At 35.2% G+C, this 65177-nt stretch overlaps 3 protein-coding genes and 1 pseudogene across 8 annotated transcripts; 2 read left to right on the top strand and 2 right to left on the bottom strand.

Annotated features, from left to right (window-relative positions):
* The first annotated feature begins 5849 nt into the window (after positions 1-5849).
* LOC148854513 (large ribosomal subunit protein eL39-like) lies at positions 5850-6866 on the top strand. Its single transcript, XM_088984842.1, has 3 exons — positions 5850-5951; positions 6608-6711; positions 6818-6866. The coding sequence occupies exons 1-3, from the start codon at positions 5850-5852 to the stop codon at positions 6864-6866; spliced, it is 255 nt and encodes an 84-aa protein (XP_088840968.1).
* Positions 6867-25389: 18523 nt separating this feature from the next.
* On the bottom strand, positions 25390-28475 carry LOC148854512 (pentatricopeptide repeat-containing protein DOT4, chloroplastic pseudogene; annotated as a pseudogene). 2 transcript variants are annotated; one of them, XR_016112416.1, is made up of 2 exons: positions 28127-28475; positions 25390-27748 (listed from the first exon to the last, which is right to left on the bottom strand). The product of XR_016112416.1 is annotated as a pentatricopeptide repeat-containing protein DOT4, chloroplastic pseudogene, transcript variant X1 (transcript). The 2 variants fall into 2 exon arrangements; XR_016112417.1 differs by having other exon boundaries at positions 28162-28286.
* A 432-nt stretch (positions 28476-28907) lies between these two features.
* LOC148854511 (uncharacterized) lies at positions 28908-44432 on the top strand. 2 transcript variants are annotated; one of them, XM_088984295.1, is made up of 11 exons: positions 28908-29470; positions 30097-30246; positions 30735-30911; positions 33601-33753; positions 33863-34015; positions 35057-35218; positions 35319-35513; positions 41846-42029; positions 42140-42359; positions 43551-43691; positions 44043-44432. In XM_088984295.1, the coding sequence occupies exons 1-10, from the start codon at positions 29263-29265 to the stop codon at positions 43689-43691; spliced, it is 1743 nt and encodes a 580-aa protein (XP_088840421.1). In that variant the 5' UTR covers positions 28908-29262; the 3' UTR covers positions 44043-44432. The 2 variants fall into 2 exon arrangements, with proteins under 2 accessions (XP_088840421.1, XP_088840422.1); XM_088984296.1 differs by having other exon boundaries at positions 28921-29470; positions 44072-44432.
* Positions 44433-45735: 1303 nt separating this feature from the next.
* LOC148854510 (protein SPIRAL1-like 2) lies at positions 45736-50104 on the bottom strand. Of its 3 annotated transcripts, none has more exons than XM_088984292.1 (3): positions 50017-50104; positions 47099-47403; positions 45736-45958 (listed from the first exon to the last, which is right to left on the bottom strand). In XM_088984292.1, exons 2-3 carry the CDS (start codon positions 47351-47353, stop codon positions 45881-45883), a joined length of 333 nt encoding a protein of 110 aa, XP_088840418.1. In that variant the 5' UTR covers positions 47354-47403; positions 50017-50104; the 3' UTR covers positions 45736-45880. The 3 variants fall into 3 exon arrangements, with proteins under 3 accessions (XP_088840418.1, XP_088840420.1, XP_088840417.1); XM_088984294.1 differs by having other exon boundaries at positions 50022-50104; XM_088984291.1 differs by having other exon boundaries at positions 50051-50104.
* Between the last annotated feature and the right edge of the window lie 15073 nt (positions 50105-65177).

Here is a 65177-nt window from a genome sequence, read left to right as displayed (position 1 = left end):
CCTCTGTTACTGCCTCGTTGCCTTGTCGTTTCAATCTTCTATCAAAAATTGCAGCTGATTGGGGTTGGAGTGTGTCATCATCCTTTAGTGGTGGAAGAGTGGCTTGGGCATGAGAGCTGTCTCCAACATTGGCCTTTAACCAAGACACATGGAAAACAGGATGTAAACGGTAGCCTTCTGGTAACGCCAGGCAATATGCAACTGGACCAATTTTCTCAGTTATTTTGAATGGTCCGTAAAAATGAGCTACTAGCTTCTAAGACTTACAAACTGCCATTGTGCTCTGCCGATAAGGTTGCAGCCTCAAGTATACCCAATCTCCAATGTTAAAATTCCTTTATGTTGTCTTCTGATCTGCCATTTTCTTCATTCTGTCTTGGGCAAAGAGTAAATTTTGTTTAAGTTTTTGAAGAGCCCTTTCCCTTTTCTGTAATTCAGCCTCCACTGTTGGTGCTTGAGTTGTTCCTGGGATGTAGGAGATCAAGTTTGGTGGAAGATATCTTTATAGTGCCTGAAAAGGGGTGGTTTTGGTGGTAGAATGGAAAGTGGCATTATACCACCAATTCTGTGGTTGTTCATTGGTGTAGCATCTAAGGTAGGTTTCCAAAGTCCTATTAAGGACCTCTATCTGCCCATCTGTCTGAGGGTGGTATGAAGAGCTCATATGTAGCTGTGTTCCCTGAAGTTTTAAAATTTCTCTCCAAAAGTTGATGGTGAGCAGAGGGTCTCGATCACTTACAATTGTCTTGGGCATTCCATGCAATCTAAAAACTTCTTGGATGAATACCTTGGCCAGGCCAAAAGCAGAGAAAGGGTGGGCTAAGGCAATGAAGTGTGCAAACTTAGTTAATCGGTCCACAACTACCCAAATGGTAGTTTTCCTATTGGAAGAGGGTAAGCCTTCAAAGAAATCCATTGAGAGTTCAAACCATGCTTGTTCTGGAATGGGTAGAGGTTGTAGCAGTCCGGGGCATGGTAGGTTTTCTACTTTGTTTCTCTGGCAGATTTCACACTCCTTTACCCAATATTTAACTTCATCTCGATAGTCTTTCCAACAACAAATCTTCCTTAATCTTTGTTGGGTGTTGTAGTACCCTGAATGTCCTCCCCCTGGGGCTGAGTGGGCTTCCTCAAAAAGTCTCATTCTAAATATTGAATTTGGATTGATTACTAGCTTCTCCCCCTTCCAAAGCAGCCCATTTTTAATTGAGTATTTTCCTATGGGCTCCCTGGCTACGACTGATATCATCTTCTGTAGATGTTCATCTTCTGCTATCTCTCTCTTGAGCTCTTCAATCCAGCTTGGAACTGGAGCAGATACGGCCATTACTTCCTCTACTTCTTTGTGCGATAGAGCATTTGCAGCTAAATTGTCTGACCCTTTTCTGTAGCGAACTTCATAATCAAAACCCAGAAGTTTGCTAATAAGTCTTTGCTGGTTTGGAGTTGTAATCTTCTGCTCCAAAATATGCTTTAAACTCCTGTGGTTTGTCAAAATTTTAAACCTTTGACCCAGGAGATAGAACCTTCACTTCTGCACTGTTGTCACTAATGCTAGCAAATCTTGATCATTTGTTGACAATGACTGATACTTTCCTTGTAGTGCCTTGCTGAAGAAGGCTATTGGATGCCCTTGCTGAGAGATAACAACTCCTATTCCAATTCCACTAGCATTAGTCTCCACTGTAAATGGTTCTTGATAGTTGGGGAGAGCTAGTATCGGGGGCGTGGTCATGATTCTCTTGAGTTTCCTGAAAGCTCCCTTGGCTTCATCACTCCATGTTCATCCTCCCTTTTTAAACAATTGTGTTAGTGGTTTGGTTAGAATTCCATAATTATGGATAGATCTTCTGTAATAATCAATGAGACCCAGGAAACCTCTAAGGCCTTTAACTCCCTTGGGTGTGGACCAGTGAAGAACATCTTCAATATTAGTTGGGTCTACTTCTGCCCCCAATGGTGATATTATGTGGCCTAGATACTTGATCCTTTCAATCCCGAACTGACATTTGCTTCTTTTTGCATGTAGTTGGTGTTGTCTGAGAACTTCCAGTACCTTCTCCACCCACCATCCTTCTTCCTGACCAAAAGAACAGGGGATGAAAAAGGACTGGTACTTGACCGTATCACCCCTTCCTTCAACAACTCCTTTACAATATGCTCAATCTCATTTTTTTGGCAATAGGGGTATCTATAAGGTCTGACGTTGATGTGCTTGTTATCCTTCAATGGAATGGCATGATCACAGTGATGTGGAGGGGGAAGTCCCATGGGTTCAGCAAACACATCCTGATATTCTTCCAATAGCTTCTAAATATGAGGTTCTGGGTTCATCTGTTGTTCCCCTCCTCCTTTCAGCTGAATCAAGAACAGAAGGGCTCCCTTCTTAGCATCCTTAGTAGCCTTGGCGGCCTCAATCATGTGAAGGGGTTGTGTCTGTAATCCCTTCAAGGTGTGGTGGCCTTAGCTGTCTTCAAATTGTAGGAACAAAGAGGAGAAATCCTATACAATTGGTCTTAGTGTCTCTAACCATCGGGCCCCCAATACTGCACCGTAGCCTTGTAGGGAGAGTAGATAGAAGTCAGCTATTTATGGTGGTTCCTTGAGTTTTGATCAGTACCTGTGGGCATTTCCTGGCCCCCTTTATCTTTTCTCCATTGGTGACCAATACTTCGAACTGTGTTTGTGTCACTAGAATCACTCTTGCCTTCTTCGCTATCCTTGGATCCAAGAAATTATGAGTGGATCCCGCATCCACCAACATTGTTACTGGTTGTTGGTTTATCAGTCCTTGGATTCACATGGTTTTTGGAGAACTGGACCCTGAGATTGCATGGAGGGATATTTCTAGAATTGACACCTCCCCTTTGTTTGGATCTTCCTCAACTTCATCGCTTGGGTCTTCTCCCTCCATCAGTCCCATGACCCAATACAACCGTTGAGTCTTGCAACGGTGGCCAAGGACATATTTTTCGTCATAGTGGTAACAAAGGCCACGCTCCTTCCTATCCTGTGCTTCTGTCGGAGTCAGTCTTTTGATTTCTAGAACTGGTTTAGTGGTAGTAGAGGAATTTATTATCAAAGGTTGACCATGTACCTGTCGAAGCTTGACCATCCACTCTTCTTCCTCTAGCAAGGCCAAGCGAAATGCTTGGGTGAGAGAGGTGGGTTTGAACTTCTCTACTCCAGCTCGGACTTCAGGCTTTAGGCCAGAAATGAAGTAGCCCATAAGGTATTCTTCGTTCAGTCCTTTAACCCGGCTAGATAGGAGTTGGAACTGATCCATATACTCCTGTACCAAGGTGGTCTGAGCTAATTTGGAGAGTCTCCCTGCTATATTAGTCCCTTGCATGCCGTTGTATCGATGATTCAGTGCATCCACAAACAGGTCTTAAGAGGGTTGTGGATAGTGCTCAATGAACCAGCAATACCACTCCACTACTCTTCCTTCAAAGCCCAAGCTAGCAACCTGAATTCATTGGTCTTTGGTGATGCCTTGTAGAGAAAAGTGCTGTCGCAACAGCACCAGCTAACCATCGCGATTTTTCCCATTGAACTTGGGGAGTCCCAACTTTGGTCCCCATGTTCCTATGTCGATCGACCTCCCCGTCCTATTAGAAGCTTCCATTTCCTTGCCTCTGTCGCCCGCACCTTCTAAGACAGATCGATTGGTGTTCAACTATGGATTCCCTCCTACCGGAGGTGGAGGACCCAGACGTTCTAGAATCTCTGCCAGCTTGGCCATGACTCCTCCTGGTTTCTCTCCAGGAAGTTCAACATTTTTTCAAGATTCGACATCTCCTCTCCTGATGGGATGTCTAGCTCTGATACCAGACTGATATCAATCTCCTCCCATCGACTTCTTCCCTCGAGCTATAGTGCCAGGCATGACTCTCAGAAGGAAAATAAACAAAGATAGTTTTGTTGGAAGGTAAATCTCTCATACCCATTCGGTTGTGGTTGGATACATATATAGAGCTCAGGCTCGATGGCCGTTACAACCAAAATGGAAAAGACAAAATAAAAAAGCTAATGATTGCTAATAATGCTCAGGAAATATTTCTATTGTAACAAACTCTGCAATTCTGTTACTCTCCACTAGCTGTCCTAGAGCAAAAAACCGCGTTAGCCTCTACATGTCAATGTGTCATAACACCATGTCACTAAGGTGATTTAGGATCACCCAAGTGATTTAAAAAATGCCGGTTTGACGTTTCACGAAATCCCTCTTTTCCTGAATTCCAAGAGTAATTTTTACCGAAGCGTTGTTTTGAAAAACACCTTTGCCAAATACGTTTTTTTTTTACAATTCCATTTTTTGATGATGTGGTGCACATGACACACATAAGCAAAAATGAATAAGCCTTGAAACACATCAATGCCAAACGCCTACTAAGGTTTTAGAAAGGATTAGTGAACACAACAATATATGTTCACTTGTGCAGGCCATGGAGTGAACCAATGAATAATAATAATAATAATAACTCTTCAATCTTCTCAAAAAATAATAATAATAACTCTCCACACCGATCAAAATACATAGCACCCCCAAATCGACTAAGGTGGTGTTTGGCATTGTCTTTGTCTTGTGGATGAATCATTTCGGTCCACGCCATGGACTGAACAAAGAGTTTGGTTTGGTGTGAACAGGACCAGTCCACAATATATCATGGATTGGCCCTATCCCACAACTCAACTCGTCAACACATTTTTATCATGTTTGAATTCGGTCCCCAACTACTATACATTTTTTTTATTGGTAATATGCATTTGCACACCTCATTTCTTACCTTGGAACATTTTACTATTGCTATTTTCCACCTCCCATGCCCTTGTGCTGTTTGTTGAAGCTTTATGCCTCTATGCTCCGCCGCAAGGAATATGACGATTATTTGCCGATTTGCTCTACCAAACAGTATGTTATCTCCCTCTTTCTCATGTTTTTACCTTCACCATTCGAAAACACTCTTTGTCCCTATCATGTTTTCATTTTTACCTTCTTATATATATATATATATATATTTATTTATTTATTTGAATGTTGAAACGACTAGACTCGTTGTCATTCCTATTTGTGGATGCTATAACAGATCCTTTTTTTTTTCATTTGTTTTTACCTTCTTTTTCTTTTGTTCTAAAAAAATTGGAGAATGCTTGATCAATATATATTTTCTATTGTTTAATGACTTGTTCATGTTTCTTGGTGCTTGTTTATTTTCACCATAGCTTCTTCTTCCTCCATATTTTTAGTTAAATCCATTGTTTGTGACTTTCCATCTATTTTCTCAAATTCAATAATTACCTATTATTTTGTAATATTCAACAAGAACGATAAAAAATTGTAGTTATTCATACAAACCATTATAAAATCAAACACACATACAACATTGCATCATTATTCAATTTATATTACTGAAAATCAAAAAAATTGAATTTCACTAAAATATATAAGAAAAAAAGGTAAAATAAATTCTGAAACGACCAAAGTAGTGGGATTCAAGGTTCAAAATATCGATATGCTCGATACGCCCATACCGGCATATCGGGCGAATCAATACAGCTTTTGGTAGTTTTTTGTTTTTTTTGTTTTTCGCAAATGGTTCAGGGAGTCGGTTTAGGCCTCCTCTACACCCTGAACCAGTCAGACCCCCGATACACCCACTATAGGAACATATCAGAGGGGTCTTGAAACGATACATATCGGCTAATATGGGCCAATACTTTGAACCTTGGTAGGATTAGGAAGCCTTACATATGGTTGCCAACGATTTTCAGGTTGGGTTTTCGTCAAAAATTTCAGATATAGGAGAAATAATATAAGCAACAACCGTGTTAAAATACTTGAAAAAATGGAGAAAAATCGAGTTTTGAATGAAGATGAACGTTTGGAAATGCAAAACGATTCACCCACTGGTCGATTTCAGGCTGGTAAAGTTGTTGCCGGTTGCCCTGTTCGAAATGGATAAATGGAGAAGACAAGGGTTTTTCCATTCGCAGGGTAGTTTGGGCATTACAAAAAAGGGGATTGGACCATCCTAAAATTTTCGAATAAGCACTTTTTTGAACAAGTGCTTTAAAAAGAACCACCTTAGACATGCTTATTTGTTAATTGCATTTTTTGAAAATAACAATTTATTTACCAAACAGGTATAAATACTTATTTCCAACTTAATGTGTGGTCCCAATAAAAAAGTATTAAGTAATTATTAGAACTAAAATCAAACAGGACCTTATTGAATTTTAAAAAAGTCGAGGATATTTGTCCTCTTAAATACCATCACGCAGAACCTCAATCAAAGAGAGAAGAATGGTATTACGTCTACGGTTCGAAAATTGAACGGTGAAGATCATTAGGAGTACCTATGGACCTGTGGTGTGAAACAAGCAAACGATTTCTCGTTACCCATTAGGGTTTTGTCACCTCTCCAAATTTTTTCGCAGTAAAAGGCGCCAAAGCCAGTCGCATCGCCGAGCTTGGAAGTTGGAAACTTGGAACCAGAAGCAAAATGGTGCTCTCTCTCTCTCTCTCTCTCTCTCTCTAACACACATACACATACGTTCTTTGACTGATTTGAGTTTGTCTAATCCTCGATTTTGATACGTTCAGCCGTCGCACAAGACCTTCAGAATCAAGAAGAAACTGGCGAAGAAGATGAGGCAGAACAGGCCCATTCCACACTGGATCCGTATGAGGACGGACAACACCATTAGGTTTATTTTCTATCTTATTTCTTTCTCTATCAGTACCTTAAGAAATTTATTTCGGCTTTCATCTTCAGTTGTATCTCGAACGATCTTTGTTTCCCAATTGTTTCAGGTATAACGCGAAACGCAGGCACTGGCGCCGTACGAAGCTAGGGTTTTAATATGTCGTAGCAGATTTCCACCTTTCTGCTTTCGCTCGCGTCCTTTTGTCAAATTAGGATTTTTAAGACACGATGAAAGTAACAGCGATGTTCTCCGATATCGTTATTGTGTACGCTAATCTGTTAGAGTTAGTATTCATTTATCTTGTACTTCTTAATTCAAGGTTGGTTCTCATGGTCTTAGATTGGGATTTGTGTGCTTCAATTTGTTTGCCGTGTTTGTGTTAGAAGAATTTTCTAGTTGGAAATGGCTAGCGAGATGCATTATCCTAAAGCTATCTCTTCGGTTTGCCTTCCTCATGCTCCATCGATTATGTTATCTACCTAAAGACCTTATTGCCAAGTAGAATAGATCTCTTCTAGTTTAGTTGGGTTAAATTTTCTCATGTTGAATGTTGTGAAGAACTCCCAAATATATTCAGAATATCTACAGTGTATGAAAAGAAGTTTAACATTTACTTCCTCCTCCAATCCTCCATGCACAAAATGCAACTGTTTGCCAGCTGGAACCTTCTTGACTTCAAATCATTAATTCTTAGTATGCTGTCCAACACAAGCAGCCAAATGAAAGCCTCGACTATTGGAGTAGTGGGTTCACGCAAACTCTTTTAACATTGGAGCTTTTAATTTAATTCCTGAATACAGTTTTGTAGATTCATAGAATGGTTTTTTAAAGTGAATTTCTCGTCAGAATACTCTTTCCACCACCTAGTGTCTGGTTCATTTGTTTCAAACCTTCAATTTTCTTTTCTTCCTAATTTGACAGCATCAAGATACATTGTTCTATTTCTCTATCCAGCAATTGGTACCTGAACCTAGGAAACCCGCATAATTGAATCTTGTAGCTTCCCTTTACTTGATCATGAAAACTTATACTTAAAACCGCCCTCATAACTGAATCTTGCAGCTTGCCCGTACTTGTTCATGGAAGCACATATTTTTTTGATAGGAAATGGTAACTTTCATTAGATAAAACCAAAAGAAACAACTGTCACCTTCCAAAGTAAAAGGTGACCCCTGAATAACAAAAATCTTACAACACTGCACAAAACAAAAACTCCCGATTCACCCCTTGTTTTGCTAGGTAGTCAGCTAAAGCATTTGCTGACCTAGACCAATACACTTTTGCATCCAGCACCCTTGTGAGGCTCAATAATTTCCTTACCTGTTGTCTATGGGACCACGTTTTTAAACTGTTTGATTGCAGCCATCCTACTACTAATTTTGAATCCCCTCCACTTCCAACTGTTGGAAACCCAATTGCTTGGCCCATCTGAGTCCCTGGAGGAGCACCAAAACTTTAGCTCTAAGCAAGTCCCCCACGCCTATTGGGCTAGAATACAGAGCTAGGATTTTTCCTTTTGCATTTCTAAACACATCCCCTATTCCAAAAGGTCTGGGGTTCCCAATAGAGCTGCCATCAAAGTTCAGTTCCAGCCTCTAATCAAATCATCTGTAGAGACATCCTTGAACAAGTCAAAGAGTTTTTAGCCAATGTACTACCTTGATGGTGATTCCTTCAATAACTTCAGGAGCTGATTTTTCTTTCCCTTGGAAAATCCTATTGTTTCTCTCTTCCCATACTGCTCACAAGATAGTTGCCCTTGTTGTTCTCCATATGACCCTTTCTTTCTTCTTTGGTTGTCGGAAAAAGCTAGGGTCAAATAAATCTACTAAACTTGTGGGAGGATTCCACCTACAATCAAATAGAGAAGAGAACCAACACCAAATTAGAGCACTAAAAGGACAAGAAATTAATAGGTGATTCACCGTCTCACCATTCTTCAAACAAAGGCTACAAACATGAGGTGACAAGCACCTCCAAGGTATTGATTTTTTGGAGAATCACTTCCCAACAAAAAACCCTTACTTTTGGGGGGACCGGAGCGTTCCAAACTTCTTTAACAGGAAAAGAGGAAACCGGGTTAGAAAGAAGGACCAAAGCATTGAAAAACGAAGAACAGTAAAAACTACCCATAGAAGTTTCTGCCCAAACTCTACTGTCCGGAGAGGAGTGGTCTAGAAAAGCTGAACTTAGAAGAGAAACAATTATCAATTGCTGACTCCACTTTTGAGTCCCTCAAACCTCTCCTTAGTCCTAGATCCCAAGAATCCCCAGAAGTACGAAAAGAGGAGATAAATTGAGATTTTTTCAAAGAAAGGGAATAAAGGTTCGGGAATCTATCCTTAAGAGGAGATTCCCCAATCCACAAGTCCTCCCAAAAAAGAATTTTATTATTCACACAAGCATCATACCTGATGAAAGGATAGAAGAAAGGCAAGATACCAACAATGTCTTTCCACAAGGAAAAACGTGAAACCCTTGGGTCGAGTCCAATGTCCCAACCATTTGCTTCCATTCCATGAGTACTTTTTATCACCTTATGCCATAGACTCTCTTGCTCTTTAGGAAACCTCCATAACCATTTGCCTAACAAAGCTGCATTTCTTTTTCCTTTTTGATAGATAATGATAATGAAAATTTTATTAAATAAAGAACTAAGTATTCATCATACAATTTCCCACAAAGAGGCACGAGGTGCAGCCTCCAAACTACATCATAAAGCTTACAATTGAGCCCAAAAGAGCTGATTCCTATGTACTCTTTGTTTAGCTAGAAGATCTGCTAGCCCATTTATTGATCTTCTTTTCCATTGAATCGTGATTGAAATATTTGAAGTCAGTCACTTAAATCTTCTCAAAGCCCCCCTGTACCGCCAGGCTGCCGTCTCTGGTTCTTTTGACCATCCAATAACCAATTTGGAATCACCTTCAATCATAAAATGCTCCACTGCCAACTCTCTTGCATATTCTGCTCCTTGTAACACAACTTGGAGTTTTGCATTTATAGAGTCTCCCCACCCTATAGGACTAGAAAATAGAGCTACAATCTAACCCTCATAATTTTTGAAGATTCCCCCTATTCCAGATGGCCCTGGGTTGCCAAACTATGGCCATCAAAATTTAGTTTAATGACGCCTGCATCAGGAGGCTTCCAATCCACCACCGACTTGTTTTTAATTGCAGAACTTTTAGCTAGTTGTTCCCAATATCTCCTTATGTCATCGAAAGTGTAGGTGGAAAACAAATCCAAGGATTTTACCCAACTTATAGCCCTACATAATATACTTTCTAACACACATGTTTGATCCCTCTCCTTGTCATTAAAGATTTTAGCATTTCGTTCCTCCCACACAGTCCACACCAAAGCAGCTCCAACACACCACCACAAAACTCTTCCTCTTCTCTTTGGCCACTTGAAAGTTGTGGGATCAAAAAGATTGCAAATCTGCACTGGTTCTGTCCACCTGCACCCAAAAAGATCAAAAAGCTTTTCCCAAAGGCCTACAACAAAAGGGCAAGTGATTAATATATGGTAGGAACTTTCCTCATTAGCTTTGCATGGGGTGAACTAGTTAGGAGAGATACAAAGAGTAGGTCTTCTTTTTTGTAAAACATTCAAAGTGTTGATTTTCCCGAGGGAGACTTCTCAACAAAGGGCTCCAAATTTAGGAGGGACAGGTTTGGACCAAACTTCCCTATTATGAAAATGTCAAGGCAATGGAAAGGAGCACAAGGAAGCAAAGAAGGAGGCACAAGAAAAGGAACCCAAAGGTAATGGCTTCCAAATACGAGAGTCTACAGAAGGAGGGTCCAAGCAAACAAAATCAATAGTTTTGAGGAGCAAAGCAGCCTAGTCAAGCTCATAATCTCTCAAACCTCTTCTAAAACCCAGATTCCAGTTTATGCCAGAAGAAAAGGATGATGATACAAACCTTTGAATTGGCTCGTTTTTAAAACACAAGATGGAATACAAGGAGGGAAAGAGGTCCTTGAGGGCACAATCACCGATCCAAACATCCTCCCAAAACAAAACCCTATTTCCAGTACTAACATCATACCTGATCAGGTTCAGGAAAACGGGAAGAATACTATGATTAGCCATCCATGGGGATTTCAGCGTAGCACGCCGAGATACACCAACATCCCATCCATTGTTTGCAACACCATGCACACTCTTTACCACTTTATGCCAAAGTATTTCCCTTTCTAGAGACCACCTCCATAGCCATTTACCTAATAATGTTGTATTTTTCTTCCTTAGATTGCCTAATCCCAATCCCCCATGCTCTTTCCTCCTACACATTATTTCCCACCTAACCACATGATCCTTCTTCCCTTCCCCTGACTCCCACAAGAAATCCCACAACAAAGCTGCATTTCTTATTCTAATATTTCCAATTCCAAAACCCCCTTTGTCTTTCTTTCTAGACACCACTTTCCATTTTACCCTATGATCCTTTTTGGTATCTTCAGGCTCCCACAGAAAATCTCTCATTATTTTGCAATCTTAATAGGCAATTTGAAGGTAGACAAAAAGTAGACTGGCAAATTTGCTAGTTTTGACTTAATTAGAGTGATTCTACCTTCCAAAGAAATGTAGTTCCTTTTACAACCCGCTAGTCTTTTTGAGAATCTCTCCAAGATTAGGTACCAAAAGCTAACAGACCTCGGATTTTCCTCCCAAAGGTAAGCCTAAATACATAAGGGACCATTCACTTACCTCACAACCTTGATATCTAGCCAACGATGCCACCTGACCTTCTTGCCTATTAATTCCAACTACACAGCTTTTATTCCAATTTACTCTCAAGTTGGAGACCTTTTCAAAATTCTCTACCAAGACCTTTAAATTTCCAACTCCGGGTCTCATTCACAAAAGAGAATCAAGTCATCGGCAAATTGAAAGTGGGTTACAACTATTTCCTCCCTCCCTGCCTTCCACCCTCTAATCAAATTTCTAGCATCGGCTCAAGTAATCTGGACACTCAACACATCAAATATTAGGGTGAAAAGGAAAGGAGAAAGAGGGTCTCCTTGTCTTAATCCTCTCTTTGTCGGGAAGAAATCCTTGGATACCCCATTTACTAGAATGGAGTAGTGACATGAAGAGATACAACTCTTAACCCACGTGCACCACCTTTCTCCAAATCCTCCGATGCTCAATACTTCCAGTAAAAAGTCCCAGTCCATCAAATCATAGGCCTTCTCCAAATCTAGTTTGCAAATCAGACTCTTTTCTCCTTGTCTTTTTCTGTAATCCACACATTCATTGGCAATAAGGATCTGATCAATAATTTGTCTTCTTGACACAAATGCCCCTTGGTTTGGAGAAATCAAAGAAGGTAGTACCTTTTTTATTCTTTTTGTCAAGACCTTTGAGTTTATCTTACCTCTCTAAAAGAATTTGAAGAAGACCTCTGTTAAATCACCACCTATACCATCCCAACAATCTTGGTAAAAGGCCATTGTGAAACCATCTGGGCCTGGGGCTTTAGATCTTTCCATTGAAAGCACATCGTATACTTGAAATCCCATCATTAATCTAATAGTTCTGACAGAACACATGTTTGCATTTACTAATTCCTGTCCAGTATCTTTAGCAAGGTTAGTTTTTGCCTATATCAACTCTCGTGTTTAGCAATTACGGTAGCCATAGATTATGTCTTGGGAAAATCCATGAGTTAAAATTGCTTTAGTGAGGCTTGGCTTTGCAGCTCAACCATAACTTGTTTGTTTGTTTTTTTGGAGTTTGTTTAGCTTTTTGAATTTGTTAAAGAGATGGTTTCCCTGTTAAAAGATGGGAAACCTTAATGCTCACATCATGGTTCCGTATATGCATTGGTTTGGACACTGTTGTTAGGTGATATTTAAAATTTGCTAATTTTTCTTCATCTAAACAAGACGAGCCTTTGATTTATTCATTCATGCAATGTTGTCTCATCTTTTGGTTCTCATGCTGTATAATTCAAGAGGGTTGCGGTTCATCTTGATTGTTTTAAGATGGTTACTGGAGCTGGAATTTGAGCTGGAAAATAACATTGGATGGATATGCTGAATGATGGATTATTTGCTTGTATTTCCTATTTGATCTCCTTTTTGGAAGGATTGTCTTTTTTGGGGGATTGCTGATCCATCGAAGGTCCTAATTTTCCAATTCTTCATTGACAAAATTGGAACTTAATTATTCAGGATTTTATGTCTAGGAAATTTAGTTTCCATTTTGGCTTCTTTTTTTACTTCCAGAGTCATCCTGTTTCTTTGTTGCAGTTTGCCATTGAACTGTCTTGGCTTATTATTTAATTTGCTATATCCATGATTAGACACAAATAGCTATATTTGGTGTTAGGTTCATGAACCTATTTGCTCAATGTTGAGATTTGATCTTTATGCTTCAAAGTTGTAATTGGATTCCTACGGTGTTCCAATGGTTTAAGTTTAGATCAAATACGAAAACCTTAAAATCTCATTAGGTTGACAAAACTTCTATTTGGGATCATGGTTCAAAGTATCAATGCGATATGCCTGATACAGGGCGTGTTGTATTGTATCTTTTGAAAAAGATACGGTCCGAAATGCCTGTTTCTAAGTGTTTCGGACCCCCAATTTTTTAATAATAAAAAGCATGCTAAAAATTTCCCAAAAAATTAAAATGTGAAAAAAAAACTAAAAAATAATAAAGTTTTGGTCGTTTTTAAGTACTGATACGATACGACTAAAACTAGTACCGATACTTTGAACCTTGGTTGTATATTCCTTGAGAAGTCCTTGATTGTTTAGGTGATCATAAAGAAAAAGAAAGTGTGAAGGACCAATGTATTTGTGCCTTAAACACTCCAGCAGTGTGAAGTTTGAACATTGTTCTTGCTTAGGTTGCATTTGGCATTCCTTATTTTAAGGATTTGTCATCTTTTTGCAGTTAAAAATAAGGAATGCCAAATGCAGCCTTAGCATCCACAGGTGATCCTGCACACCTAGAGGCATATTAGATTTTATGCTCTCGTGGAGTCTGCATGCTCTGATCCTACTCCCATTCTCTCAGTTCAAATCACCTGTGTTGTTGATTTCGAAAAGAAGCATCCTTAGTAATCACAACAGCATTGGGAATTTGACGATAAAATTTAAAGCGATTCACCTGAAGAAACTCTAGCTCAAATTCAAACAACGGCCATATCATGCAGACTTCGGATATTCATGAATATGGTGCAAAGTGCAAACCGGAAAGACAGGGATTTGCATGGATATTAGGAAAATTTCCATGAATACAGTGACAATTAATTACACTAAATCTAATGTTGAGATAATGCTCTTTTGGGGGCTGCGTTGGGAAACGATGTAAATGGAGTGTAAATCCTGGTTCAGGATAAATTTGCATTCTGGTTCATTTTTGTTTGTGTTTGGTAACATTACATTTATGCATTAACAAATGACGGAAAATACATTTTTCAATGCACATTTATATTGATAATAAGATGTGAAAGTACATTCATAAAAAATAAGTAAATTTGCATTTAAGTGGACAAAACTAATCTATTACAACTAAAAGTCTGTTTGGTAAGAAAATAATTTTGACATTGCAAAACTAACACAACTTTACAATTTAGAAAAACTATAAATATGTACAAAACAAATGCATATAAAATAATGCAAAATATAAGGTTTTGCATTCTACATATTTGTATTTGCACTCCTTCCAAATGGAGCTTACCCCAACTTTCTTGAATAGAAGAGGCAAGAATTTGGGACTGTTAAGTTTTTGACAATGTTTGGATGGTTGATAAAGAAAATTAGATGATAGGGCATTTGTCTTTTTCAAATGCCACTTAACAGTTGGTTAACAGCTAGTTAACGACAAGTAGTGGATTGTCACGTTTTGAAAGTTTAAGTACTGAATTGTTGCATTTTAAAGTTAGGGGACTAGAGTAGCACTAGGCCCAAAGTACAAGGTACTAATCGAGAAATTTCCCTTGTTTTATTTGCATTTGATAAGGATAAGAGGATATTAAATGGCAATTTTTTAGAATCCACAATTAATGGGCCTCAAAAAATAAATAAAAAGGAGAAAAATCCACAATTAATGGGCCTCAAAAAATAAATAAAAAGGAGAAAATCCACAATTAAAGGTGTTAAATATGGTAATTAAGGTTGCATTTGGATGCGATGTGAAGCAAGAACCGGTGTAAAATTTACATCAATTCGGTTTTGTAGGCATTTGGAAAGAGGGTGTAATTATTATCGACGTAAAACTCCACTCCGGTTTAGTTTTGTATGCGTTTAGATGGAGTGGAGTTTTACGTCGACAATCAATGTAAAACCTCATTAGCTCTAAAGTTTTACATCATTAATTGATGTAAAAACTATATAATTTTATCGATGTAAAACTTTACATTCTTCCACCCATCACTATTTTCAAAAAAGCAACGATCACTTTTTGGTTTGGTGTAAAACGTTATCAGTGTAAAAAAATGTCATCAGTGTATGTTTACACTGATGAGGTTTTACACTAATTCCAAACGCTGCCTAAAGACCATAGTTAATGAAGCATAAAGTGTGGGTAAAAACATAATCAATGAAAGGAATTTCTAAGTTCAAATTTCAAAAGATTATGATTTATATTGACTGATATGGCCTGCAGATACAAATCAATACAACCACAAATGTTACATATTGGCCTGGGAAGAATTTTGCTAATGTTAGATCAATACACTTATTGGTCCCTATGGAAAATGATACAAATATGTTTTGTATCAGGTATGGTACATTGATACTAACCATGGTTTGTGCATCTCCCCATTTTTCCTCCAATGAGAAAATAACATTGAAATCACTTATAGTTGACCAGAGGCTGAACCACATGTTTCATGGATGTGATCTCAGTTAACTCATTCCAGTGTTGCTCACTTAGCTTCTGAGAGCAAATTATCTACTAGGTATAAATCTTGATTTTTTTTTGGATTATAGCATATAAGGGCAACTTTTGGGCCCTAATATCAATAAAAGTAATACTTTAAAAAAATCAAAAATAAATTAACTTTTTAAAAATGATATCAATTAAGGGCAAAAACACAATTCATCTTCTTTCTCTTGCAATCCATTCATCAGCGCCACACCCACTATTTGCCCACCTCTACCTCTATCTCCGGCAACATTATCGGAGGTGGGCGGAGGCAGAGGCGACGATGCTGGTGGTCATTACTCTGCCCAATGCCGCCACCTTCACCTCCACCTCCGCCTCCGACAACGTTGCCGGAGGTGGCGGCGTTGGGCATAGGAATGATTACCAGCGCCTCTACCTCCTCCCACCTCCAGCAACGTTGCTGGAGGTAGAGGCGGAGGTGGCGACGCTAATGAATGGATTGCAAGAGGAAGAATATGAACAATGTTTTTGCCCCTAATTGATATTATTTTTAAAAAGTTAACCTAACTTTAAATGTTTTTAAAAGTATTACTTTTATTGATATTAGGGCCCTAAAGTTGCCCTTATCTCATAATCCCTAGTTTTTTTCATCAAAAGTGATGTTAGGATGATGAAGGTAAGGAATCCGGAGTGTTGTATACACATCTAATATATATATATATATATATATATATATATATATATATATATATATAGCCAAAGCCCCTTAAAGTCAAACATGTGGCTCATTTATATTCAAACACCTATCATTCAAAAGATTTAAACTAAATTGACACGTGGCAAATTCTGATTAGTGGTAGTTTAAGAAAAGAGCCCACTAACATGGAGAGTGGAACCTCCCACCATGTAGAGTTGTGAGAAGTGGGAAGCTCCCACTCAATCCTTTCCTAAAAAAAAAGAAACTGTGTTATTAATTAATGTTAACTACTAAACTAACTAATTAATTCCAACTATTGATTACTAATAATAATTACTGTTAACTACTTCTAATTAATTAATTACAACTATTAATCAATAATAATTATCGTTAATTACTATTAACTACTTCTAATTAATAAATTCCAGCTATTAATTACTAAAAATTATTTCTTATAATAATTACTACTAATACTTAATAATTGATAATTTATTACTCACAATATTGCTCATTATTAATTCGAAATGATGATTAATTAATGATAATTAATAAATATTTTCATAATGGTAATTAATAATTCGGAAATAATCATTTCATATTTATATTAACTCATATTAATTATTTTGAAAATAAATATTTAATGTTAATTATTTATATTATAATTATTATCATAAATTAAAATTCATACATTTATATGAAATAATTAATTATATTATTATGTAATTATAGTTAATAATATTATATTAATTAATATAATTATATTGTTATTATTATTATTATCAATAATTATAATTAAGCATTACTAATACTAATGATGATAATTATTACTTTGGAATGTTAATTAATTAATGATAATTAATAAATATTTTAATAATGTTAATTATTAATTGGGATATAATCATTTTATATTAATTATTTTATAAATATATAATTAGTCTTACTTATTTACATTATTATTATTACAAGTAATTAAAATTAGTACAATTATTATAGTTAATTCTATTATTATTCTCCAATAAATACTTCATTTAGTGAAAGTTAAATTATAAAACTTTCTATTATTCAATATTGTTAAACTTAAAGAATTATAAAAGCAAATATTATTTATTGAATTAACTAAAAGTTGTATTTATAACAAATTAATTACTTAATAAAAAAATAAAATAATAATAATACTTTAATATTACTAATTTCAAAATCAATACATAATTAGAATATATTATTATTTAATAATAATAATATAATTATATTTATTAGTAAATCCATAATTATTAATATATTATTAATCTATTAATAATACTGATTATTATTTAAAAAATGTTAATAACAAAATTTAATTACTTAAAATTATTTTCTGAAATTACCCATTTTAATTCGAATAGATAATTAATTAATAATTTTAATTTATTAAAATTATTTTTTATTGAATAATTTTAAATGCTCTTTGATTAACGACCTTATTTTTGAATAATTGGTTTTTTATGTTCAATAATGTTTTTTTTTTGCAAAAATCCAAATAAGTTTTCATTTTCAATGCTAACCATTTTATTTTTCTCTTATTCAGTTTTTCAAAAGATAAAAAATAAATTAATGTTATTTACCTATTTTTATCAAATTATGTATTTATCAAATTGTTGTCATTGATGATGAGGATGATGATGAGTCAACTTTTTGAAAGAGAGGAGTACTAATAATAATTAACGACTTCTAATTAATTAATTTCAGTTATTAATTACTAATAATAATAACTCACTGATAATAATTGATTTTTGATAATAATTTCTTATAATAATTACAGCTAATACTTAATTAATGATATTAAAAAAATTACTAATAATATTTCTCATTATTAGTTCGGAATGATAATTAATAATGATTTTAATAATTCCAAAAAAATCATTTTATATTTATATTATCTCATATTAATTAAAATAAATATTTAATGTTAATTATTTGTATTAGAATTATTATCAGAAATTATAATTCGTACATTTATATGGAATAGTTAATTGTATTATTATGATCAGTAATTATAATTAATACTTATATTACTTAATATAATTATATCTTTATATTATTATTATCAATAATTATAATTAATTATTACTAAAAATAATGATTCCTGATAAATTTTAATTACTAATAATTAATTCCTTAATTATAACAATGATAATTATTATTTTGGAATGTTAATTAATTAATGATAATTAATAAGTATTTTAATAATGTTAATTATTATTCGGGATAAAATCATTTTATATTTATATTAATTCAAATTAATTATTTTATAAATATATAATTAGTTCTACTTATTTACATTATTATTATTATAAGTAATTATAATTAATACTATTATTATTCTCTAATAAATATTTCATTTGGTTAAAGTTAAATTATAAACTTTCAATTATCCATTATTGTTAAACTAAAAGAAATATAAAAGCAATTATTATTCTAGGAATTAACTAAAAATCATAATTATAACAAATTAGTTGTTTCATACTACTACTACTACTACTACTACTAACAACAACAACAACAACAACAACAATAATAATAATAATAATAATAATAATTTAATAATATTGATTTCAAAATCAATACACACATAATAAGAATATATTATTAGTAAATATAGTAATAATAATATACTTATTATTATTATCGATTTCATAATTATTAATATATTATTAATCTATATTAACTCAATAAAGACATGGAATAAAAAATATTCAAATTGCTACTAAATGAATGAATTAAAAATCTACGAATATTCTAATTGACTTGAATTTGACACATCAACATGCCCAAAATTATAATTTCAACTTACATTTCCTATTTTATCTCCTGATTCCCATAATTCAAACATACAATTATATTATGTACATGTTTCCCTACCTTTTTCCTAAAGATAAATTATAGCCGGTCTACGTGCACTGTGGGGAGCTTAAATTTAAAATCCATAACCATGATCGATCTAAAGAAGCGTTGCCACCTAACTTGGAGGTGACTTCCATACTTAGGATGGTCCCATTATTCTCCTTTCCTTCATGTTTCCTCTATTGGATGTGCTCTGGAATCCTAATTAAATTATTAGTTGATTAAAGCCATACATGATGATTTGATTGTAGTCATATATTGTTCACTTCTTTTTTTAAAAGACAGATGCATTTGCAAATCTTGTTTGGCATGGATTGTTTTTCTTAGCAGCTCTTTGAATGATTTTTTTCCTTCTTTGCCTCTTTGAATGGATATCATTTAAATGCTTTCTATACATTCATATGTCCCTAAATATTAAGCAGTATTAGCGACATTGTTATAAACATTCATCTAATTTTATTATTTTATAAATAGATTAATGATTTCAAAATTATTGATACTTTTTTAGGGGTGGGTTGCTCAATAGGATATTGATTTTTTATTGTTAAATAGTAAAATTCAAATTAAATGATACTATAGTTGCCCCTTACTTAGTATGGGGTCATTGTCTAGATAAAACATGGTAAGTCTCTTAAATCAAATAAATAGACTACCCTGAATGTCTATTATAAATAATTAAGAAATATAATAATTAAAATTAAATCAAATAATTACTTGCTGAAAATTACTAAATTAAGTAAATAATAATAACAATCAATTATTCATAGAAATAATTAATAATAATAATAATAAGAATAACAATCAAGTACTTAATTAAGTAAATAATAAAAAACGAAATAACAATCATCAATCATCATTAATGTTTATTCAAAGCATGCCCCATAATAATTATCGAATACAGTAATTAAACCTTAAATAAGAATCAATATTTATCAACAATCATTAAAATTGTTAAGCCAAATCATTAATGTTTATTCTTAAATGCAAAATATGAATTAACAAATCTATTATATAATAATTATAGTTGGTTGGAATAAATATTTTAAGTAAATATTTAAATAATTACAAATTTAGTTAATATTATTACTATATAAAAATTTTTAAATTAAATACTAAAATAAATTAATAATAGAAATGGTTAAATTAAAGTAATAAACAGTTAAAGTTGAATTTAATGACCCATATAATTTTATGGGTTTAACATATAAGGGTCAATTTATGTGGACCCGTAGACTATGAATGTTTTAAAAAATGGTAGTTTATAAATAGTAATAAAAATGGTAATAAAAATCATTAATGTTTATATATATATATATATATATAACTTCCCCGTACTTAATACGGGCCATTCACTAGTTCAAAAGAAACTACACATTGACACACAATCGTACGTTGTACATATATTAAATAAACATGCAAGTCATAATAGCAAACATTGGTACTGCTATGGTTGCATTGTTTACTCGTATAGCTGTATTGTTAAAGATACGAACGTGAAGGAACACCAAGAAGAAGAGCTCATGAAGAAACAAGAAAGGCTTGGTAGGGATTGGCCATGATTTGGATAAGAAACAAAATTACAGAACATAAAATAAATGAACCATGTGATCAAGGAGAGACTTTTGGATCGGCCTTATTTGTACTATTAACGAGTAGGGAAAATTTTCTAAACAATAAGAAAAGATGGAGAGGCATTTTGCTTAATAGTTGGTCGCATTCAACTCTGATCATAATGATGTCATGGTTTTGAAAACCAGGCCGGATCAGTTTGACCCGGGAACCGGATAGATAATCGGTTCTGTTATACCCTAAAATCACATTTGGGCAAAAAACCATTGATTTGGTCAGTGATCCATTGACTTAGATGGTCGATCCATCAATCCAAACAATGGTTTTGACTGTTTTATATTTTATTTGTTTAATTTTTAAATCAGAACGGGCTGTCCATTAAGACTATAGTCGAACCATTCTACCTAGAAACAGGTGGCTAAAGCAGTTTCATGTTCAGTCCAGTTTCTAAAACCTTGAAAAATATTATTTCTCCCCGTTTTCCCTTTGTTTGGAAAAAAAAGATGAATTTTGACTTAGCTTTTGAAATGGTGGTTTCGGTGACCATGAGATATTATCCATTCGATAGTTTTGAAAACTAGACCGGACCGGTCAACCCTAGAGCCAATCAAGGAACTGGATCCATTTCACTCTAAAACCTCTCTTGGGCCAAAAATTGTTGATTTGGTTAGTGACTCGTTGACCCAAATGATCGAACCATCAATGCATCGATACAGGCAATGGTTTTCAACCATTTTTTATTTTATTTATTATTTTTATTTTTTTAAAATCAGAATGGACCACCCGTTCAGATCAGAACGGTTCGACTTGGGAACCAGTGGCCAAAATGGTCCATGTCCAATCCGGTATTTAAAACCTTGATCCATACCGGTTATTTTTAATTCTAGGCATAAGAACCATGCATAGTAACACACAATTCTTTGTGAATTTGTTGTTGGAATCAATGCTTTAAAAACCAACTCGTCGGCCAAACTATGTGTATAGGCATACATAAATATGTATTTTATCAATAAAAATGTATAATTATTTTTAGATGTTATGTATGTACATATAAATATTGTTTCATGTTTAATTTATATTTCTAATCCAGTTTTTTAAATTTTTATTTATAAAAATGTTAAATTTTACAATTTGAGGCCAAAAAAGTTTTTTTTGCGATGAAAATAGTAGGGCTTGCAATACATAGATTTCAAAAAGTTACCCCAAATAAAGAAAAACATCACCCCAATTGGACATTCAAGCACAAAGTTATGACATTTTGAAGTTTGTACATACATTTAGTGTAGAACCCATGATGCAAAGACCAAGTCAAATGGGTCAATGGTTCAACCACTTAGGTTGGATTTTTTTTACCAAGTCAATGGTTCTTGATCAAATGAAGGTTGCCAATGGGTCGGGTCTAGGTAGAACTAGAACTGACCTGACAAGAAATATTAAGGACCTGGAACCGAACTGGACCCGATAGACCCAATTATAATAAACCTACTAAAAATATTATATTATATATATATATATATATATATATATATATATATACACTACTTTAAAAAGTACGAATGGCCTCAAGAATATTTATGGAATTTTCTAAGGACAATACTACTCCTTTATATTTAAATTTAATGATAAAAAAATAAGGGCAAATAGGGCAATTGGTTATTGATATTAAATTAGTTGAAAAGAGGTAATTTAAAGATATTCAATGCATTCAATGTTCTCTCATTAAATCCAACATTTAAGTTATTAACTTGCATTCATGTTTATTGAGTCATATATTTAAGTCATTTTTATTTCTTCTCATCATTAAGTTCTACTAATTAAATTCACACTTAATAAATTAATAATTCCAATAACATAAAAGCTTATACCTTTAAAATCTACCAAGAAAAAATAGTGTTTTCATCTAAGTGGTGGTAAGAAATTAAATCATTTTGGGTCAAATGGGTTAATCCATATTGCCACCATTAAATAATAAAATGAAAAAATATAAAATGAAAAAATTATGAACATTTTTAACATGCATATTAAACAATAATAAGTATGTTAAATAAGAAATATTTTTATTAATGATGAAAATGGAATGTAAAATTTAAAACCAATTGAAAATAAAAATATTTTCCTATTCTCTCTCATTAAATATTGTATTTAAAATATATTTTTCTCATCATTACGTTCTTATAATTAAATCCACAATATTAATTTTAATAGTATAAAAATAAAATTTTGAAATGTAATTTGAAAATAAAACCATTTTCTTCACTCCCAGTGGTGGGCAAAGCAATTTGACCATTTGGGGTCAAATGGATTAATAAATAATGTCATATTTAAATAATAAAAAAATAAAATAAATAATTATGAAATGTAAGAAGTGTTTTTATTAATGATGAAAATGGAAAGCCAAGTTCAAAATCTACTTAGAAATTAAATGATGTAAGAGTCAAATAATAAAATTTTTAATAATAGAAAATACAAAGAATCACAAAAATAAACAAAAAAAAAAGATAAGAGAAAATTTTGGGCACATATCTAATGTTATATATTTATAAAAAATAAAATATAGGGTACATCTCTAATATTGTACATTCATTAAATTAAACAAAAATAAGTTTTATACATAAGAAATAATTTTATCAATGATGGAAATGTAATGCAAAATTTAATGTCAACCTATAAATCAAACAATTTTTTTATTTTTAGATTGTGAGTTAGTGGTTTGAGTGAAATGATATCATAGACAAACAATAATTAAGTGTGGTAAGTAAAAAATATTTTATATAATGTAAATGAAATATATAATTTAAAGGGAAAATTATAGTCAAAGTTGGTTGTACATTTAAAATTAAGTTGAAGGTTGGTCTAGAAACCAACTAAACTCTGAAAACTAGCCCTACATTTTGAAATTATAAAAAACCCCACCATGTCATCAAAGGCTTACGTGGTTGTTGCCAACATGGGACTCTTATTCCTTGTTGAAACACGGCAAAAAACCTATATCGAAAATATGTTTCAATTTCTCTCTCACTCCCTTTGTCTCTCTCACTCCCTCCCTTCTCTCTCACTCTCACAATCATCTCTCGATCTCCTACTTCCTCTATCTCTCCCACTCTCTCTGGTTCAGTTTGTAGCCAAATCAAAACCCCTCTTTCTCTCTCTCTATTGTTCTCACTCAATCTTTCTCATTCTCTCCCCTCACTCTCCCTTTCAGTCAAAATCTCATTCTCCCTCATTCTCTATCATTCTCTAATTGGTGTAAATTTCATAGCCAAGAGTTTCTCGTGAATTTTATCAATTTGGTGTAATAGTTTTTGAAACATACCAAGTTTGTCTCACATTCTTTTATACAATCTGATTAATACCATATAAGTGTGTAAGAAAAATAAAAAATAAAAAAAATGAGAGAGGGAGAGGGAGAGAAACTGAGGGAGAACGATAGAAATTAAGGGAGAAGGAGAAATCGACCAAGAAAGAGAATGAGAGAGATTGAGGGAGAACGAAAGGTAAAGAGAGAATGCGAGAAATTGATATAGAAAACATAAATACATAAACCCCAAACCATTTTTATTTATTTTCAAATCACATAGTTGTTGAGCAGATAAAGATGACTACGAGTGAAAGTGTGAAGGAGATTGAGAGAAAGAGAAACCAAAACCCTTTTTTTTTCCAATCACCCAACATTAGAGGGCAATTTCAGTATAAGCCTTTTATTGTGTCCAATATGGATTAAGAGTCCCATGTTGGCAATAGTCGCATAACCCTCTGATGACATGGCGATGGTTTTTAAAACTTGAAATGTAAAGCTGTTTGTTAGAGTTTTGTTGGTTTATGGACCAAGTTGTAACCAAAATTTAAATGTAAAACCGACTTTGACTATAATTTCCCTAATTTAAAACTAGTCCAAAAGCAATGATATTTCTTATCTAGATAGTGAATCAACGATCAAACTTTCAAAAAACACATGATGTCATAATTAAATAATAAATATGTAAGTTTGTTTTTAATCATATTGTTTTTTTTAATTTCTATTTTAACTATGATATATCTAAAATTAAAGTAATTAATATGAAGAAAAATTTCTCATGTGCAACGCATGTGATTAATTACTAGTATATATATATACACACACACACACACATACATATATAAGGTGGAACTGGTTTTGAACCGATAAGAATCGGGACAAATATTAGCAATTGAAACTGATCCATCATTTTTGGTTCCTAGAACCAAAACCAACCCAATCAGTTTGGGTCCATCGGAAAAAATGCTGTCTATAATCACTAGAACTAAAATAATTTTAATTGCTAGTGAAATTTTATGAACTTCCATGAAATTTTGCTTTTGGTCAAGGCTTTACATGACATGATATATGAAATACATCAAGTAGATTTATTTTGGGGGAGAATGACTGATCAGCTCAGCTCAGAACTCTTTAGCCCCACCATACAGGGGGGATGAATCCTGACCGTGGATTGATGCCAAATCCACGGGCAGGATGCGGTTTATAGGGGGGGGGGCTACTAGTAGACTAGGGGGGGCTGTAATTCAGAATTCTGCAGTGAGCTGCAGAGTACTTTTCCTTTTATTTTGGCTAAAATTTCCGAAAATTTATTAAATAATATAAGCTCATTTATATAAATATAAATATGTTATAAAATACTAAAAATATTAATAAAATAATCGAGTTTCAACAAAGGATCATCTAAAATATTGAAATCTTGAAAAATTTCATCACAGACCAAGAGTCCAAAATAACCAACATTTCTTTGGAACATCACTGAACTATTTCATTGACTCCATTTCTTCAACTGGTAGATCTGAATGCATCTCAATATCATATCCCGGTCGAGATACCTGCCTCTTTCCAGCACTTGCATTCAGTGCTGCAACGAATTTGGTTAGATTTGCATGACCTTCCTGTTCGAATGTTTGTCTCTAATCAGTGAACTTTATGGCCTCCATGGTATGCTTGCAATGCCAGATCTTGGCCCAAAGACTTGAAACATGGGACATAAAGATCCAAAACAAATCACCAGAAGTCTCCACAAGAGCAATACCCATTTTTGAAATGGTGGAAACAATTGGGATCCTTTAATACAATCTCACGCTCAACTATCTTGGAGATGAGTTTTGCTGAATAATGGCAGTTGTGGCACACCCGAAGATTCTTGGTGACACGAATGGTTGCCCTTCCCTGTGTACTGATCAGGCCAAAAGAAATGGCCAGCAATTCACTGTGTCCAATAGGAATGCACTCTCTCTCCTCATCCACATCATGGAGGCTGAAATCAGCATCAGGAACAAATTCATATTCCTCTTCCATTTTCTTCATCAAACACTGCAATTCCCAATAAATCCCCTCTGATCTTGGGTGGGAGACATCCCCTACTCCAAACACATGAACCTTGTTTCGAACCTCTATCCAGCTATAGGCTTTCTGAGGCCTCAAACCCATGTCTCTAATTGTTGCTCTCAGTCTATCAACCATATCCCATTTTGCACTTGCAGCATACAAGTTTGAAAGTAGAATATAGTTTTCAGTATTTAGAGGTTCCAACTCACAGAGATGCTCAATGATTCGCTTACCTAGTTTGATGTTTTGGTGGATCCTGCACCCATCAAGCAGTGCTTTCTGGACCTCCAAACACTGTTCAATCTGGAAATTCTCACTAAAGGCCCTTGCCTCATCAAAGAGTCCAGCACGAGCTAGAAGATTAACCATTAAAGCATAATGTTCAACCTTGGGTAACCTGATGCAATTGAAGTAAAACCTCCCTTTTTCAACCATGCGTGCAGTGCTACAAGCATGAACAGCAGCAACATATGCAGTCTGATCTGGTTCTATGTCTGTGGACTTCTCCATTTCATGGAAGAGTTCTATTGCAATCTCTCCTTGTCCATGTAAGCTATGACCCAGTATCATCACTGTCCACGAGACAGTATCCCTCTCAGACATCCCTGCAAAGATTTTTGAAGCAGATTCCATGCATCCTGATTTGACATACATGTCCATTACAGCATTTTGGACTGCTAAATTCAAATTAATTCCAGTTCTAACTATATATCCATGAATCTCTTTGCCATGTTTATGAGCAGATATTCTTGCACAAGCTGGGAGAACACTAGAGACTGCAAATGCATCAGGTTTTATTCCTGCAGAAATCATCAACCTAAAAAGTTTCAAACCCTCATTGAATCCCCCATTTTTCACATACCCACGAACCATTGCTGTCCATGAGATGGCATCTCTGGAGGGCATCTGATAAAAAACTGTCCGAGCATCTTTAATGCCGCCACAATCAAGATACATTTTCAAGAGTGAATTACTCACCAAAACCTTGAACTCTAACTCACTTTTCCTTGCAATGTCATGAATCCTCCTTCCTTCCTGTAGCCATTTCAAGCGTCCACAGGCTCCAATAACAGTTGCCAAGGCAACTTCATCTATCTCAACACCCAACTCCACCATCTGGTTAAATATATCAATAGCCAGACTGGGTTTATCTTCTTTCATGTATAACCCGGCTAACAAAGTCCAAGAAACCGAGTTCCTCCGAGAAGACTGGTTAAATAGCCACCTTGCAGCTTCAGCACAATCAAGATGCCCGTACATTGTCATTAGAGCTGTGATTACATACTCATCTGAACCCAAGCCCAGCTTGAGAGCCTGGCCATGAACCTGTTTCCCGTAAGATAGACTACCCGAAAGGCGAGAAGCTGTTAAAACGCGAGGAATGGTGTGCTTATCGGGACGGACTGTACGGAGTAGCATTTGCTGATAAATCCACATGACATGATAGGAATTTCCACTGGTGAGATGGGTTTGGATGAGATTGTTCCAAGCAAAGGTGTCTGACAGGGGAATTTCGTCGAACTTATGGTGGATGGCTGCTGCTTCTACAAATTTAGAGGAGCCTTGAAGCTGGGCTTGAACGATACTGGATTGCCTGTGTTGGGATCTGTATATTGATTTTTGGGCTTTGAAGCAACATTGTAACTGTAACGAATGAAGGGCATCCATTTACTCCGCGAATGGATAAGATTCTGAAAATAATTAATTCTCGGAATGAGCTAAAGGGAATGAATTCTTGCCAATTCTCGTCCAGATAACGAGTTTAGTGCATGCATTTGGAGCCATTCTAACGCAGGGAATGATAATAATGTTTGACAATATTTTATGAGAATCATCATATCGGCAAATTTAAGTACAATAACAGTAACATTCGAATACCCAAGTACTGAAACGGAGAGAGAATACAGATTGCCTAAGAGACTGAGAGAGATAAAGGGAAGAAAGGAACTCTGTTTTCGAGAAAAACAGATTATAGCTATTAAGTGAAGTAAAATAGTAGAAATAGAATGAAATCAAACACCATCCCCACATGTAGAAAATGGTGTTGAATTTTTATAAAATGCACTAACCTCCTGCTAAGGTTGCAAATGATGGAGACCCTCACCTGCAAAAGAAGAATTCGAATCAACCCAGACCAGACCAGACCAACGGAGGAGAGGGAATGCCTGAAGCCTGAAGGGAATCAGAGAGAGAGAAGGATGACGTGAAGGTTATGGATGTCAATAGGACGGGTTAACCGGGTAACCCGCTCCACCCATACCGGAACCGGTTATTTCTCTAATTAGGATAAGGTTAAGGTAACGGACTAACGGTTTGGACTTTGGATTGGGAATTTGGGATGGAGACATGGAGTTAACAAGTCGGTTAGGGTTCAAGGTTGGATCAAAACTTTCCAAACCCGACCAATCACCCTTCCTCCTTTTAGTTTTACCTCCTTTCCGTTGATACAAACGCTGAATCGGGGTATTTATGCATGCTATTAGCGTTTTGTTTGAAACGTAAAAAATAATGATTATTCGAGCAAAAATACATTTTCTGACACATATTAATGTAAATATTTGCAAACAAACGCAGCCAAGAGACACACGATACGTTACAACGTACAGTATGGAATTACTGTGGGCAAGGCCACAGGATCTGTGGGATGATCAAAGCCATCTCATCATAAGACACACTCAAAATTCTTGTCATGTCGTTGACGAAGGACTCGACAGATCTGGCCCACAAATTATACCTTATCCAGTTTGAACCATAGATCATGGTAATGGTCCCACTGCAAAACAATCTGAAAATTAGATTGTACATGAGCTTTAACAATAGCAACCAAAATCCCTTGACATAAATTTGGAGTGGACATATAGATTTGGCGAATTTGTCCATTTTATATATAGAGTCAGAGTTTTAGGCATTTTCCATTTTCAGTAAACGTCTTTAATTATTATCAAACCCTGGCATTTCTTTTCAGTTTTCACTTGCTTTTAACACTAGAAGGAGTACAAATCTCTCTCTCTCTCTCTACAGTCGAATTCCTTTTGTAATGGCGGGTTCTTGTCTGCTCTGGTACGCCTGAAACCTGGTTTATTTGCTCGGGGATAGAGAAAGAACGATCTCAGACTTCGGTTTGGGCATTGGGGTTTTATTGGTTTTGTTGTTTTACTTTTTATCGTTCCATTTCCTTTTTAAATTGAAAACCTTGTGAGACAAAATGCGGTGGGAAAAGGTAGAGTTGAGCAACAGATTGAGAGAAGCTCTGGACGGGAAGAAATCTCCGGGTCGAAAAGGTGGGATTTTTGGGCCTGGGAAGAGATGGGGGCATTCGTGCAATGCAGTTAAAGGAGGGAAGTTTCTTTACGTTTTTGGTGGCTATGGCAAGGATAACTGCCAGACCAATGACGTGTATGTTTTCGACACTGGTAAGTTTTATAAATTTTGATGATTTTTCCCACTTTTGTTGCTGCGACTTTTGCTTGCTTGTATCTGTATTATTAAGTTTTGAGATTACATTGGACATCCATATTTCTTAGTATGTACAGTGCTGATGGTGATGTTATGGATTTGGGCAGTTGTGTATTTTCAGTTTATGACGTTTTGCTCATTTGGGTTTTCTGTTTTTTCGCCGTTTTGAATCTCTATCTCGTCTTACTGAACAGTTCTCTAGGGACTTATCTGGCGTATTTCTAAATTTTAGTGGTATTATATGATTACTTAGTGCTGAAACTTTTAGGGTTTATCTTCACGAGCTTTGGTTTTAATGCATTGTAATCGGTCCCACCCTTGAGGATGATTTTTATGGATTTATTTCATGCGTGCTAGTTTTGAATTTCTACTTTCTTTTTCTTTTTCTTTTCTTTTTTTTTTTTTTGAAATCTTATAGGATTTTCATCTCATACATTTGCAGTTCTAGGGTGATCTCTCTCTCTCTCTCTCTCTCTCTCGTATATGTTTACTTCAATGGCATCTTGTGTGTTCCTTCTGAGTTGGCTCATTTCCTTCACTTTTCGTTTTTCCCCCCTTTCATGGCTTTTTGTTCGGTATGCAGTTAGGCAGACGTGGAGTAAACCAATGGTAAAAGGAATTCCACCTTCTCCAAGGGACAGTCATAGTTGTACGACTGTAGGGAACAACCTGTTTGTGTTTGGTGGTACTGATGGGAGGGTTCCCCTGAAGGATTTGCATATACTGGATACTTGTAAGTCCGTTTTGTTTCACTGGTTCTTCTGCTTTCAGTCTGTTAGCATTATATCTAATGCCAATCTTATATTGTTGGATGTGTTGATTTCCAATTTGATATCCAATTAAATAATCAAAATTAAATTTATAAAACTATTTGCTATGAGCATCTAACATGTAATTTGCATTTGCAGATTGTTGGGGATTTTTTTTTTTTTTAAATCAATAGATTGTCAGAGACTGGTGTATTGATTTTTAATCACCTAATGCATTTCTGTTTCATTTTTTGTTCTTCCATTTCATTTTATTGTTTTATGGAGATAAGAACTATGCTAACTTTTTCGTGAGCTATCTATAGAGGAAATAGTGCCTGCTTCTAGGAAAATGTTTGGATTCATGTGCCTTTATGATTGTTTTATTGTTTAGTCCATGTAGGGACCATTCTGTTTTATCTTCTATTGAATTAGTTCATATTATAAGTTCTTATGTGTTTAAGCTTGTTTTTAGCATCCAATACATGGATAACTCCGAGAGTTGCTGGTGAGGGACCAGAAGCACGAGAAGGCCATAGTGCAGCCCTTATTGGTAAACGACTATTCATATTTGGAGGCTGTGGGAAATCATGGAACGAATCAAATGAACCAATTGAAGTATACTATAATGATCTTTACATGCTAGATACAGGTAAGCTTCTCTATCTGCATCTAATCATCTCGAGCATCGAAATTATAGATTATTAAGTGGTCTGTTCCATCATCTATAGTTACTTACATTATTCCATTACTTACGATATTTAGTCATATACACTGTGGCTATCAGGTTCTGCCACTTACAAAACAAATGTTCTTTGTAAATTTGGAATAATACTCAAATAGTTAGACATGCAATAATGAGGTCATCCTATTTGGTGTTCTAAGATTTCTGGACATGGGTTCTAGCTAATGGTTATTAATATCTTATCTTCATTGTTAACAAATGTTAGAGCTACAGCTGTGGAAAATAAATACTTTTAAAAAGCAACCCTGGGCCAACTTATTTTAAGCACTTATTGAATAAGTGCTTATTCAAATCACATGGGAGTTACAGCCACAGCCACTGCAGTGGCCACTAACAACTTCAACAAATCTCCCCTTGACATCCCCTTCTTCCTCTCCTCTCCTCCACTAACCCCTTCAACATCTTCTGGTGGTCCGTTACCACCACCCCCACATCACTTGAGAAGATGCAGCTGAGTCACTGCTCCCTACCCTGATAGTCAGAGCTGCTAGAGGGGAGTTTGAACAGAAGAAGCCTCACATTACTGTCGTAACAATCGACCATGTTGACCACAACAAGACCACTCTCAGTGCTCCCAAAAATACAATGAAATTGACGCTACTCTGGAAGAGAGAGCTAGAGGTATCACCATTAACACTGCTCACATCGGGTACAAGACTGAGAAGCGCAACCATGCTCATGGCGACTGCCCTGGTTACACCAATTATGTCAGAACATGATTATTGGTGCTGCTCAGATGGATGGTCTTTAATTATTATTATTATTATTGGTTATTTGTTGTATTTTCTTAAATAAAATATATTATTATTACAAGAAGTTATTTTATTGGTTATTTATTGTATTTTCTTAAATAAAATAAATTATTTAATAGAGCCATGTGTGTGACATGTGGGCCCATGTGTGTAATGAGGGTTAGAATTGTCATTTTCTTTGAAGAGGTAAAGTAAAATTGTATTAATCAAAAAGAGATATACAAGTATAATTGCTCACTGTACAAACTTCTGTACAAATGAACAAACTTTAAGAGCCCTCAAAAAAAAATTACCGCCACACAAGAAGCCAGAGCATCCCCCTTAAAAAGCAAATATGTACTCAGCCACCCTCTTAAGGCCCGTTCGCTTTTCGGTAAGTTACTTACCCGGGTAAATGCAGTTACCTGGGTAAGTTTTTCCTGGGAAACACTTACCTGGGTAAGTGCATTTGCCCATGTTCTTTTATTTCCCAGGTAAATAAGGCAATGACCATTTTAGCCATAAAAATCCATTATTAAAAGGGGCATTCTTGTCTCATTCAAGTGCTGGCAACTTTCCTCCTATATGGGAAAGTTATTTACCTACCAAGAACCTTGGTCAATGGGATCTTGGTCCCCACATAAATCTGATTCTCTGAAAAAAGAACATGGGATTCTTGGTCAATGGGAACCAAAATCCCATTGACCAACCTTCTCTACCAAGAATATGTTCTCTATTGCCACCAACAAGTCTTTCGTCTCCTCCTACAGACCTTTAATAGACACCCCTAAGAACTCACCCATGCTTTACAGTTTGGACGGTACCCATGAAGAAACTTCATCTTCGCTTACATACCTTAAGTTGACTGGAGGATTCAAACTTGTGACTTCAGTAGCTTGCTCTGGGAACACCACTGCTAAGGGAACTTGCTGCTCTGCCTCAGAATTATCCAACCCCTCCTGTTGCAGATTGAGAACCACTGGATCTTGCTCATTATTCCCCTGATTGCACACCACCGGGACTAAAGCTTTCTCAATACCTGCCTGAATTCCTTGATCCTTTCTTCTTAGATTCACATACTCCTGCCCAACACCTCTGGTCTAGCTGATAGCAGCAGCTCGGAAACAACTCTCAGACTCATTTCCTTCTGGCTTTAATTGCTTTAGTACTATCTCACATCACATTGCATACAACCTTTGCTTAATTTTAATACTATACACCATTTTTTCCATTTGAAAACAGGGCAAATGCTCCACCTAAAAGGTATATAGAGCTTTCATTGTAGTCATACTGGGAACTCAACAAATGGTGGGTTCATTCAACTTCATGAACGCTGTATGTACCATATGCTGCTGATGCCCTGTTTTTGTTGTGTATCAATCACTTGCCTTGTTTTGCTCTGCAAAAAGCATTGTGGATATATTCGCTGCATTCAGATTGTTTTGCAGGAGGGCATGTGGGTTTAAATTATACTCCTGCCTTAAATCTCAGGAACTGAAATTATTACTCCTGCCTTAAATTATATCACTATGGATTCCAATAAAACATGGAAGTTGAAGGCTAAAACCAGGAATACCCAAACTTTGATCCACTGCAAAAATTGACCCAGAGTATGGAATTGATTCAAATTCTCTTACCAAATCTAAATCTACCCCAATGAAAAATGCAACCTTAAGGTTGTCATTTGTATACAGTATACTACTAGGGTACTAGCATTTTGAGTATCACCTCATGGTATTATATTTATTTCATTTGGATGCATATGTATTCATCAGGGTGTGTTTACATTTAGATGCATGATAAACCGAGCAAGTCCAGCGGGTTATGATTTATTTTATTTTCTTTTTTCCTGTCAACATGTGCAGAAACATTTGTATGGAGACGTGCTCTTACTTCTGGAACTCCACCTTCTGCACGCGATAGTCACACTTGTTCGTCTTGGATGAACAAAATAATTGTGGTTGGTGGTGAAGATGCATCTGATTATTATTTGTCTGATGTCCATATCCTTGATACAGGTTCCTGGTTTTAAAACTGCCCTGCTTATATGAATAGCAATAACAAGAAAATTATGTTCATTAGTTCATTTTGAAAATTTTCTTGCTTGTAATTTGTATGCATCAACAGATACTCTTGTTTGGAGGGAACTGGTTACTTCAGGCCAGCTATTACCTCCTCGTGCTGGACACTCCACTGTTGCTCTCGGAAGAAACTTGTTTGTTTTTGGAGGATTTACTGATGCTCGAAATCTTTATGATGATCTTCACATGCTTAATGTTGGTATGTATTCATAATCATAGTTTTGTGCAATTGATTCATGTATAGCATCTGGAGTAGTTCAAAGTGGAAAACCTGTCAATCATCCAGTGTGTGCATACAAGGGTATTCTATATGTATATTTTCTATGCCAAATATGATCCTAATAGTTGATCCTAACAACCAGAAGGACCAGCAAGGCCACGTTGACCATATGTATAGGATCATCTAGTTGGTCAAACTTTTGTACCAGGAGCTAGGTGGGATCTTTGGAAGATGCTTCCATGCAGAAGTTTCTAAAGCTTGATGGAGCAGGTGGTTGGATTGTCCTGCCAAAAATGAGATTGTATGTGGATCAATCTGAACCCAGACCAGGCCATGTATTGTGACTGTTACAACCTTGTTGATCCAACTGGTTGAAACCTGAAATCTGGCCAGACTGGTTAAACCACTGAACTATATGTAAGATTGCATCTTCTCTTTTAGTTTTGTGTAAAGGACTAGTCAAATTACTGGCAAACCAGGGTAACTTTAGCTACCTATCCATCGGCATGGTTAACCTAGTTTTCAAACATTGATCAAACCTCTTGTTACTTGTTTGGTCAAACCTCTAAGCCTTGTCCCAGTTATATGGGGTCTGCTACATGACTACATCAATCCTTGTCTGCTTTATGTGGATGCAAATTTTCTCTTACTAGTATTATTCTGGTGGTCTAATGGGAATATGATGTGCACATTATTGTTATTTTGTTTGCCATAAATTTTGAAGATTTGAATTTCATGAAACCAAGCTTTGCCTATTTGTCATTGTTACTCAAATACCTTTTAAATTCTCTCAACCTTAAAATTCCAAAGATTGTCATATAAATAATAGAAAAGATGTCATGATATAGTTCACCCCTCCCAAGACCCCAAATTACTTGGACCAACGTTGGGTAATGACTTTTATGTCACACACACACACACACACACACATATATGTATGTATGTATGTATGCATGCCAGTAATCCATACCAGTGCTCGTAATGATCCCCTTTCCTCTTTCCACTCCAATCTCCGAGCAGAGACTGGTTTTTGGACTAAGGTGATGGCATCAGGCCAGGGACCCTCTCAGAGATTTTCTGTGGCTGGGGACTGCTTGGATCCACAAAAGGGTATTGCAGTGTTCATAGGCGGCTGTAACAATCAGCTTGAGGCCTTGGATGATATGTATTACTTACACACAGGTTTGTTTATTGCTGTGTATCTCTCTATTCAATGTAAATTTATATAAAGCTAAACTCAAGTTATGTCTTAGTATGCTAACTTCCATGGTATCTTTACTAGAATTGTCAGCAGAAAACGGGCAAGATGAACAAAGGCAAGAAAAGTTATCCCTCAAGAAAGAATTAAAGAAAAAGTGCCAAGAACAATATGTTCCACTTCCTGCAAATCTATCACTAATCAATACAGATGCACCCCAACCTGGAATGATGCTTAATTGGTCCCAACCTGTGCCTTTGCCAAGTTTTAGCCAAGCAGGTAATACCTAAACCACTCTTTCTGTAGCCACTTACCTTGCTTATTTTTTTCTTTTTTTTTCTTTTTTGATTGGTAAACTCACCTTGCATTTCTTTATTTCTTTTTTGGATAATTAATACTGTTTTGTGCTATTTGGTAGAAAATGGCAATGTATTTTCTTTGTTAGCTTATTTTTCTTTTAGTAGAACTCTTTGTTAGTTTAATTTTTGTTCATTTCATAGTTTTTTTTGTTAATTTATTGCACCATAGAATCATGATTGCCATGGAAAATGTCTATTTTATTTCATTTTCATTGAAAATGTATTTCCATTGTTTCACTTTCACATTTCCTTGGTGGTACTCCTGATGTTCCCACTTGAAAACTACTGTGTTCTTTCCATATTACCTTATGTTTCATCAACTCTTCTTGCCTTCCCATTTTCTTTTTGCTCTGAAATAATGTTCTTTTTTTCTTTTTGCCTATAAGGACTAAAGGCTGATAATTTGCTTTAGTTCTGCTCCATGAGAAATTGTAAGTTTGTTGCAGGTCAGAATGAGTAATGAAATAAATAAATACATGGAAAGAAGATCGGAACAAAAGATACATATTAATCAGTAAAACAATTCCGTTATTCTATTTCTAATTATTTTGCTAAATGTTCTATATGTATTGGTCATGTATATGTTGTTCGACATGTTATGTGATAATTAAATTCTAAGTTTCTGTAAAACAAAAATGGAAGGGAAAAAAAGAGGAACAATTCTTTTGACTGTTTGTGCCTAGAGGATACCATTGTAATTCCATTTACTCTGAATAATGATGAATGTGAAGAAGTTGAGACTGAGAACTTACAACTGAGTATGCTGTCAGATTTTTATGCATGCAAATTGGATCTACAAGCCATTGGACTAATTGGATTTGACTTGCCAGTTAAAACCAGATTGTCCCAATTCCCAAACTGCCCCCTTCCAAGTTAAGATATCAGCCTGGTTCTTCTGTGGAGGTATAAAAAAATCTATAATGGCTGTTAAATGATCACATTTTATCTTCTCGATAATTTTGCCTCAAAAGAATAGGTGTCTTCATAGATCATGCTTGGTGTGAATTCAAAAGGCAGCAGATCTATAAATGGGTCTGACAGAGCTGAAGACATTGAGATGAATGAATGGTAGAAAGGGCAGTATTTGGGACTAGCCCAAATAGGTCTGATAAAATGAGAGAAAGTATAATAAGATGCTTTGGCCATATTCAGAGAGGATCTCCCATTGCACCAAGTAGTGACTTGATGCAAGTTGATGGTTCTAGAATAACTAGGGGAAGGCCAAAAAGGACATGGGTTGAAATAGTGAGAAAAGATCTTGGGACTCACCATCTCATGGAGGATATTGCCCTTGATGTGGTGGAATTATGAAAGAGCGTTTATAGCCATCTCCATGCTTTAGGATAAGTCTTTTTGGAGTTCCAAGTTAGTTGCTTAATGTGCTAAGGGGCACTACCTTTAAATGTTTATATTCTAAAAATCAGCTTTGAATATATCAATATGAACCAATGTATACATAGTGTTCTTTGAATACTCCCTCTAGATAGATATTCCTGTCTAATAGCTATTGAAGAGAATGAACTAAATTAAGTGGTTCATTGCTTGGTGCAGTTGTAAAATCTCAGGCTGACAATCTTATGATAGCCTGGGTATGATTCTTAGAGCAACCAATAACCACTTTGTGCAGAAAACAAGACAAAGGATAGGTTTATATCTAATCTACCCTTCCCAAGATCCCAGAGAGCCACGACCATCATTGGGTAATGTCCCTTTATATGCATATTTCTTGATGATGATGGTATTGCAGTTGGAGCCATTTAATGGTTGAACTCATCTCTTCTATACATGAGAGATACATGAGCTTATTTTGGTCATGGGTGTAATAGTTGCATGCACCATGGGAGATGACATGCATTATTACAGTAATGGCTTACATAAAATTTTAAATGTTAGAATATGCAACCAAATTTTTGAAGAAATTGCTTTTATTTATTATTTATATTTTGTAAAGGTGATTCCAGACAAATTTTTAATTAGTTCATGACTTCAATAGGCAGTTGTTCTGAGCTGCTTGGTTCCAAAACTTAAAACAAAGATAAGGTTTTCATAAATTTTCTCTTTTGAAATGAAACTTTGGTTCTGGATACTGGATAAGGAGACAAGAAAACATGATAAAGGGATAATGTTGCATACTTGCTTTATAGGTTTAGTTCAGGCAGTGATTTAAAAGGTGCGCCTAGGCGCAGAACAGAGGCGCATTTTGGGGTATGTGCCTTGCCCACGTCCTAGGTGCACACCCCTTTCAAAAGGCATACCAGGGCGTGCACCTGATGTGCCCTGCTCCTCAGCCCAGGCATGCGCCTTTCTAAAATTTTGTGCTTTTTGCTTTTTTTTTTAGTCTAACGGCTGGGCCGGGGGCTCCGCCCCCGGACCCCCTAACCACACCCCTCGAGGCAAGCCCGAACAAGTCTATGTTAGAGTTTGAAACTCTTATTTCTCACATAAAACATAATGATTTTATAACTTTTATTGCCTTTTAAGAAGATATTTTATTGCAATGAATAAATGAACAACATTAGAAAATAGGGGGTTCTCGCTGGTACAAAGGCGACTAATAGAATCAAGAATGCAATATGTTTTAAAACACTGAGGCGTAAATTGTCCCTTGCGCTTTTAAAACACCGAGTTCAGGGTGGATAGAGGTTAGAGGGTAATATATACTTTTTTTTTTACAGTAACAGACACAAAAATTATTAAAATACTGACAGAAATGCACAATTTTACAAGCCCTTAAGAAGTTTTCTCGTTAGGAAAGGAGATCGGCAAATGGGATAGTGCCATAGTGGATTACTTAACTAAGCAAGGGGTGCATAGGGACCATCTCTTTTGGGCTCAACTTAATTCTTTTCTGTTATTGAGGCTGTAGCTCGTGCTTTCCTCTAGGAAGCTTCATTGTATAATCTGTTTCCTTGGTTCTTAATTTCATAAATTCTCTCGTTACTTATCAAAAACAAGAAAAAGGGTAACATATACTCTTCTTTTCACATTAAATGTGTAGACTAGTTGGGATCTTATGATTTCTTATTAACTTTGGGTATTAAAAAATCTTAAGCATAAATATATGGCTTTAACTAAAAGGAAATGGTGGAACAGGATTCTTGCCAATTTGGATCTGCTACCCGTAAACTGTTCCCACATCCTGACCCACAAAACACTACACCATGTATTGAGAACATTTTCCCATTAATGGCAAGGGAGATATTCCCAATACACAGCTGTGATATCCCGTGGGTGGGGATGTGGGAACAGCTCGTGGGTAGCAGATCCAAGCCCATGCAGACAACCCCACTATGTGGGTCAAGGCAGAGTCTTTGATGAAATTCTGTTCACAACAGTCTCGAGTGAAAATTACCCAAAAGTTACAAACTCTGGATGGGTCTGGCAAGCACTTTTGTGCCTTTTCTTCTTAGGTATTCTCCTTAGGAGTAATGCGTTAATTGACCCATTATTAGCCAATAGCCATTGACTTGATGCATTGAATTTCTGAATCTCTTAAAGTAAAACAAAATGTTTTAATTATACCAGGGTTTAATGTGGCTCTTCCAAATCATTCAGTTTTATGAATTCAGTTCAGTTGACAGAAAACATTGCTCTTGATTGAGCAAAATGGTGGAACTGGATTCATGTAATACGATCTGAACCCATATTTAATCTTCAAGACAAATTTCAATGTAAAGCAAATATTCTTTACATTCAGGGTTTAATATAATCAATTGATGAATACTTATAAAGGAAATGGTGAACAAGAAATGTCACAAACACAAGTACTGGTATTTTTTGGTGTAAATGTGGTTATGCTGAGTGAATTGAAGTCTCTAGGTATTCAAGGTGTAAATGAGTTGTTGATTCAGTGATGTATTTTAATTAGTGTAAAAGAATTAATTTTTGCGTTAAGGATATGCATGAGGGGGCAAGAACCAATGTTTGAACACCAGTGGTAGAGACTTCAAAATTTACAGTTACTATGGGTCTTCACCAAGGTTCAGCTCTTAGCCCTTATCTATTTGCACTGTTCATAGATGAATTGACTAAACATATTCAAGGGGAAGTTCCATGGTGCACTGATCACAATGAAGAATTAAATGCAAACATAATCTTATGTACAAATGCCTTAGAAACAAGAGGTTTTAAAATAAATAGGACTAAAACAGTGTATATGACATATAAATTTAGTAATAATTGGAGTGTAAGTCAAGATACACTTAGGATTGGATACTAAGAAATAACTCAATTTGACCATTTCCAGTACCTTGGTGCAGTAATTCATAACAAGGAAGAGATTGAGGGGTGCATCTAGACTTTTATGTGATAGGCGAATACCACTTGGATTAAAAGGAAACTTCTATAAAACAATTGTAAGGCCAGCTATGTTGTATGGAGTGGAGTGGTGGGTGGTCAAGAAACAACATGTCCAGTAAATGAATGTGGCAGAAATGCGAATGCTAAGACAGATGAGTAGAATAACTAGTAAGGATAGGATTAGGAATAAAGTTATCCTTAGGAACCTAGGAGTAGCTCCAATAGGTGATAAAATGAGCGAGTAGACTAAGATGGTTTGGGCACTCACATAGAAGACCACCAACCGCACAGGTTAGAAGAAGTGATTTGTTACACATTGAAGGGGCTAGAAGTAGTGGTGTGGCACAAAGGCAGCTTGTAGAATCAGTAATTTAATATGTTTTATTTCACATTAGCTACTTAAAGTAGTGTAATTGAGAAAAAAAAAGAGATTGTGGGTTTTACATGCTTGAAAATGTTTTATATGTTTGATTTTATTTTTAAATTTTATTTGAATATGCTTTACATGTTATATTTATGTATTTTCAAATTTCAATTTTTTTTTTTGAAAATTTTGGCTTTTTTGAAATTTCTAACATTTTTTTTTTGTATGTTTGTGCCTTTCTTCAAAAAGGTGTATGCCTTGCCATGTGCCTTGCACTTTTAAAACACTGTATTATATATATTATAACATATAATATATTATAATATATATCATGTAATTAAATTTATTATATTATGCATGAATATATAAATATAATATATACTAAATAGTATATATTATATAATATATATTACATGTTGTATAGCAAAGTTCGGTTAATTCGTTTTTTTTTCTTTTTTTTTTTTCTTTTTCTGGTTAACCGAATTTCTAATTTTTAAAAACTGAATCCGAAACCGAAACCAAAATATTTAAAAACTGAAATAACCAAGCTGAATTAACCAAAAATTTATATTCGGTTTTTCGGTTTTAACCAAAATATTCATGTTGCTGTCCCCATATAGTTGGGATAAGGCATGGGTGGTGATAATGATGGTATACGATAGGATCAATTATGAGCTGTATCATTGGCTATAGAAAAGAGGATACATGAATGTGATGCTTTATTTTCTACAACTGTAGCTTTTTATTAAGAAAATTGCAGTATAAGTTATTAAATAATTTACATTGTGCAATGATCTGGGGGTGGTGGTGGGAGGATTATATTAAGAAGTGTCTTAAATGAATCCAGATTAATATCCAAATTTGGAATGTGTTGGGCTGTTGGAACAACCTACCAATTTAATTTTATTTGTGCAACATAGCTGTCTGCAGTAGCCTGTGGCAAAAAAGGGTAGACTTTCACTGGAAATGGAGGCCGAATAGGAGTTTTTAAGTATCCAAATCGAGAGCAGTACCTAGCTAAGAAGCATGCAACCAAGTGCTAACCCATTAAAATTTTCTTCTGGTATGGTAGAGAAAAGTTTCTGACTGTGCTCATGCTTCTCACTATTTGATTTTCAACTGCTATTTATCAGTTCACAGAACCATTTTTGTTTGGGTTGTCATTTAAGAGCTTGATACTGGCAAGTATATCACCCTTCATATCCACACCATTGTGTCTTGCCTGTGTTATTTGTCTAAGTTGTTGAGAACTTCTAATTTGTCTTAATCATGATATTTTTGTATACATATTTGGTAACTTAATGGAAAGTCTAATGGATTTTTCTTAAATAATGTTTGTCTGGATCCAACTTATGTAGTAGCATAGCTTATCAAGGATAATTCACTGGAATAGGCTATTAAGGATGTATGCAGCATGTAGTAAACAAACAGAAGATAATTGACCTCATAGAATTTCTGCAGAAGTTTCTTGATGAGTACCTGCAAAGAATGCAACATATAGAAAACCATGATGCAGTATCTGTTATCACAATATTCAAATTCATAATGAAATATTAGCCTTGTATATGAAGATTTGCTTTGGGGTGCAGGAAAACAGATACTGCCACTGAATGAATCTGGGCATTCTCAAGAAAAGTTATTTGAAGCCAAGGTTACTAAAGTTTACCATTATGGTTACGCAATTGAAACTAATATTGATGGAAAGACTCTTCGAGGGATAATATTTTCCTTCAAACCAACTTTCTCCCATGCAGCTAATGAATACCTTAGCAGGTAAGAATATGGTTATTCCATATGTGCTCCTTCTGAGAGGTGAGAGTTCCAGTTGCTAGTCATTTTCTACCATATTCATTTAAAATGGTTTCTATGTATTTGCATGTCAGGAAAAGAACAGGTTTTGAAGTTGGTGGTATTAAGTTGAATGATGGTTATGAGCCCAGATTGAAAATGGCTAGGTCTATAGAAGAACAGGTAATAATAGATCATCAACAAACAGATGATGTTCATGGAAAAGAATCCAAATCACAGAAACCTCAATTGGAAAATACTGGTATCTCAAAGGAAAACAATTCAATGCATGTTGATGTTTCTCATGCCCATGTGGTTAGTCTTCTGCTCTTCCTTATCTTGAATATGAGGTCTTTTGAGTTGATTTGTTCAGTTATTCTGTACAACTGCATAGGATATATTTTTTTTTTCATCAATAACAAGTAAACCTTATTAGAAAAATGATAAAATACAAGGCAGAGAGGGGTAAACTTTCTTCTGCTCCTCCTTATCTTGAATATGAACTCTATTCACCCCTTGCTTTGCTAGCCCATCAGTGAAGAAGTGCCAACTTCTTCTGACCCAAGATGCCTTGATTAATGGCTGGGGTCTACATAATGAATGGTCTTGCTAATCCCAATTCCTAATACTATAGGTCCATCTAATAATGTCCTAACAGCTTTCTATCCACCACAAGTCTATAACCAATGGTTGGTCCAAAAAAGAATTCTATAACCAATGGTCCTTCTAATTTCAATTTTTAATCCAATGGTTTGCAGTCTACCATAGTAGGTTCTGAATCCTATTCAATAGACCCTGGATCTAGGACTCAAATCCAAATCCAATGGACTTGATTTAAATCCAAATCGAATAAGATCTGAATCCAATTCAAGACCTGTAGTCTAACCGATGGTCCCGTTAATTTTAATTTTCAATCCAGTGGCTTGCAGTCTTGCCATAATAGGAACCCAATTCAACAGACTCCTAGTTCCAATAGGATCTAGGACTCAGTTTAAATCCAAATCCAATTGGAGATATGAATCCAATTCAAGACCCCTATACCTAATCGGATTCGTATTTGAGTTTCTAATAATCGATATATTTGGATGTGGTTGGATTCAATCAAAACATGACCTGGTTACAGTCCTATACTGAGCTAATAATATGCTTCCTTGGATACTTATAATTGAAAATTGCAGCTGTTGGGTATTGATTTCTCACAAACTGCTATAGTAAAATAACTGTCATTTTATGTTGTTACTTGAAGCAAAGCCTACTTTAGATGCTGCTTGAGAAGATCAGTTTTACACTCATATGATAGCACAAATTTGAAGTTATTTGGCACTGATGCATACATCCGAAGTCCATTTCAGGTCATCATTGGTGTTTACTGTGGGATCTCTATGGCTCAACCATCCCCTAATAAATCTTGTTGATGACCTAAAATGGATGGAATCACTGATCCTTGCTTTTGAAGTCTCAATCAATCCAGGACACCATATTGACATGATATTTGCTCTTCATCAGGTTGGTAATAACTTGGGATCATCAGTGGAACCTCTTCCATATCATGATGGTGCAAACGATCAACAGAATCCTGAGCTAGAAGTTCCATCTGGAAATCCTTCTGCCAGTGCTGAAAACGTGGATGCTTTGCCCCCAAACTAAGTATGAACAGAAAGTTACTTATCTATATGCATCCATGCACTCCCTTTCACAATTACATGGGCAAATACTAATAATAGAATCATAGTACCCATCTAGATAGTGTGAAGCTTGTATCTGACATGCGGTCCTTAGGTTGTAGGGAAGGGGACTGAAGTCTGAAATCGTTATGCAATTCTTAGGTATGTAGAGTTAATCCAAGACCCCCCCTTCCCCCGGGAGAAGAAAAGAAAGACAGAAGACCAATAGGTTTGCTGGTTGTGAACTGAAAGTTCCATATACACGTTTGAATGTGCAAGTACTGCAATTTTCATGTATGCATGAATGAGAAATAAGTACCCCTCTTTTAAACAGGTTAGATCTAACATACGGCTGGGTGCCAGGCGTCATAAAGCATGATTTCCTGGGTGATGACATCTCCAGACTTCAGTACAACTTGCGAAGATCAGTGAATGCCTAACAGCAAGCATGATTGTCTCATACAGTCGAGCCATTGTCATCTACCATACATGGTTCTAAAGATCAAAGGGTTCAGTTCCGCTTATAGACCCATCGTCAGCGGCAGATGCTACAGATCATAGAATGAAGCATCCTCAAAATACTGATATCAGCTGCAATCCACCCAAATGCAATTAGATTAGTATCCTCAAAAATTGACAAGACTATGAAATTTTGCTATAGTTGTATTAAGCAATAGATAATAGATAATTAGATGTGTTCACAGCACCAAACCTTGAAAACCCATACTCTGTCTTCTTGCAAGTCTGCGTTGTGTGCCAAATTATGATGCATCATTGCAATGAGGTCCCCTGCCCGGAACTGGAAGAGCGCTGGTGCTCGCGGTAAGGGGTGTCGTCTATTTGGCGAAATCATGAGTTGGTCACTAAGATATGTTTTAATTCCTTGACCCTTGTCACCAATTGTCTTCAAGGTTTCACTTGGTGGTGAATGAAGGATATGCAGCTTAAAATTCCTAGTGAATATGTTGGGCAACATGGGGCATATCATATCGTTGTCGGTGTAAGGGGATATGTTTTAATACATTAATACACATTTTTTAAAGCATCTCAGGATTGCTGAAATATAAGAATAGTGTGCTACCATTGTGAAGTCGCTAATCCTACACCCTAAAAACAGGGTCACCGTGTTTAATAGACCCTGCTTTTTCAGTGTATTGCCATTGACACCGATGTTCATTAACCAGCCCATGAAGGAAATACAATCATTTCAAAATCGTCACTCAAAATGCATTAGAAAACGTCTCATAAAGTCATAATAACTATCACAAGTTCACAATACGGTTCCAACATGATCTGTGTCTGCATCTCATGATGATAGAACGTAGAATCCATTCTTAATAAGATCCCCACTTCCCCTGTACCATGGGATTGTTTTTCTCATGGTCTTCGAACCATGGTTCATCTGGACAGTTACCCTTGACTCATATCTTGGCGAAATTTGAACAGTCAACTGTCAACCCGAGACAACAGGTCATAGACCTTTTTATTTTAATTATTTTTTAATTTTTTATTTTTAAATTAAAATAGACCATCCGTTCGAAGACGGTCAAACCAGTGGCAGTTCTGGTTCCGTTCTGGGTCGGTTGTTAAAAAATTGGTTTTGCCTGTGCCAAAATCTCCCTTAACAATCAGAAATTGAGCAAATAAGCACCCCTGTGCAAGTAAATGGTGATGGTGACATTTTGAAATGCTTAAATCACCCTTTCAGATAATTTTATAGTTTATGATAGTTCAAGGGGAATCTGGCAGATAATGAAGCTTTGGTAGTTTAGGTGAAACACGCGAATGGTAGAGGGTTATGGAGTCGACCCAAAAATAAATAATAAATATACAAGACGTTAGAGAGGTCAGCGATAAATTAATCAGCTGCCAAAGAAGACAGAACCACGCACATTGGCGAAGACCTCCAACTGAACATGAAATTAGCGATCAGAAAACAGAAGCTCGTTAATCAGTCGCCATTGAGCTCGCAATGGACGATTTTGCATCTAATAACATTCTTACTCGAGCAAATCCAGCCACAACGGTTATAACAAGTAACGATTATATATACTATATATAGCACAATATCAAGCAGTTGATAATGTCTACACGATTGAAATATTGTTTTTCCAAACTAGTACCGGTTCTGGACAAACAGTAAACAATAATGCTCTTCAAAGGCCAAAGGAGTTAGTTATTGCCACCGAAGAGGTAACCCAGGGAAGATCCACCGCCAGGGGCAGAGTGAACCTTGGTAGAAGGCCGATCCTGTACCCAGAGAAAATTGATGCTTAACGATTTTGTTTAGCAATAACATGTATACAAATTTAGCTCATGTACAGAGAAGAAACTGAGATAATAAGTGAACAATAATTAAGCATATTAATAAATAGATAAAAAAAAAGGTGAAAATGGGCTACGAGCATCGTTGTTCAATGACCTAAAATGCAATTTGGATCTCCTACTACCCACTACCCACATGAAACTACAGCTGTACATTGGGAACATCTCTCCCCACGAATGGAAGCATGCAAATAAGGGAGATGTTCTCAATGTGCTACTGTAGTGACGTGTTTCTAGATGCATGTTGTCAAGTGTTTCCAATACAACCCGCTCAACTAACCCATTTATTTAAGGGTTGGATTAAATTTTTTTTTTTTGATGAATTGGGTTAAATGTTTCTAGATGCATGCTGTTTTGGGGTTATCAACCCAACGGATAAAGATTTGGGACTAAAATGATATTGCCCATTCTTCAAACAATATATATGATGCGCCTCATACAAAATTTTACTTTATCATGAACCACACAATATTAACGAGTACTTAACAAGAATAAATAATATTGGTTCGTGGCAATTTTCTATTCTTTTTCGGTCCCCCAACACTTCCCCTTTCTTCCTCGAGACCACAAAAGTATAATCTAACATTGTCCAAACATGTAACTTACTACAAAAATTAATGGGCTGAACAGGTTAGGTCGGTTCAGTGCAGGTTCATGCCAGGCTTTATCCATTCAAAATAAGGAGTTGAGATGCCTTTGTTTTGGTAGGAAGATGTTGTAGACTGGAATTTGCTATGATGTAGTTGTCAAAGTTCTTATAATGGAACACTGGTTAAAACCATCCCAGAAAACACGCAATTCCAAAAGGAATTGAATGTTATTGAAAGCATTCAATATGTATCATAGAATTTCCTCTGCTGATAATTCAGACATCTTTGCAATGGATGAGCTATATATACTGTACCTCAAGGTAGTTTAGTTCATCTTTGCAATATGAGTTCTGAGTTCTCACTTCATTCTCAGTAATAGGTGTCAGCATTAAGGCTTCATTTTGGATAAGATTCATCAACCAACACAGAAAAAGGAAAAAGATAAGCAACAGAACATACTCAACTACAATCTTACCGTGATGAAGTTTCCACTGTTCTGACCATCTGCACGAAAGTAATTGTTTGCTTGGCTCCCCTGAATACCAGCTGGAATCTGCTTACTGTTGTCCACTGGTGCAGGAGCGGACTTGTGTGGTGGCCCATTGTTTTCACCATGTCCCTGGTTCTGAGCATCTTGGGAATGGTTGGCGACCGGCTTTGATGCCTCGCCACCTCCAAACAGGTAGCCCAATGAACTTTGTCCTCCTCCACTGCTCACTCCACGACCCATTTTCTCTGGTTCCCCTTTCTTTTCCTGTTATAGATAAGAATGTCTTGGCCCTGTAAAGAATACCCAATAGATTAAGTGAGTAAAACAGAGAAGATTGGAATCCATCATGCATAAAATAAGTGTAAACAGAAAGTTGATAAACTATGTTGGATGTCATGGCAAAATTCTAGAAAAGCACTTGTGGCAGATAGGATGAACAAGCAGGAGTGGATGAATGTGCTTTAAGATTACTATGAATTTTTCTCTAAGCATTTAGTAAATAAATCAAGCGCAATGATCTTATTTGGAGAATTAATTCACAGAAGAACATCATCTAATCCCAGTGGCAGACAAAGCAGTTATAGTTCATTATTCAGAAAGGTAAAATTTTAACTTAAAGCAAAGTTCATGACAATATCCCATTATGTAGAATTGAATCCTCCCTGTGGAAGCAACTATAGAGAAATCCCTGAAGCAATCATAAACTTGAAGGTAATTTGATTACTTATAAATACTGCAAAAGTAAACAAACTATTTGTTTAAAACTCAAACAAATTTAAGACATCATAATCACCCATGCCTTATCCCAACTGTATGGGGTCGACTACATGGATCCTGTTTCGCCAATCCATTCTATTTAAAGTCATATCCACTATTAAATTATTAGTTCTTAAACTATTTCTTACTACTTCTACCCACGTCCTTTTTTTTTCTACCCCTAGCTCTTCTAGCCCCTTCCACTTGTAACAAATCACTTCTCCTAACTGGAGCTGTTGGTCTTCTATGCATGTGACCAAACCATCTTAGTCTACTCTGTCATTTTATTGCTTATTGCTACTCCTAGGTTTCTACGGATGGCTATTTAGGACCTATAACATTGAAATATATCAAGGCAAGTACAGTCAAGAAAATGATTGCACATTCTTTAATGAAAAAAAAACAGTCCAAAGCTATAACTGGAAGGTACTGGTTAAGCAATTCAGAACAAGCATCAACACAAAATAAATGGAATAACTTGAACAAGGCACCACTTATCAAAGCCAACTTCTCACACATGGGAATGTTTTAAAAATCCATATCATATTCCAGCCATCACCCCATCCTATGGTGGGCCACACCGACCTTATCTTGAAGCTGCAAAAATTGAATCTTTGAGCAACCTATATGGCCCAGACAGTCAAGCCATTAGGCTTCTCACTTTGGTTCTTTTTCCTGATCATAAAAGTTTGACTGATCTACTTAGTATTTTTGAAGTATAAGGCTTTTTTGTGGATAATACTTCATTTTGTAATATAGACATTTTTCGTGTTTTAAGTAATCCTAATTGCTAAGCCTAGGTAGATGCAGTACTTCCATTAGCCAGTGCAGTACTGACCAGCGCCCAAATTTCTTTATGAGTCAACATTAAACATATCTAGGTTTCTAAAATCTAAATATGGCCAGACTGGATGTCAACTAGATGGAAACCACATGCACAAACGAATTTTACCTACTTATACCACATGTTTAGCAACCACTTCATTCATGACATATACCAGAAACAGAGGGAAATGAAAACTGAATTGGTAAGAAGAGTACAAACATCACAAGACCCCCAAACAGAAGTAGTACCATAATAGAAAACTCATCAAGATATAAACAAACATATTTATATACTGTAACACAGTGGTTCACAATGGTAATTTTCTCCTTTGCACAATATAGCATTACGACGAAAAGGTAAAGACCCGGCACCAGAAGCAAGAAGAGCAAGCCTCACTAGAAATATCCAATACATCAAGTTTAACCTTGAAGAAAGACCTAATACTACAATAAAGCTACAAAGAAACAATATGAACATGATAATTTGAATTTAGACTCTGAAAATGGTAATCAAGGCATGGCCTTCTACCATATGGTTATCCCAAAACTAACTTTTGACCCTCATGCAGAACATCCTGATGTATGCAACCGCTTAAACGTTTTCTCTCATCCTCCCCCCACCCCACCCCCCAATGCACAGAATCCGGAATCTAACTGGCCAGTAGGATTCAATCACAACTTCTAGCCTTGATTTGTAAGTCATTGTCACGCTAACGAAAAGAATCAACAATATTGAGACAACTGTCAATGTCAGCAACAATAATCAACGAGGAGATTAACGAACCCATAGTTTCCAGAAATTGTCCTTTTCCCATTATCTCATGATGTCATAGTGTCCACCCCCCCCCCCTCCCCAAACGTCCAGTTTCTATCTCCATTAGATTCACCGGTTACTTCGCCCCACAAAGCATGACTATATCTTACCTCCAACTCCGCTATCAAATCTCTAACCGATAACCGTCATTATCAAATTGTTAACAAGATAAAATTCAAAAGATTAAAAAACCCTTGAGAAAAATCATACCCTCGGATATCTTCATGTTACAGTATAAAAATAAAAATCAAACTTTCAACATAAAAAAAAAAAAAGTAAAACGCATCAAATCGTTATTTTCTTCAGGAGAGGAGAAACAAGGAGAAAATGCTCCTTAAAGAGGGAAAAATCTACTCAAAATGCACTAAGAAAACATCAGATCAGAAACAGTAGATATCACTAAAAGAAAATGCACAAAAAACGACATGATTAGAACCCTAAAAACGACAGTCACTGAGATTTCATTTCACGGCAAAAACAAGATCAGAAACGCAATCAAGAGACAAACCTAACCATGAAAGCATAGATCTGTGGTTTCGTACCTAGTTCGTCGGATCCGAGCTCGAGAGGTATCAGAGATGCGAGCAGCGGAGGAGAGTGAGTAAGAAGGGTGAAATGAGATTTATAAATTGCAAATGAAGTCGGGAGATTGTTTATAGGGAAAATTCTACTTTAGTACCTTGAATTTGGAATAATGTGAATTTAGTATCCAAACTTTTAAATATGTCAATGAAATATTCAAACTTTCAAAAATATCAATTTAATTCCTACCGTTAACAGTCCTCCAGTTATTTTTCAAAATGTCAAAATAAAAACACAATACTATTCATTGTCTTTTACTTTAAGACTTAACCATAATAACACTGAACTATAGTTAGATAGAATTAATGAAAGAACAGAAGACGTGAAATGATGAACTCGAACCCATAAACACCAGTGCATGTTCAGTCGGCCCATCAACACTTAACACATGAACACGTCTTTGTTGAAGCAAACCAGGAGGGCAGCCAACAATGGGGAGGCGCCACCGCCTCTGAAGCTGTACGAGCAGCCGCAGCCGACTATGCGGAGTGATTAATGAATTTTCTGGTAAGCGGTGGCACCTCCGCCAACTGAAGCTGTACGAGCACAAGAATGAAAGCTTAAAATGCATGCTTTCTCTTTCCGCCAGGCGCCAATCACTTAACCTGGGTAGTTCACCACAGTTGCATGTGGCCTCTCGCCTTCTTTGACAACGATGTCTTCGGTTGTTCTTCCATCGGTTTCCCTACAGAAGATATCTCTCAGCGCATCGGAATCCTTAAAGAGCTGTAATTCGTTGAGTTTTACGGGTTTTTTTTTTTTTGGTGAAAAAGTTTTACGGGTTTAAGGCATGGAATTCAAAGCTTTTACTCTAAAAATTTGGACAAATCTAGAGTCTCCATGAGCGTTTCAGTTGGATCCCAAGAGAGATCTGTTTTCTTGTCCTTCACTTCGAATCTAAGTCCGGTTTAATTGATTGTTTTTTTCTCTCTTCTTGGAAGTTCAGTATGGGATCTCTAATCGATTACCAGCAAACTCATCTAAGCAGTTGAAGCAAAGTTGGCTCCTATTAAGAGGTTACTTCCTATGGCCTCCTGGCTAAGGTAAGCAGGTTGGTATTAAGTGAAGCCAAGGATCTCAGCTGAACTTAGAGGCATTAAAAGCAACCAAACCCATTACCTCGTTATAGGAATTAAGAGAAGAAAATGAAGTTTTACCAGAAAGAAGAAAACAATTAATGGTTCTTGAGTTTTTTTACTAGCAAAGTCGGTAGCCAGCTTTCCATTACAAAACCTCCCTGATGCTGAAATGGAAGGGGTGGTTAGAGATCTGATACAAATAAAAAGAAAATTTGATGATAGGTGAAGGATATTTTTGTCTTTTTATATGATATTTAACGTTGGTTAATAATTCTGGACCAATTTGACATTTTTTTTAAAATTCGGGTATTAACTTGACAACACCCTTAAGTTCAGGATATTAAAGTGGAAGTTTTCCTTCTTTATATCGTTTGATAAGGTCAACGCTTCAAGGACTTGGCTCAAGCGGTCACCGGTTGGTGATGTGCAAGAGACGGTCGCAGATTCACAGTCACATGGGCCGAGTCGAGGCCCATATTGCGCTGTCGGTGTATGACTACGAGTACCTAACTACCTACTATCCTCTCTATGCCTCAAGGGATATATTGGTCATTTTAGGAAAAAAAATGAGAATTTTTGGTTATTTTTTAAAATTTTTGAGTTATGGAAGTGGGTGGATAGTCAAGTCAGTCCACTGGGCCCAAAGCAGTTGACGTGCGAGAGTTGTCAATGGGTTGGGTCCACCCGATAAATCAAACCGGCGGTTTTGATTTTGTGGTTTAATAATTGGGTCAGGGTTAAGGGTTAAGGTGAAGTTTTTGTTATTATTAAGATCTGAACCGATTATATAATTAGGGTTCGACTATGATATGGAAAAGATATGATATATGAAAAACTTCTGACCAATTAACTGGAATCATAAACGTAGTAGCCAATCAGATGTTATTTATCAAAATTCATGAGTGGGTTTTGATTGGTCAAAATTCTTCCCATACCATATCTTTTCTGCATCATAGATTTTCCCATGTAATTAATAATATATACAAATCTCATGTATTTTGAATTGTATTATTTTCATATAAGGGTTCAAATATAATATCCAAAAAATAACTAACTGATAAATTGGAATCTAAAACATGGTGGCGAATAAAGTATTTTTTATAAAAATTCATGGATGGGTTTTGGTTGATCAAAACTCTTTCTATACCATGTATTTTTAGCATCATAGATTTTTCCTATAAATAATTATATAGATTTCAAGTACAAATTTGAATATCTTATTGAATATCCAATTCAAGTTGAACTGTAATAAAAAATTATGATATAATATAAATAACATATTATAATAAATAATATATAGAATATATGTATATAATATATAATATTGCATAATTGACAGATCATATCAGGTCATGGCTAGGGGTGAGCAAGAAAAACCAAAAAACTGAACTGATCGAAACCGAACCAAAAATTCGATTAACCAAACCAATTGGTTCGGTATTTAAAAAACCGAAGGTATCGATTTAGTTTCAATTAATCAAAATAGAAAACCGACAGTTAACTAAACCAATCGGTATACATATATTTATATATTTTATGTATATCATACATATATATTACATTTTTTATACATTATAAATTAATAAATATGCATTATATATATAAATATATATGTTTATAATATATACTATATAATTTATTATTTAAAATATAATATTTTATATATATTTGTAGTGTTTTACTATATATTTATATATGTATTTTTTATAATATATTGTAAATAATAAAAAACTAACGAACCGAACTGGTCAACTAGTTAATCAATCGGCTTTGGTTACCGATTTTCCAAAATTAAGCCCACAATGCACCCTTAGTCGTGGCAAGTAGGAATGGGTATATCAGAATCCGATCAAAACCGGTAACCCTGATTCAGTTTCAAAAATAAGCCCACAGTGCACCCCTAGTTGTGGCAAATAGGAATGGGTATATCAGAATTTGATCCATTAACTAAAGAGATGGAGGTTTTCAATCCAATTCGATTTGTTAGGATCAAGGGACGTATTTGAATCCTACTCTTATCGGATTCGAATTCAAGTCAAATCTGATCTAACTTATTTGTAGCCCTAACTTAATATTCCCGATTAATAATTGGTTTGCTTCTGGATTTAATTTATTTAACCGATTAATACCTGTTCAGTTAAAAAAAAAAAAAATAATAACTGATTCAAGACTGGTTCACCCTGTTTCGATCCAGACCCAATCCATCGACATGCTTTACTGCCGGCAGGCTGGCACCAATTGGTTCCAAGTAGAAGTAGGGTGTTCTATTATCTCCTTTAAGTAATGAATCATGAGGGGGCGCAACTATCAGCTCTTTCTTCTTCTCTTTTTTAGTTTTTTCTGGTAAGGTGGAACTAACTTTAAGAACTAATATAATAATAAAATTTGTAGAAACTTTTGATTCCACCAATCACCATTAACTGCAGTTCAATATCAAACTTCAATCCTGAATTCTCCATTTGAATCATGCTCAGAATTTCCTTTGAAAAAAAAAAATCTTTGGGCTCAGTTTGAAAGGAGTACAAATGTAAATATGTACGATGTAAATACATACAAAATATAAGATTTTGCACTCTACATATTTGTATTTATACTCCTTCCAACTCAACCTTAATGATTCTCATGAAAAGAAAGAGAGAGGAGAGATTTTTAGCAAAGCAAGAGCATTTGTGATATTGTAGATGTGAGTTGGGAATATGATGCAAGTGTTTGGTATCCAAAACATAGTTTAGGATTATTTATTTATTTATTTATTTATTTATTATTATTATTATTATTGATGTTGTTATTGTTATTGTCGTTATTATCTTGAAAGCATCATTGGAATCTTATCCATTGGTTGAATGAGTGCAGATACAAATCAATTAAGGCTGAAATCAATCCGCTTTGTATTCACCAACCTTCAATGCAAAGTTTGAAAACAAATTTTGCTTTCATTTGGAGTAGGAAAAAAATAGAGTAATACATTTTTTCATTCACCAAACACAGCAAGGATATGTTTGGATAAGATGCGTGGAAATGGAAATAGACATAACAAAACTCCAAAATCCAAATGAAAGAGCCATCTTGATTGGACTGTCTACAAAGCCTGTACTTGTCACGTGCCACGGAAGAAGAATGATACATGGGTCCCACTTCAAAGGGTGAGTGCACCAAAAACCAGAAACCAGCATGATCATTTGACTTTTGGGCCTTAACTTCATAGCTACTAGTAATTCTAATTTCTAACCAACATTTTCTCCACTGGACAAATATATGCAATTGACAGAACATACCTTAAACATGAGTTTTATATCAAGGAATTGTGCCGTCCGATGAAGGGTCCACCTAGTTGAACAAGCCCGTGAAAGCCCATTGGACTGAAGCGTAGATAAGTACAGGACCATCCATAAATATTAGATCATTTAATCAAATAAAAGTTTAAGTAGTTAGGTGAGGTCTGAAAAGTTTCTTATTTTTGTTTTCAGATTTTGTATATATTACCTTAGTATTATGTAATGAATCCATTCTACATGATTTTTTTTTTTTAAAGAGGTATGCTAGGTTTTTTTGACAGGCTACGCAATGGGGGTAGTCCATCCCTCATTCCCTTTACCCCCAAACCTGGTGTAATGGGACTTGATCCTGGGTCTCCGCTGCATAACAGCAGAAATCCCACCACCCATTTGGTTGCAAGTCGCAACATGGATCGATCATTTGGCCAATACAACCCTTCTGCCATGTAGGAAAAACCATTAGATTGTTCACATGTTTTAATCCTCAAATTTGTATCAGTTCTACGCCCTTAAAGATTCAAACTATTAGAAGTATAAAGAGTATGAAAAGTCAATTTTAAGTAACATATTAAGATATATTTTATATATGGTGAAAAAAATCAAACCAACGTGGATATATTAAAGCTGCGTTTGGAAACAATGCAAATAAGTGTGAGTGCAAATATGCAGAGTGTAAAATGGTTCCTAGGAAAATTTGACTTCTTACCAAACAGACTTTTAACTGTAATGAATGCAAACATGAATTCCAATAAAGCCTAAGCTTTTTTTTTTCTTATCAAAAGCCCAATTAAATGCAAATTTATTTTTTTTATTGATGTACTTTTACATCTTATTATCAATGTAAATAATAATATGCATTGGTCTATTATTTGCCAATACATAAATGTAATGTTGCCAAACACAGGCAAAAGTGAACCAGAGCACAAATTTACCCTGAACCAGAATTTACACTCCATTTGCATTGTTTCCAAACGCAGCCTAAGGAAATACATACAAATCCAATATAGAAGGAAATGTTTTAATAATTATTGAAGTTTGATTTATTGATACCTTTGATAAATACTAGTAATTAAGCACATGCGTTGCACATGAGAAGTTTTTCTTCATATTAATTACTTGAATTTTAGATATATCATACTTAAGATAGAAGTTGAAAATTAACAAAAATAACAATATGATTAAAAATAAACTTAAATATTTATTATTCAATTATGACATCATGGATTTCTTTTAAAAGTTGAACCACTGATCCACCATCTAGATAAGAAAATAGCTTTGCTTTTGGATTAGTTTTAAATTAGGGAAAATTATACATTTAAAATTAAGTTACAAGTTGGAACATAAACCAATGGGGAGTGAAAGAGGAATGTTCAACGAGGGAGTGTTCAGAGGTGCCACCGCCTGTGGCACATTCAAACTTGGGATCCCATCCACTGAAAGGGGGATGGTGAACTGCCCAATGCACACCGCCGGAACATGGAGTTGCTCTTCGGTAGTGGTTGTTTCTGTTCCACGTCCGACACTGCTGGAGGAGGCCATTTTGGTGTTGGAGTGAGTGTTGGAGTTTTTGAAAGAGGGTAGGTAAAAGAGATTTAGAGGGAGGCTTTTAGAAGCGTTCCCATAGACGGCGCCAATTGATGGAGTGCAATCCGGCCGGTCTTAGCTGTCAACAAATTTGCCTCTGAGCTGGAGCGACGGGGAGCCTGAAACGGGAAAGATGAGAGAACTCCAGGGGAATCCGGTGAGATAACTCCGAAGCTCAAGTTAGTAATCTCTCAAAAGCAAAGTGTATACCAGATAGCGCAAAGTTGACATACCTTGTTTGTTGGGGGTAGGGGGCCTTTTATAATCACTTCGCGCACTCACTCCGAGGCCCTTGTCAGGTCGGGTATGATTACCCTTGCGTCTGTCAATTCGGGCGTCGTCCTTTCTGCTGGGATAGAACCGTCATTGCCTAACCGTCTCTCTAACTGGAGATGGCGGTGTCAGGAGGCAGTGGCAGGTGGTTGTTTAGAGTGCGGCCATCAAGTGTCAGATCCCAAGTCAGTCAGGTGCGCCGCCCTTGGGTACGGACTTCCTCGGTTTCAAGCATAGTGCGGTTTACTTGGTTTTGGTGCCCTAAGGGCGATGTGGAGTGGTGAGCGAGGCGAAGTCTTGAGTTCGGAGGTATGTATAGGGCAGGTCAGTTCGGCGAGGTGTATCCCGAACTGTTGCACGGCAGGCCAGTTCGGTGAGGTGTATCCCGAGCTGTTACAAGGCAGGCCAGTTCGGCGAGGTGTACCCCAAACTGTTACAAGGCAGGCCAGTTCGGCAAAGTATGTCCCGAACTGTTACAAGGCAGGCCAGTTCGACGAAGTATGTCCCGAACTGTTACAAGGCAGGCCAGTTCGACGAAGTATGTCCCGAACTGTTGCATGCAGGCCAGTTCGGATTACTTTTCTGGTTTGGGGCCAAGGGTGAGTTCGGGCCCATAGTAGGGAGTTCTGACTGCTGGTTTCTCCCCTTGGTGCTCACGCCTTAGGCTTGCTTTTATGCCGAGCTGTTTTCTTTGCCACGTGTTGCATAACTGTGAGGTCGGGCCAAATCTTCCTTCATCAGGTATCATTTGACTCAAACCACTAACCCACCATCCTAAAAATAAAAATTGTTTGATTTCTAGGTTGGAATTAAATTTTGTATTACATTTCTGTCATTGATAAAATTATTTCTTATGTATAAAACTTTTTTTGTTCAATATAATGAATGTGGAATTTTAAAGATGTACCCAATATTTAATTTTTTATAAACATATAACATTATATATGCGCCCAAAATTTTCTCTATTTTTTTTTTAATTTTATGATTCTTTGTATTTTCTATTATTAAAAATTTTATTATTTGACTATGACATCATTTCATTTCTAGGTAGATTTTGAATTTGGCATTCCATTTTTGTCATTAATAAAAATACTTATTACATTTCATAGTTATTTATTTTAATTTTTTATTATTTAATTATGGCATTATTTATTAATCCATTTGACCCCAAATGGTTGAATTGTTTATCCACCACCGAGAGGGAAGAAAATGGTCTTGTTTTCAAATTACTTTTCAATATATTTAATTTTATACTATTAAAATTAATATTGTAGATTTAATTATAAGAATTTAATGATGAGAAAAATATATCTTAAATATAGGATTTAATGAGAGAGAATAGGAAAATATTTTCATTTTAAATTTTACATTCCATTTCCATCATTAATAAAAATATTTCTTATATATCATACTTATTGTTGTTTAATATGTATGTTAAAAATGTTCCCAATTTTTTTAATTTCTATTTTTTTATTTTATCTATTTTCTAATTTTATTATTTAATCGTGGCAACATGATTAACCCATTTGACCCAAATTAATGATTTAATTTCATACCACCACTTAGATGAAAATAATATTTTTGCTAGGTAGATTTTAAAAGTATAAGCTTTTATGTTATTGGAATTATTAATTTATTAAGTATGGATTTAATTAATAGAACTTAATGATGAGAAGAAACAAAAATGACTTAAATATATGATTCAATGAACATGAATGCAAATTAATACTTAAATGTTGGATTTAATGAGAGAAAATTAAATGCATTGAATAACTTTAAATTACCTCTTTTCAACTCATTTAATATCAAGAACCGATTATCCTATTTGCCCTCATTTTTTATCAATAAATTTCAACTTAGAGGGGTAAATTTTGTCCTTAGAAAATTCCAAAAATATTCTTGAGGCCATTCGTGCTCTTTAAAGTAGTATAGATATGAAATGGTAGAAGAAATACAAACGTCAGTGATCAGTCAATTGTATCTTTTTATAATTTTCTAGTTGATATAATATTAACAATAAAATGTTCATAAAATCAAGGATTAAAGTATTGGTATCAGATAATTTGGATACGGATACGGATACAGATATGCTTTGGAAACGCATGGATAGGGACAAAAAACATGAAAACAATTGGATACGTTAGGAAAATAAATATTAATTCCATAAATATATTACTAACAATAGGTTTAATGTCAAAATAGCTACAAAAATGTATAAATATATTGATATGCATTAATCAATATTCAAAGAAACATATTATATAGATTTTTACAAATTAATACATGCACAAAGCCATTATTATCTTATTTCATATTAAAGTCTAACGAAACATACACAACTATTATATTTCAATTATTATATCATTTTTTTCTATTTTTCTACTCATAATTTTAAACATTAACAAAAATGTTAACTAAAAATTAATTCTCAAATTTTTGGTAAAGAATCTTTTTATTTTTGTAAACAATAAATATGTTATTATAAAATGCAAATAAAAATTATCTGATAATTTATAAAAACATATAATCCTAACTTAAAATATATCAAATATATTTAAATTTCAAAGATATATATTATATGAAGATTAACAAATTTTAATTACTATAATAATTATTTCATTATTATTATTTTTATTTTTATAAATTTCTAAAATAAAAAAATAACTTTTTTAATATAAATATGGATTTGATAGGTTCAATTTATATTATATTTTTAAATATTTTACAAATAATATTTTTATTTTTGTAAATAATAAATATATGGTTATTTAATGCAAATTAAAATATTAATTAATAATTTATAAAAAGTTTTGAGATATATATCATGTGCAAATTAGTAAATTTTAAGTATTAAAATAATTATTCTAATATTAATATTTTAAAATTTCTTTAAATTAAAAACCAACTTTTTATACAAATGTGGATTTGATAGATTATTTATTCTATTGGTTATAAAATATTAATTTTAAATATTATTCTTTTTAATTTGTAATTGGAGTTGTTGAAGATAAGTATATGTTGGTTTTTGAGATTTTATGTAAATATTAAGTAATAAAAGTTAATTTATTCCAATTATTGACATTAAAGAAATGTTGTCTCAGTGGCTAAAAATGGGTTGTTCTTCGGTGCTAGGTGAGATGTGGTCTTGGGTTCAAGTCGTGTCAATCGCAAACCATTTTATATTGAAGTAGTCAAGCGGAGGTTTGATATGCTTCTGTATCCCATGGTATGACCCGATACCGCGGACCAAAATTTAACTCTGGAACTCGAAAATGATCACCCGCATTGTGAACTTGAAGTCAACTCAAATGGTCAAATTCACCCAATTCACCCACTTCAAATCTACTAATTCCTTCCTTTAATTTGGTGATTAATTAGAAAAGATAAGTGAAGTTCAAACTTTTTCTTTTTTTATAAATCATCCCGTTTTTGAATTGTTCACCCCAAATCCACCATCCCAAACAAAACTTTGCCGTCTCTAATTGAACTGTCATGATTGTATAGTATATTGATTTTTAGAAGACGAATTAGCAGCTAACCACCTTCTCATTGTAATACAACTTTTGGTGTCAGAGCTTACCACCACGTCTCAAGTTTGAATCATGGACAGGGCTATTCAAGAGAAGGGCTACCTAGAGTAGTATGAAGGCTATCACTGTAAGGGTTATCTAGAAGCAAGGTTCAAAGTATCGGCCAATACGCATCGTGTTGGGAGTTTCCCAATACACCCCTACAGGAGTTGTATTGGGTCAGACCATGGTTCAGAGGGTAATCAAGACTTAAACCGATCCCACTGAACCGATTTCAAAAAAAAATAAATGAAACATAAAAAAAAAAAAAAAACACCAATACAGGTCGATACTCCTTACCATATCAGCCTGTATCGATACTTTGAACCTTACCTAAAATCCTCATAACGAGAAATACCTTCCATTGGATTGAGAGCTGCCCAGATTGAAGCCACTGAGACATCGGTTACAGAAATGTGGTGGGATGTTACTATCTTAAATGTTAAAGTGTTTGACTTGACATGTTCCATTGGCCTATTGATCGAGAACACAAAAAAAAACATTCATGTTGTTTTGACCACCAAATCCAATAAGGGTAACCCTTAGCCACCAAACAAGGACCACCCTGAAAGAAAAGGAGGTGATGAAGTAAAGAGCCATTGATATTCTATTAGGATCAATAAATAAGAAAGGTTGAAAATATCGCAATGTATTGTTAAGTATTGTAAGATATGTTCTATTTTTTGAATGCATGAAAATGTTAAAAATTAGGATTTTGGAGAAAATGTCATATTCAACCTGAAACAGTATCAAAACATGCATCATTCCTTTTAAATCACACAAATTTTGCATATAGTCTTTTCAATTTCTGCATAGTAATTTCTCTTCATCTAGCTCTCATGCCGACATCAAACTTGTATGAAAAAGTAGTAATATTCATACAAAAAATATGGCATTTTAGTCTACATATTGTTGGATTTTAATCTCATAAGAGATTAAATCTAATGGGTTTGATTGGTCAAAAGTTTTGTTTTCAGTATTTAAATAGAAGCTGATTTACACTCCTTAGAATTAGTGGAGGAGAGTATCGGGATTCGATACCACGCAACACGTGCGCACGCGTGTGTGCGGGCGCGCACCTGCGTGGCTCGCGATGGGCGGCCTTGGTTTTGGTGTGTTGCTGACCGTTGATCACTGTTGATGAGATCAATGGTCACGATTCGATCGGGTGTGATCAAGAGGCACAATTCAAAGTTAATAGTCACTAATTGTTAAATACTTTTTAAACAGTCACAAACATTGTGATTGTTCAAGGTGCCTTCTCTAAACCAGCACCTACCTTTTCCTCATACCTCTTCACAAATTATTTAAGGAGCATGAATCAGACTCCAAAACACACAATTTCGAAATTCACTCCCTCTCTCTCAGTTCGGTCTACTACAGTCTCACAGAAGGTTTCTTTGGAGACTCTTCAACTTTGGTGGTTGTAAATTCTCGCCCAAGGCTCTGTTGTATCATGGGAACAAATTTTCCTATAACCCAACAGCAAACTCCGTAAAACTGAGTGGGGGCAAATAACGTTTTAAAGACAGTGACCCCATTTTTTCCCAACAATTTTAGAAATTTATTCTGCAAGGAAGCGGAGGCAAGCATGACTTCGATCAAGATGATGAACCGAGATCTTGTTCGACTAGACCAGTTTGATGGAGCAAATTTCAGCCGATGTCTAGACAAGATGATCTTCTTTCTGACCACATTGAAGCTATACTATCTGTTAGACCTGAATCTGCAATCACTTTCTGAACCCACTAACAAAGACTAAGAGAAACTAAAGAAGGAAAGAGCAAAATGAGAAGAGGACGCACTTCCGTGCCGATGACACATACCGAATGCTTTATCAGATTGGCTCTACAACTTCTACAAGGAACTTACATCTCCAAAAAAAATCTGGAAGGCCCTGGAATTCAAATACAAGGTGTGAGAAGCATGTACAAATAAGTATCTTGTTGCAGAATACTTTGACTTCACCATGAACGACCATAAACCCATACTGGAGCAAGTTCATAAACTACAGGTGATAGTCAACAAAATTCGATCCCTTAACATCATCTTTTCTGAATCTTTCCAAGTGGGAGCAATCATTGCCAAACTTTCACCCTCTTGGAAGGATTACAAGAAGAAGCTTTTATACAAGGCTGAAGAACTTACCTTGGAGCAAATTCAGCAACACCTTCATATTGAAAAAGAGTCTCGGTTTAGAGACAGTAAGGATAAGACCCTAGCCAGTATGCTGAACTCTAAGGTCAATTTTGTGGAAAACGGATCGAAGAAGACTAACCCTGCATTACAAGTAAAGAAGAAGGATGGAAACTTCAAGAAGAGCAACAATAAGAAATGATCATGCTATGTTTGTGGAAAGAAGGGGCATTATGACCGAGTCTACCGACATCGGAAAGGTCAATTTCGTGGCCATGATTATTGAAGTCAACATGGCATAATCGTCTTCTGGATGGTGGTTTGATTCAGGCGCCACAGTCCATGTTTGCAAGGACAAGTCCTTGTTCAAGACATATGAAGAAGTGACTGATGGCTAGGAGGTACAAATGGGAAACCAAACATATGCCAAAGTTGCTGGAAGAGGCAGCGTAGAGTTGAACTTCACCTCCTGAAAGACACTAACTCTTCTGAATGTTCTCCATGTTCCTGACATTAGAAAGAACTTGGTCTTAGTAAATCTTGTTTGTAAGAGAGGATTCAAAGTTGTCTTTGAATCCGACAAACTAATCATATCCAAGAATGAGATGTTTGTTGGGAAGGGATATGGTTGTAATGGTATGTTCAAATTAAGTATTAATGAAGGAAAAGTTTATGTTTATATTGTTGATTCTTTCTCTTTATGGCATGATAGATTAGCACACGTGAATTTTAAATCCATAAAAAACATGAGCAAACTTAGTATAATTGCTTACAGTAATGAATCAACTGAAAAATGTGAAATATGTGTAAAATCTAAAATGGCTAAGAAACATTTCCCTAGTGTTGAGAGAATTTCTCAACTTCTAGAACTAATCCATTCTAACATATGTGAACTTAATGGTGTATTAACTTAGAGGATGTAAGAGATACTTCATAACATTTATAGATGACTTTTCTAGGTACACCTATGTCTACTTATGAGAACTAAGGATGAAGCATTTGACATGATTAAACTATATAAGACTGAAGATGAAAATCAACTAGAAAAGAAAATTAAAATCCTTAGAAGTGATAGGGGTGCTGAATACTTTAAAAATGAGTTTAATTCTTTCTATAAAGAATTTGGAATAATACATTAGTGTTCTGCTCCCTATACCCCTCAACAGGATGGTCCGGCTGAAAGGAAAAATAGAACACTTACAGAAATGATAAACTGCATGTTGTTAAAAGCTAATGCACCCTTAAACTTGTGGGGGAAGCACTCCTGACAGCCTGTCATTTACATAACAGAATTGTTTCTAGAGTTAATAACAAATGCTCATATGAATTATGAACAGGAAGAAAGCCTAATTTAGCATATCTAAAAGTGTGGAGGTGCTTAGCATATTATAGAGTTCTAAATCCTAAAATAACCAAATTAGGACTCAGAGCTAAGAAAATTATGTTTGTTGGATATGCAGAACATAGCAAGACCTATAGGCTTCTAGACTTAGAGTCCAACATAATAATTGAAACTAGAGATGTTGAATTCTTTGAAAATAAACCGTGTTCTAAATATACAAAAAATGAATCCACAGAAAATGATAGAGAAACTCAGATCTCAATACATGTTGATAATAATGAGACTGAAAGAAGAAATGACACAACTGTAACACATACAATAGGACTTAGAAGAAGTCAAAGACAAAGAACAGAGAAACACTTATGTTTAAATTTTATCTCTACTCAATCAATTGTATTTTTGGTTGATGATGATAGAGAGAAGATTTTAAATAAAATACCTATTGTCCTAAACATTGAAAATGATCCAAAAACCTATAGTGAAGCCATGACCTCTAGAGATGATGCCTTTTGGAATGAAGCTACAAATGTTGAAATGGATTCAATAATGTCAAATAGCACATGAGTACTAGTAGATCTACCTCCAGAATCAAAACCAATAAAATGTAAATGGGTGTTTAGAAGAAAATACAACACTGATGGAACTATACAAACTTTTAAGGCTAGATTGGTAGCCAAAGGATTTAGTCAAAAGGAAGGGATTGATTACTTTGATACCTATGCACCAGTGGCTAGAACAACTTCTATTAGAACACTCATAGCATTAGCATCCATTTATCACTTATCGGTTCACCAAATGGATGTTAAAACTGCTTTCTTAAATGGTGATTTAAATGAAGATGTTTATATGGAATAACCAGAAGGATTTGTTCTTCCTAGAAATGAGAAGAAAGTCTATAAACTGGTTAAATCACTATATGGATTAAAACAAGCACCTAAACAGTGGTATGAGAAATTTGATTCTTGCATCATAGCTTTTGGTTTTAAACATAATAGTGTTGATAGATGCATCTACTCAAAATTATGGAGTAATTATATGTCTTTATGTTGATGATATGCTTATTGTGGGTATCAATATGGTTGGCATAAATGAAACTAAAAACTACTTATCCTCTATCTTCAAAATGAAAGATTTAGGAGAAGTAAATACCATCTTGGGAATAAAAGTTAAAAAGCATAGTAGGGGCTATGCATTAAGCCAATCACATTATATTGAGAAAGTACTTGAAAAATTTAAGCATTTAGGGTTTAAAGAATATAGCACACCATATGATTCTAGTATAAAGTTAGTAGAAAATATTGGTAGAGGAATTGCACAACTTGAGTATGCTAGTGCAGTAGGAAGCTTGATGTATGCTATGTTTTGTACCAGACCTGATATTGCATTTTTAGTAAGTAAACTCAATCGGTTTACAAGTAACCCCGGTGCAGAGCACTGGAAGGCAATTGGGAAAGTTCTTGGGTATCTCAAGAGAACCTTGGAACTTGGCTTGTTTTATTGTGATTATCCAGCTGTATTAGAAGGGTACACTGATGCAAATTGGATTACCGGTAATAGAGATGACATGCCCACATCTGGATGGATTTTTGTCCTTGGTGGGGGTGCAATCTCTTGGGCATCCAAGAGACAAACTTGTATATCTCACTCGACTATGGAATCCGAATTCATAGCCTTAGCGGTTGTTGGAAAAGAGGCTGAATGGATTATGAATTTATTATTGGACATAGAACTTTGGCCTAGTCTTATGCCTCCAATTTCCATTTACTGTGATAGTGAGGCAACTCTATCAAGGGCCTACAGTGGTACCTACAATGGTAAGTGCAGACATA

The sequence above is a fragment of the Nelumbo lutea genome, chromosome 4, assembly GCF_056320005.1.
Source record: "Nelumbo lutea isolate HS-2025 chromosome 4, American lotus-T2T, whole genome shotgun sequence".
Lineage (NCBI taxonomy): Eukaryota > Viridiplantae > Streptophyta > Magnoliopsida > Proteales > Nelumbonaceae > Nelumbo > Nelumbo lutea.
Note: the sequence above shows the minus strand (reverse complement) of the source record. Positions and strands in the feature narration are given on the sequence as shown.

Coding starts and splice junctions, on each gene's coding strand:
- LOC148854513 (XM_088984842.1), top strand. CDS start 5,850: ATGGAGAAAAATCGAGTTTTGAATGAAGATGAACGTTTGGAAATGCAA. Junction 5,952..6,607: donor AAGTTGTTGCCGGTTGCCCT/GTTCGAAATGGA, acceptor TGATACGTTCAG/CCGTCGCACAAGACCTTCAG. Junction 6,712..6,817: donor AGGACGGACAACACCATTAG/GTTTATTTTCTA, acceptor CAATTGTTTCAG/GTATAACGCGAAACGCAGGC.
- LOC148854511 (XM_088984295.1), top strand. CDS start 29,263: ATGCGGTGGGAAAAGGTAGAGTTGAGCAACAGATTGAGAGAAGCTCTG. Junction 30,247..30,734: donor TTTGCATATACTGGATACTT/GTAAGTCCGTTT, acceptor GCTTGTTTTTAG/CATCCAATACATGGATAACT. Junction 42,360..43,550: donor ATGTTTCTCATGCCCATGTG/GTTAGTCTTCTG, acceptor GCTCTTCATCAG/GTTGGTAATAACTTGGGATC.
- LOC148854510 (XM_088984292.1), bottom strand. CDS start 47,353: ATGGGTCGTGGAGTGAGCAGTGGAGGAGGACAAAGTTCATTGGGCTAC. Junction 45,959..47,098: donor ACAGTGGAAACTTCATCACG/GTAAGATTGTAG, acceptor CTCTGGGTACAG/GATCGGCCTTCTACCAAGGT.